Raw genomic sequence first — 72,089 nt, 5'->3', positions numbered from 1 at the left:
AGGGGGAGCATATACTTCAAATAATTCATTGTTGGCATTATGGTTAGAAGTTGCTAATGAAACTAAATGATACATCTTGTTGTTTGATCAAAGGAATAGTATTGCAGACTGATGCTTATGGTACAGATCTGAATGGCTGGTCTTAGAACCTGCATCTGCTCAGGGGGAGCATGGATAGATTGGTACACTTTGGCATAAACAAAGGGGGAGCCAAATCAGAAACTTCAGCATGTACTCAGGGGGAATATGGACAGCAGTATGGACAGTAGAAGGTATACCAGAGAAGAGAATCTCTTGGTCCGCCCTTTGCCCTTGATGTCAAAGGGGGAGAGTGACTTGGTGTGGTGGTTGCCATCAAGTCCAAAGGGGGAGATTGTTGGCATTATGATTCAAGTATTTTCCTTGATGGAAACTCACTCAGAAGTTGGTACAGGTGCTCAGAGGTTGGTACAGGTGATGGCAACTTAATCAGAGGACAGATCTTAGTACAACATGCCAAGAAAGTTCATACACGCAGGTTCATTAAGCCCAAGTCGCGTATACAAGCAGGTTCACTATATACCAAGTCGCGTATACGCAGGTTCGCTATATACCAAGTCGCGTGTACACGTAGGTTGGCTTCAGTAAAAGCGGGTGTATGTGGAAAACTTATCTTTGGTCCACAGCGGTTATTCCTTGGAAGTTGTGCCTATGGTTTTGGACCTTGGTGTCTCGACGGACGTGTTGATCCCTAGTTTTGGAGCTGATGGTATTGTGTTACTATGGTTTTGGACCGTGGTATTGTAAAGGGCCTAAGGCTATATAAGGAGAAGATCATTAGGCAATTTCAAGTATGCATTGTGTCTCTGAAGAAGTGGGAAGATCTGGTATTGCTGTTTATCTTTTCGGGACGCTTGGCAAGGGTCGGATCTGACAGCGAAGGCATAAGTAATTATTTCTAGATCTGCACGCGGGTTGCCTTTGGAGAAAGCGCGTATACACGCGGTTTTGATACAGTGAAGTAGCGTATGCATAATAAGATTTGTTATTTCAGGTTGCTGTTGATTCTGGTGGTTGTTGCAGAGTTCTGGGCTCTGGTTTGGGTTCTGTGTTCTTGATGACAGGGTTTCAGTGATTCAGTATTGGGTTGTTTAATGAATTATGATGCAAGTATAAGTTGATGATTGTATTGCAATAATGTTTGTTTTGTACTCTTGGATCCAGTCTGAAAATTGATGAAACGTGGTCCCTGAAGGAAAGAAGGTTGTAGGGTCAGCACCTACGTACTAGTAAATGGATCAGCTAGTACATAGCTGAGGGGGTTGTAGCTCCCTTCCAGAAGTAGTTGGAAAACGAGAGAGGGTTGTAGCCCTCTGCAGGTTGTAGCCTGCGTACTGGTAAAGGACTGCACCAGTACATTGTAAAAGAAGTTTCTTATTAAAGAAGAAAGAGACGAATTGCAGCAGGTGGTTTTCACCCACATTGGGTTTCCACCTTATATCATGGTGTTCATGTGTGTGGCTCTTGTGTGATGTTCTGTTCTGTTATACTGCACCTGTTTACTGTTAATATGCTTAATAATGTTCTGATGCATTTACTGAAGATTAAGCTAACTGAATTATAAGATCTCTAGATATACGCTGGTTGCATTAGACACAGTAGCGTGTACACGCGGGTTCACTTAATTGAAGTAGCGTATATGTTTCTGAGTATGAAATTGGAAAGGTTTTACTGATCTGATAATACTGATTCACCCCCCCCCTCCCCTCTCAGTATTATTTCCAACAATTGGTATCAGAACAGGTCCTTCAGAGGAAGCTTGATCGCTTGAAGGAAAAGATCCATCAGAATGGCTAATCCAGAAAGAGAGGCACACATCAGGCCACCAGTCTTTGACGGGAACAATTTTACTCACTGGAAGATAAGAACCACTGCATATCTACAATCACTTAGAGCAGAAATTTGGGGAATCGTAGAAGGAGGATACAAATTCCCATCAGCAACTCCTACAGATCCAGCAGAGAAAAAGCAATATGAGCTCAATGCCAAAGTTGTTACTGTCCTATTGAGTAGTTTGACACAATCAGAATTTATGAAGATCATGCATTTCAAATCAGCTAAGGAAATATGGGACAAAATCGTCACAAGCTACGAAGGAGATGATCAGGTAAAAAGAGCAAAGCTTCAAACTCTCAGAATCCGGTATGAAACTCTTAAGATGCATAGTAATGAAAGCATAGCTAATTATTTCCTGCGTATGGATGAGATTGTGAATTGTATGAGGGATCTGGGTGAAGAATTTGAGGAAGTTGTCTTAGTTGAAAAGGTTTTGAGATCTCTGTCTGCTAAATTTGATTCTAAAGTATCTTCCATAGAAGAAAAGGAGAATGTGCAGAAAATCACCATGTCACAGCTTCACGGGATCTTAACTGCTTTTGAAATGCGACAAGAGGTACCACCAGAAGCCGCATTCGAAGTGTCAGAGGAAGAAGATGAGGTAAATTTTTTCAAGAATCTTGAACGAGGAACTGGACGGTTCAAAGGTAAGCTACCTTTCAAATGCTTTCTATGTGGTAGAGTTGGTCACTATGCTGCTAGATGCCCTCATAACAAAGGAAAGATATCTGAAGAAGATGGTAGAAGCTATTATACCCATATTACAAGTTCATTCAATGATAGTGAAGATATTAGAAGTCTCATGGCACATGAAAAGAAGAATGCTTCATCCAATAATAGCAAAGATATTAAAAGTCTCATGGCACATGAAAAGAAGAATGCAGAAACTGAAGAAGTCACCAAATTAAATGAACAATTGGAGACAGTAACCAGGGTAAGGGAGCAATTGCAGGATGTAGTAAAGGATCAGAGCATAACTATTCAAAGGGTTGAATCAAAGATCCTCTCTCTAAAAGAAGATCTTAAAAAATCAAGAGAACAGAACAGAGAAGCTCTTGAAGATCAAGAACATGAAGTGATCAAAGTAAAGCGACAAGTGGAAGAAGGAAGAAAAGCTGAAGAAGACCTAAGGAATCAGTATCTGAAAAAGGAAGAACAACATCAAGTTGAGGTAAATATCTTGAAAGGTAAACTAGAAGAAAAGGATAAGCTTTTACGATTTCAAGATAGTACTAAAGTCTTGGATGATATTCTTAATAGCCAAAGGTCTCCTGCTATCAAAACTGGTCTTGGTTTTCATGAATACGTTGAAGGTGAATCTAGTTCACAAGGTGAGGCAAGAAACTCTAATGAGAAATCTGAAATGCTCAACAAGGAACAACCAAGGAAAGAAATTCCTCAAGGAAGATCCTTTACTCCTAACTATGGACGTGATAGACGATTATTTCCTCCACTGAATAATGTTGAATGTTATGTATGTCATAATCTTTTACATGTTGCAGCCAGATGTAGAAGTAGAATGGTTCAAGAAAGATCATCGCATCCCAGGTATTTCAGAGGATATTGCTTTGCCTGCAATGCATATGGACACAAAGCAATTGATTGTGATAGAAGGAACATGAAAAATGTAAGGTGTTATACATGCAACAACTATGGGCATAAAGCAAGGGAATGCAGGAGTAGATTTCAAAATTCAAAACAAGAGGACCATACATCATCACAGTTCCAAGAACTGAAGAAGACAGAGACAGAAAGGTGTGGCATAATTCAGACAGCTGACATAACAGACACAGGGGAATCTGAAAGTGATGAAATTCAGTATTCCATCTTGCATACGCTGATATAATGAAGACAAGTCGCGTATATACGCGAGTTACAGGCTGCAAAGTCGCGTATATGAAGAAAGGGCAGCAGAACAGACCCAGGTTGGCTCAGGCTCAGGGGGAGCAGAACAGACTCAGGAAATGGTTGGCTCACACTCAGGGGGAGCATATACTTCAAATAATTCATTGTTGGCATTATGGTTAGAAGTTGCTAATGAAACTAAATGATACATCTTGTTGTTTGATCAAAGGAATAGTATTGCAGACTGATGCTTATGGTACAGATCTGAATGGCTGGTCTTAGAACCTGCATCTGCTCAGGGGGAGCATGGATAGATTGGTACACTTTGGCATAAACAAAGGGGGAGCCAAATCAGAAACTTTAGCATGTACTCAGGGGGAGTATGGACAGCAGTATGGACAGTAGAAGGTATACCAAAGAAGAGAATATCTTGGTCCGCCCTTTGCCCTTGATGTCAAAGGGGGAGAGTGACTTGGTGTGGTGGTTGCCATCAAGTCCAAAGGGGGAGATTGTTGGCATTATGATTCAAGTATTGTCCTTGATGGCAACTCACTCAGAAGTTGGTACAGGTGCTCAGAGGTTGGTACAGGTGATGGCAACTTAATCAGAGGAAAGATCTTAGTACAACATGCCAAGAAAGTTCATACACGCAGGTTCATTAAGCCCAAGTCGCGTATACAAGCAGGTTCACTATATACCAAGTCGCGTAAACGCAAGTTCGCTATATACCAAGTCGCGTGTACACGCAGGTTGGCTTCAGTAAAAGCGCGTGTATGTGGAAAACTTATCTTTGGTCCACGGCGGTTATTCCTTGGAAGTTGTGCCTATGGTTTTGGACCTTGGTGTCTCGACGGACGTGTTGATCCCTAGTTTTGAAGCTGATGGTATTGTGTTACTATGGTTTTGGACCGTGGTAATGTAAAGGGCCTAAGGCTATATAAGGAGAAGATCATTAGGCAAGTTCAAGTATGCATTGTGTGTCTGACGAAGTGGGAAGATCTGGTATTGATGTTTATCTGTTCGGGACGCTTGGCAAGGGTCGGATCTGACAGCGAAGGCATAAGTAATCATTTCTAGATCTGCACGCGGGTTGCCTTTGGAGAAAGTGCGTATACACGCGGTTTTGATACAGTGAAGTAGCGTATGCATAATAAGATTTGTTATTTCAGGTTGTTGTTGATTCTGGTGGTTGTTGCAGAGTTCTGGGCTCTGGTTTGGGTTCTGTGTTCTTGATGACAGGGTTTCAGTGATTCAGTATTGGGTTGTTTAATGAATTATGATGCAAGTATAAGTTGATGATTGTATTGCAGTAATGTTTGTTTTGTACTCTTGGATCCAGTCTGAAAATTGATGAAACGTGGTCCCTGAAGGAAAGAAGGTTGTAGGGTCAACACCTACGTACTAGTAAATGGATCGGCTAGTACAAGAGCTGAGGGGGTTGTAGCTCCCTTCCAGAAGTAGTTGGAAAACGAGAGAGGGTTGTAGCCCTCTGCAGGTTGTAGCCTGCGTACTGGTAAAGGACTGCACCAGTACATTGTAAAAGAAGTTTCTTATTAAAGAAGAAAGAGACGAATTGCAGCAGGTGGTTTTCACCCACATTGGGTTTCCACCTTATATCATGGTGTTCATGTGTGTGGCTCTTGTGTGATGTTCTGTTCTGTTATACTGCACATGTTTATTGTTAATATGCTTATTAATGTTCTGATGCATTTACTGAAGATTAAGCTAACTGAATTATAAGATCTCTAGATATACGCTGGTTGCATTAGACACAGTAGCGTGTACACGCGGGTTCACTTAATTGAAGTAGCGTATATGTTTCTGAGTATGAAATTGGAAAGGTTTTACTGATCTGATAATACTGATTCACCCCCCCCCCCCTCTCAGTATTATTTCTAACACTGGTCGGTGCAGTGTGTGGATTTTCGTTAGACGACACTCGTTTTCCCCCATTCGCCTTTGGCTCCTTCTTCTTCTTCTCTTTCTTCTTCTTCTCCTTAGGAACTTGACTTTTGGCTTTGCCAGCCCCATCAAGCAAAGAGGAAGGGGGAGAGGAAGAATTAGAGGAAGTAGAAGGTTGGTGGGCAAATCTGGACTCGTCTAATTGTTGATTCGATTGTTCAGGAATGGTGGTGTTCTGAACGACATTGGTTGAGAAGAGCCAGACTGGCAAGCCAATTGTCAGTCCTGGAAGCGACAATGTGGCCATATGGGGTGCACCAACATCTCCCCAAGAGGAGAAGGGACTAGGATTTCCACCAAGGGGAATTCCTTGGTTGGTAGACTCCATTTTCTCAACCTAAGATAAACGTAGGAAAAGGGTATGAGTATTCCGTTTAAAATAAATTTTAAGACGCTTTGACACAACTTGTTTTTTCAATTTTAAAGAGTCGAGAAAAAACAAAAGATGACTCTAGTCTCCTTCAATTTTTAATGAGCCTGAAGTGACAAGTGCTCAGATGGACCTTTTCCGTTAAGGAGTCTGAAAAGGAACGAAAGGGACTGCTCTGGACATCTAGGTAGAGGGAGTACCAAACCAATCGCAAAACTGCAGAATACTTTTTACGGTACGGCAGTCAATCTTCCCGAATGCTGTGTTCGGTGCATTGCGATCAGTAGGGCGGCCGACATGGCTTCCTATGGATAAAAGGTTTTAAGCCTATAGGGGTCTCCCAATATATACTCGACGGTACGTGGGAGCACAAGTCCGTACTGGCACTTATCCTCTCAAAGTGGAGGAATCACCCAACCATCGGTGAGGACAACAGTTACCGGGCTTTACGACGTCGGAATACGTCTCTAGCCTAGACCTCTAAATGTTGTGCGGTAAGTTCCAAAGCGTTGTTAGATTCATTCAATTTATTTTAAGTTGATCTTTCTTAGAAGTTTGCCTTTTGGGATCACCACGAGATGTAGATGTAATTCCTAAAAAGCAATCTAAAGATGATAAGCAAGCTTTTTTCTCTTTTCAGCAATGAAAATCCTAGCTACAAGGGGAAAAGAAAGACACAATCTTTTCTCAAAGAGCAAAGAGCACACTGTAAATGCATTTTCCTAAATCAAGCCAAACAGACTATCAATATGCAAATGCACATATGCATGTATTTGTTTTCACTTTCTTAATATTGATGCCTAAAAAGAAAGTTGATGTACAAATCTGAATTTACTTTCAAGCGACAAACACGAACAAGATTCTTTTCGAAATCAAAAGGTAGAGAAGACTACGACACTTTATGATTTTGAAATAAACACTCGTTTCGACACTAGAAAGTGACAAATTCAAACCAAAGGCAAAAGTAAAAGCATAATCGACTGTCAACAACAAATAAACTTTCTCCTAAGACCAAAATCGACACTTACGACAGATCTAAATCAAAGGACGATAGTATGACTATTCTACTTTTCAATGGAAAACTGTAAATGATGTAACAAACACACAAATAACATCTACAGTCTTTTTGTACAAAGGAGGCGGAATTAAGGCAAAGAAAAGGGGTTTTTAAACAGACACACACTGATTACAGGCTGCAAAAATTAGAGACAAAACTGAAAAAATGAAGAAAAGAACCTCAGCTGCACAGGGCAAGGCTGATCAGCGCACCTGTTACACAGAGAAACTGGATTGCAGCGCAGGTAGCCCTCTCGGGAACTGCGTTGAAATGCAGAATCTCTTCACAGAGCCTGCGCTTGGGCAGAAACGAGAATTCCTTCCGGGTTCTGGGTCACGGTTTGCAGTTTAATCTATGGTTTTTGGCCGGGTAAAAGCAATCAGTAATGCACAATAAGAGGGTGGATTTAAAGGAGGTCTAAGAGTTATCACAAAGGGTAATTAGATCATTTGTGAATCAGCTGTTCAAATCATAAACAAATCCAGTGAATGGATTGAAGTAGCAGGTGTCTACTTTGCATTTGATAATGGCAAATGCAGTTTGATTGCTACTTCTGTGTTTATGAAACAAACAACAAGAGAAACACAAACAAACTAACTAGACACGATCCCCAGCAGAGTCGCCATTTTGTTAACGGGAAAAGTGTCTACTCAGAACGCCCCTATCCCACTAAGGTGTGACAGTACCTTAGAAACAAACAGAGAAACTACTTTCGTATTCTTCTTTATGAAATGTAAACGAAGAGGAATAGGATGAACCAACCTGTGTCTTGTGCTAGTCCTTTGATCCAATCTCTCTCCTCTTTGACAGCTTCCAGCTACCTGCTCCCTTACTTGCCCAGCTTCACCAAGTTCTTGCAAGATCACAGAAGAAGAAAACTACACAAAGACATGGATTTATATTCATAAATAGCTTAGGATCAGATTTAAGCTAAACATGCAAATATAACAAAACATCATTGATACACAAGCATGTAGGAGAAACTCAAATAGTTTTATTGATATAACAAGAAGGTCCAGGAGGAGTTACAACCGATGATTCCTGATCCAGCATCAACCCCCCAGCAAAGGAATCCCCTCTTCACCTCCAACAAAGCATAAATCACCCAATACACTGATCTCTATCTCAAAACCAACAGCAATTCTCTGCAATGTAAAAAATTCCAGCCTCTGGATCTCTGGGATGAGGGATCCATATATAGATGTATGCAAAGAGGATGAGTCAGCTTATGATTTGACTAGTGGCTTCTCTGTATCAGTTCTTGCTTCCACTTGGAGACTGAGAGCCTCTTACTCATCCTTGGTCGAACTCAGTGAGGCAAGTGTCATTGGGGAAGATTCTGGAAGCTTCCATTGTCTGTCCACCTCGCGGAATGACACTGCCATTTGTCATTTCCCGCTCAGCACACCCTGGTAGTGCATTTAGGTGCGTTGCAACGCACCTAGCTAGTGTACTTGGGTGCTATGCAACGCAGCTAGCTAGTGGAGCAGTTGAAATGATCCTGATTTGACTGATTCTGAGCAGTTTCTGGTGGAGAACTTCTGGGAGAAGCTGTAATTGGTTGACCTTGTTCCTCTAGGGGTAGGAACAACACTTTTAGGGACTTAGGATCCCTTGGTTTATGGACATTTCATGCTTAGAGCTGTAAGGCACAAAAATGTCTATAATAGCTAGGAGATTAGAATTGGTGTGTTGTGGTTTCCATCCCTTTATCTTTTCTCCCTTTCCACTTCTTTTTTTCCCTCTTTAGAAGCATCTTGGTGCTCCTTCTTCTTTTTACCCATTAGATTTCCCTTTCTTCTGGCCTATGTTCTACAGGTAATATGCCTCACAAGCCTCGTCCATTGATCTAGATTTGAACAACATCACTTTCTTCCACATGTAGTTTTTTAGGGCCCCCATAAACTTGAGGAGTAAGTTTAGGTTCTTTGGGGTGATACTTGGCATTATGGCCATATTTTTAAATTTGGTAGTGTACTCTTGTACACTCTAGCCCTGCTTTTTCTTGAAGTTATGCTACCAAATCCACCTATCCTCTACATACCTGATAGGGTAAGATTGTGACTTTATGAGGGTTCTGAAATCCTCCCACTCATTCATTGGAGGATCTTCCTCAAACCTTAATGTCTCCATATGTATTTACCACCAAGTTAGGGCATGGCCATCTAATTTTAGCCGAGCAAATGAAATATTTTTTTCCTCCTCTATATGATGGACATTAATATACTTATAATTGCTACAACCATATATTTATCTTCATAACATCAATCTCACCTTGATATGGATTGATATTATCCTTTAATTCCATTGGGTTGATATTTTTTAGGTTCTTTATTTTTCTCCTTTTCTAGTTCTTTCATATCTTTTGATCCCCCATTTGATCAAAACTTTGCATTATAACATCCATCTTCTCTAAATAGACAAATCTTATTGGTAAAGGCCTCCATGTGGAGGCTCACATTTCGGTTTATATATATTACCTGAGCTTCCAGTTGTACAAACCTCTCCTCTATGGGATCATGAGGATTGTTCAGAGTTTTGTCGGCCATGGTTACTGTTTTGCAAGCTTAACTAATTTGGATCCCCTGCAAGTCCCCATAATATACCCAAGGAAAAAAATTCTAATACTAATATGATCCATAAATTATCGTGGATATTCCACTCCATATTTTGTCACAATAGATCTGATAAAATTATACTTAAAACATAAATCTACACTATCAAGGTTTATTTCTCATCATATTTTTGGATATGTAATTTTTTTGCTCACTATGTATGTATGCCAATTATAATTATGAGAGAAAAGTGAAATAAAATTGACAAACCACAAATTAATACAAGATATAACCTGGAAAACCATTTTAGGAGAAATTGTAACATCCCCTTTTTATTCCTTCTCTTTGTGATGATAAATGTAAATACAATACCAACGTGGGGGGGAACCATGACTGGCTGATATGTGATTAATAAATTAAAATTTATTATTAAAACTAATTAAACTGGTTGAAGGGGCGAACACAGATATAGAGCTCTAAGGGAGGAGGTTGCTTGTTGTGTGCCATGAATAGGCTTATACCAACCACGTTTAATCCCTTATCACCCTGACCACAAGTTGCCTATGTTGATAGATATTGAAGTTCTAGAGTGCGAAACATGGAGGGGATGAAAGTGTCATCTGTGTTCCCTCCTTGTGGATCAAGATAGCGGAAAAAAATTCTTGGGAGGAAACCAAAGGTCAACGTGTAACACCAAAGAGGCGAAGAAGAAAAAAAAACATCAAAAGGAATAAAATAGATAGCATACCAAGAGACATATCATAAAGAGGGAAAAATTGTGGGGAGAGAGGTCTAGAATGCATGTGGAAAGGAGAACAATAGGTAGAGGAGAAACCTAGAACAAGAATCTACAGAAAATGAATTGTTGGAAGACCAGTGAAAAAGATTGAATTGGACTAAACTAGTCTTGAGGTAGTGCTATGATATTTTGGGTGTCATCCCCTATGTTGTGGTGAGAAGGCCCTGGACTATGTGCCTAAGCCTGAATGGCCAATATGAGGCTTAGTGGAAGATTGAATCACTTTGTGCTTGTTTAATAAGTTGTTAAACCACTTGGGTGTTTTCTATATGACTAATAAACCACTTGACAGGGTAAGTTGAGCCACTTTGGTTCTTGTTGGAAGCGCTAATAAACCACCTAGATACTAGACTACATGCCCCTATAGTGATTTCCATGAAAAAATAGCTATGAAATAGCCTAACTAGTGGATTCACTCACTTAGAATGAATGAATACCCCATCTAGTACTTAGGTGAAGCCTTGTGATTGAACTCAATGATTAAGTAAGTCACTATAGTGCTTACTGCTAAAGAGTAGTTGATGAACCACCTGGATAGTAGACTCATTATCTTATGTGTTTGACCAAGAGTTGGTGTGAATTTCCCTTAAGAAAGTATCCCCTCAAACTCTAGATCTGGCTCAAGGGTGGTCAACTACAAGAGAGATTGTAGTGTAGTTGGCCTATGGTGTGGTGAAGAGTTAAAGTCCATCCTTCGTTTGTTAGCTATTCTAACACATTAAAATAATTATAATGGCTTATACATATTTTATTATGAATTGTGACATTGTTTTTTATGTAATTGACTAATGTATGGTCCTATATCATTCATGAAAGAATGCCTAAAATCAATGTATATTCATGATTGGAAAACTATGTTATATATATGATGGTAATGAATGCTTGAATTGTGTGGTTATTTCCATCTTAATGACTTGTAGGTTATCTTATATGTTTATGACTAGTGGTATGATATTTACCTAGTTTTAACCAATTATCTTATTAGTTTCCAGTGATATTAAGCGTTGGAGTTGGGCATTTCACTACTATAATCATAATTGTAGACTCGCTCATACTTTTGTGTTGTGATGTTACCTTATCTTTTTGAGTTAAATAAATATTTGGTTTTTGTTGATGATTCTTAGTGCATGAATGGAGTGATATATCTGTGGACTATGCACACTTATATTATTATTGCAATGGAGAAATCAAACTAGCTTAATATGTTGAGATTCAATGTTTAAATACATGATTTTTAACACTTTTCAATGGTCATAAAAAACTGCATCTATCCTTGAAGATAAATGAATAAATCCTAATTCATTGAAAGAATTAACTAACCTACAACAGACTTTATATTTGGACTGATTTGCATATTTCATCTTGTATAGTGTTGAAGTTGGGTAATTTGGCCTTAGGAGCCATGCGTTTCTCTTATTCAATATCTAGTGTAATATGGGCCCTACTGGTGCCCCTTATTTTCTTCTAGAATGGAATTATACTTTTGAGAGTCTTTTCTCATGCCTTGACCTTTACCTTCAAAAAAATTGGCGTTCGTGTTGATGCCACCATACCTTAAGAAATTCCTAAAATTTCCATATTTCTTTGTTTCTTCACGTGTTGGAGTGATCCAATTATTCAAATTTGGAGGTACCATGGAGTATTAAAATGTGCAACGACCTGGATGACATTAAGGTCTAGATATATGACGTTAATTATTTTTCATATCTAGTGATCTAGGGGATTTGGAGGTTGGAAGTGACCAACACATAAGGGGAGGTCAGATATCCCTAATCAAAAGTTTATTACATCCAGTGATCTAGGGGATCGGGGAGTGAAAAGAGGCCCATATCATGTGGAAGCTCGGATATCATCCAGGGATGGATACCCCTTTTCATGTTTCATTCGCATCAAGGATATGGGCTCCAAGGGAAGGTAATAGCTATCATAATGTTAGTGGATTGAATCATGCCATAACTAAATATAATGGGAAATTAATGTGAAATACCATGGGTAAGGACTTGGTAGGCCCTGTGCCTAAGTTAACGTGTAGTACCACACGGGCCAAATTTTCATCTTTCTTTGAGCATATTCTAGCACTTCGACCCAGAGTAGCTACTGCCATCAGCAGTCCTAGAGATCCCAAGATGGCCAGATGGGTAGATCTCATTAAGCGATTTGGTGGAGGGGAAGTCACTCAGGCAGCGTTTGACGACAAGTTCTTCCATTGGTGGTAGAAACAATTCGTGTCCATAGAGTATTACCCTTATGAAATATTAGACTTCTAATTGGACCCAGAGCTAGTACTCCCAGAAGGAGTTGCATGGGGAACATTGGTAAGTTTTTATTTTTTTAACATATTTTATTTTTTAGGTTTTTTAATATAATCTCAAGAAATTCAAACTCTTTTTTTTGTGAAAAAAAAAAATCTTACAAGATTAAATGATCATGATACATATATTGGACCAGTGAGACTTAAGGGTCTAACGAGGCACGGGCGTCGCGGCCAAGACACGGAGAGAGAAGCAGTTGAGTCTGAGAGAATGCTCCATATTGTTCAGGGGAACTTGGAGAGTTTGACTCACTAGATTCTAATTGAAATAGTAAAGGATCTCCCTGAGGCTATACAGAGACAAGTGGTTGGAGTACCACGAGAGTGGGTGTGACTCTTCCAACAAGTGGCAAATGCCATCGTCTTCCACCAAGATGCTCAGCTAGGGAAACGCCTGTAGACTTAGATTTTAGATGACTGATATTTTTTATATATGAACATGATCAAGCTTAAGCCCTAATTTTTAGGACATTTTTCCACATTTTGTAACATTTTGACATACTATATCTATCTATATACCGACATTTCACGACGATTTGATCATATTTACAAATGATTTTTAATATTTCAATTTAATGTGATGAATAATTAATATGGCAATACAATGCTTGGTTGCCTATAGAATCAGTGAATGCATTATCTGATCGTGGAATGTGAATGATCATTGTAATAATATCACTCTCAGAAATTGACGATGTAATGAAGGATCTCTCACACGTTAAACAATATTTAATTGAGACACTACCAGCTGTGAATCCAAATAAACCATTAATGATTCAATATCATAAGATATTGCTTTAGATAGTAAATTAATAACAACAATGTATTCATCCATATTATTAGAAGTCAGACTAATACATATGCCTCTTGCGACCAACAACTGGCCAGATGAATAATGTATTACACAATCAATGGAAGATAAATTTTAAGTATGTCTAGTAGTGCCATCTATGAATCCTAAATACACCAAAACTTGAATCGAAGCCTGCCAAAGCAAATTCAAAATACAATCATCACCACGACACCTATAGACAGAAAATAAAAATACCTACACTATTTACAAATCAAACCAAATGCTAGGAAAAAACCTAGGCATTATACTTCTTGATATAGAGCCCATTTATGGGCTCCGACAGCACATTTCCCTCAAAATCAACCAATTCATAAGCACCCTTCTTTCAATACCCTTTTAATGATGAAAGGACCATACCACATAGGTTTGAATTTTCCTGCCCCCAAGGTGTCTTTATCTTGGTCCTAGAACAAGACAAAGTCACCTTCAGAAAAAACCCTAGGTCGTACAGACTTGTCATACTAATATTTGACTCTTTTCTTATGGGCCTCATTCATTGTGGTTGCATGATGTTGTTCATCAAAATGTTCCAAATGAATAAGGCACTCTTCAAGAATTGAGGTGTCTAGAAGAAGTTAGATTGTTAACTTAAGAGAGGGAATATCACATTCTATAGGAAAGATTGATTCGAAACCATAACCAACTTAAAAGGAGTGAAACTCGTAGTAGTCTTAAAAAACATTTGGTCTGCCCATAGTGCTGGATATAGCATGATGTGCCAATTGGACTTAAATTGATTGATTTTCCTTTGCAGGATAGTCTTAAGGGATTTATTGACGACTTCAACCTGTCCATTAGCTTGAGGATAATAAGGAGATGAATTCTCCTATTGAAATCCGAACTTCAAGGCCAACTCAGACATCATCTTATTCTGAAAGTGACTGCCATGATCAGTGACAATCTATTTAGGAATACCGAAGCATGAAATGATTTGATTGAACAAAAAAAGTATTGTTGTATCACCATCGTTATTAAAAGTAGGCATAGCTTCGACCCAATTGGTGAACTAGTATACTGCTACAATAATCTACTTGTGGCCCTTAGCCGAAGTTGGGTTACAAGTAGTAAAATCAATACCCCACTTAGTAAATGGGCCGATAGTGATAACAGGAAAAAACTAAGCTGGATGAGTGCATATTTTTCTAGTATAAACTTGACAAGGATGGCATTTTTTTACTGCTTCTATACAATCTTTAAAAATTGAAGGCCAAAACGACCCTACATGCAATATTTTTTTGGTTGTAGCAAGCCCAAACAAATAACCTCCACAAGCTCCATTGTGGCAGTCATTCAAAACCGACTCAGCTTCTTCTAAGGTTAAATAATGTGTAAGGATTAAATCAATCCTGCAACAATATATAGTATCACCAATGATCAAGTATTTCTTAGCTAGGTGACGTAATTTTAGACATTCATCCTTAGAAAAAATTTGAGGAAACTTCCAAGGCTGGAGATATGCAATGATGTCTCCATACTAAGGATCTTGTGAAGAGATAAGAAAAATATGTTCATCTGGAAATCATTCTTCATAAGTAACATCTCCTTCACAAGGCAATTCCAAAATCAATTTTGTGAATACCAATGATTTCTTTAACTTAGCTGACATAAACTTGAGATCAAACTCTTACAAACTAACAATCCATTTATTGTATTTGGCTCCAATCTCTCACCTACTTAGAACAAATTGAAATGGATTGACCTCGGCCAAGAAAAATGTTTTTATGAGAAAAATATAATCATGGAGTCGTTGAACAGCATGATTTGTTGCTAAAGCCAATTTCTCAATATGAGAATACCAGAATTCTGGACCAACTAAACCATGACTTAGATAATAAATCACATGCTCCCTAAGGGAATTATCTTCCTAAACCAGAACCATACCCATAGTTGATTCTGTTGTTGCGAGGTACAAAAAGAAATCTCTGATATAATCAGCTGGACTCATAAGAGGAGTAGAGGTAAATGCCTTTTTCAAAGAATCAAACAAGCGTTGAGTGAACTCATCCCAAATGAATGGAACTCCTATCTTAATTAAACGCATAAATCGTTTTGTGATCTCAGCATAGTTGACAATAAATCTCCATAAAAAAAATGGATTTTCCTTGGAGACTTTGAAGTTGATGAATGTTCAATGGGGTAGACAGCTGAAGTATGCCTCAACCTTGAAAGGATCAACATGAATCCCTTCATTAGAGATGATGAATCCCAACAATCGACCAGATGTCACAGTAAAAATTCATTTATTAGGGTTCAACCAGTTTTTATAAAAATGACATCTTTCGAAGACTAAACGAAGTTGTTTTGGATGTTCCATTCTCTTGCGAGAGTGAGTAGCTAAATCATCCAAATAAACTCTAATTATATGCTTGATTTCATGGAAAGCGTATGACATATCCTGTTGAAAAGTAGCCCCAAAATTTTTAAGGCCAAAATGAATCTTCTTATATGAAAATGTACCCCAAGGGAAAATAAATGTTGTTTTGTGTTGATCTTCAGGATAAATCATTATTTGGTTATATCCAGAAAATATTTCTATGAAGGAAAATATTTCATTTCCCACACACTCGTCAATAATTTGATCTATAAATGGAGTGGGGAAATATTCTTTCAGACAAGCTTTATTCAAATCCATGAAATTAATGCACACATTGATTGTTCCTTGCTTTTTGTCAATAGGGACTAGATTTGAAACCCAATCAGTTAAAGGTCGAAGTTGAGTCTCATATTTCCTAGGGTTATCATATCGAAGCTTTTGTCGAACAGTATTTGCATTTTCATAAGTCTTGATCTCATGTTGAACTATACTAGGATCAATACCATACATTTCCTCATAAGACCAAGTGAATACATCCCGAAACTCTTTAAAGAGATCAGTGTAAATTTTGATTTCTTCAGGGGAACACTCAACTCTAATGAAGATATTTTTGATAACATTGGGATTCTTGGAAATGTTCACCAGAATGGTTTCCGTAATATTTCAATGTTACCTTCGGAAAAAACATTTGATGGAGCCAAAGGGTTTAAAATTTTATGAACACTTCCACTAGAAAGAGGGCTAGACAAGTTTGATTCAACTTCCCGCAAGTCATGGAGAAAATAAGACTGATGATGCAAATCATCCCACATTCTTTTTACACCAGCCATTGCTTCTATAGTTTCCTCTTCGGATGGTAAAACAATATCAAGTCAATTCATATCCAAAGTGGAACCAACTATCCAGACCGGTGCCACATCACCATCTACATCCTCTAATGGGAGGGGTATGGGATCAAAATCTATAGAATTAACAATAGATTAATACGCAATTTTTGTTGTAGATATTTGATCAGTCATTCCACCCATTTTCCCTTCTTCTAATTTGGTTGTAGGAGGTAATAATTAGTTATAAAATAACATTGTTGATGGGCGATCCTAGAGGATGAAATGGAATTGACATGAGAAACAGGAGATGGAATATCAAAAGCACCCATAAAAGAAGAATACATTCCAGCTCCTAAATTCTCAACAAGTTGCTTGGTATTATTTACCAAGGGGACAGTGGAGTCAGCAGACGCATTAGGTTCATTGGGAGAGTAAGCTAACTGATCAATCATAACAATTCTCCCTTCATGAGGAAATCATATGATGTGAAATAAATATGAGACAATGGAATCCATTGTGTAAACCCAATTGTGACCCAAAAAAAGACTATAACCGAGATTAACATCAACTATCTCTACTTCCATGTTAACCACCTTGCCACCAACGCAAATAGGGAAGGTAGGTAGAATCCCATGAGGCCTATGAGAATGACTATCAAATGCAGTTAAGAGAGTAGGAGAGGGAATAGCTTTAGGTGACCCAATAGCTTTCCAACATTGCATAGACATGACGTATGTGGAAGCCCCTTCATCAACTATGGTTTGAAAGATGGTCTTCTTATGCTATGTAGATTTAATCTGAAAATCCATATGATGAGGGAGTCTTGTTTTAACATTTTCCATATCAAATGTGATTACCGAATAATTTTTTGGTTCTACTACTCCAATCCCAATGAGCAAAGAACTCCTCTATGAAGTACACGACTGGAGTACCTCTAATGCCGACATAGAAAACGGGCTCTGAGCTAAATCTTCAACAATGGAATATTTGTGAGAAGACCTCACATTTGGATTGTAAGTCAACCATTTTAAGGAGTCTTTCAGCATTCGAGGTATAGGCTCTACTAAGGGCCTCTCCATATGAAGAGGTTTTGGAATATCGGAAGCATTTTTAGCCTTAAAAGGTTTTTCCTCTCCATAATCATGAGCTCTAGTTGAAATATCAACATGAGACTTAAACATATATACATTTGATATAGATTCCCCATCTTGTTTTCCCCCTGTAAGGGTTCTAGTACTAGCATTTGCGCCAGCAAGTAATTGCTTCCCTTGGGGAAAAGGGTTGGTAAGCACATCCTGGGAACTAGAAGAACCTTTCTAAGCTAAAAGGGGTTGAGCGTCTGGAAAATTGGGGCAAAGATGGGTAAGGTGATCCTCGTTGCATAACTTGCATGGGAACTTAACCTTCTTCTTAGATTTTTTCCCCTCCCTAGTGTCATCATTGGGTTTATTAGCATTTCCCTTCCCACCCTTATCTCTTTTCTTCCCACGTCCCTTCTTCTTCCCACCAGATTGTTGATTTCCTTTGGGATTTGAGGATTGGACAGCATTAACCACTAAAGATTGAGAAGGAGTAGACACTTACGACATATTTTGTGTTGCATAAGCATATTTTAGTAACAACTTTTGTAATTGATTCAACAAACTAGTCGTATTAATATCGATCAATCATATATCTATGTCGGCATGAGGCCTCAGTTTCATCTTGGTGAGAACGATTTTTGATCTAGGGGCATCAGGAAAAATCTTGTAAAAAAGTCTCTACTGGGATTAAATGAGCTCTAACTATTGGGCTCTAAAGATAGTATGTTCTTCAATGAACACCCCATAAAGTGACACAGCATTAGAAATATATGATTGCAATGATTTCAAAAACCATTCCAAAATAAACTCATCAGGTATATAGGCCTTGATCAATCTCTTCCTTTTACGCCACTCTTTAATATGGTCATAAATATGGGTAGCCTTGTCCTACTCAAAATTCGTCAGGAGTTCAGCTTCGGCATCATAATGGACAGGCAACTGAAAATGGTTCAAAAACATTATAGCTAAATAACCAAACATGGAAAATTCCCTCCCCTTAACTCGATGTACCATTTAGGTGCATTTCCATTTAATGTGCATTGGAATAGTATCAACCTAATTTAATCATCAATCAAGGAGTTTTATGAGCACCATAAATGGAAAGTGGTTATATTATCTATTGGATCTTCACCAGAATTCCCTTCAAATTTCAGAATATTAGATGGAAGTATAGTAGGGACCAGAGGCCAAGATGGATTATAATGGATTGGATCATTAGTCAATTTCGAAAGATCTGTAAAATTAAGTGTTTCCAAGAATGGTAAGTACGGAGGAATAGGAGAATTCCAAGCTCCAAGAGTGGAATTTCAAACATTCAAAAAAGAGTATCCTAGATTTTAAGAGGCACCAGGTTTCTAAGGGTTACTCGTAGAATCACCTGAACCATAAGGAAAACCTTGTATTCCAGGGGTATACAGAGGGTATCCACCCTCTACTATGGGATTACTAATCATAAGAAACCTTTCCCCCCAGCGAAACATTATATGAAGTGGAAAGCTCCTGGTAAGGATTCCAAGCACTAGCTAAAGGAGGAAAAACCTGTGAAGTACTGACAATAGGGAAGGGCATACTCCCCTGCTAACCAAATAAATGGGAAATATTCCCTAAACCAAAACCACTCATAGAAGGATATACCAAGCCCTATCTCCCTTGAAAAGGATTAATGTTTTTTAGCATAACGAGACAAAGGCATTGATCCTAAATTCAATGCTGGATTGGAAGGAGGAACATGTCCACTTCCAGATTGAAAACCATGTGAAGGTACTAAACCAGTAGCCATCCAATTCATAGATGTAGAAGCAACAGAGGGTAAAGTTGAAGAAACTGAGGGAATCCCACTATATGGCATTTCGAAAGGATAAGTTCCCCCACTCAGAATCAGGATGGAGGTAGATCCAACATCTACCATACTAGGTGTAATAGTAAATATAGGAATATTGCCTCCCCCTACAACTCAAGAAGGAGTATGTACACCAGTTGTATCGGCGGAGCCACTTAGATTAGCCATTGAGAAGAAAGAAGGAGAGTGAATAGGAATAACTGGCCTATGAGTCGGAGTAACCACGTATGGTACAACATAATGAAGATGAGAAGGAAGAGGTTCCATAGGAGTGTCAGGAGGCTCTGAAAAGTCTTCAATTTCTTCTTTGTCTTCTGATTGGAAGAGTAATCAAGCAAGCACCAAAGCTTTTCCATCCAGATTATGGACTATACTAGGTTCACCCCACAGAATAAGATCCCTCGAAGAAGGATTTGTCTTTGTTTTTTTAGTTAACACTGGTTCAAAATCACTAGTAGAATTACTCCTACACCTTCTAGGTGAAGGCTTGGCACTCACGGGTGAAATCCCATGAAGCCTTCTAGACCGAAGAACTAGTCCTCCGAACACTTTTATATATAAAGAGAAATTAAAGACTCAAATCACCTATGGAAATCTAGGAGCATAGATAACTCACTAAAAAGATCCTAAATATACAACCAAGCAAACAACTTCTAGGTATTTCTGCTCCGGGTGATTAGAACCAGACACCAAAATACAAGAAAGTGAGCACAAGGATCACCCAAAGGTAGTTTAGGATGATGAGGGCCCAAGCCTACCAACAAAGATATTAGAAGCAGTTATGTTGACCTCTAGACAATAGCCTTTGTCGATGCAAGTACCCAATCTTTGCAAGGGCACCCTCCAAAAGCACTATAAAAGTGATGCAAAGTCTGCCTCAGGTACCACGATAATTCCCCTCACCGTCACCTATTTGGTCCCTAGGAAACGAAACTAAGGCCACCAGCTCGTGGTCAAAAGTCGAACGAAACAGTCGTGGATGCGTGATCCAACAAGTAGGAGAGAGGGTATATCTCTTTCTTTATCTTCACACGTCCTCGTGCTTAACTCCTGTGTTAGAGGAGCTTTCCCAGATAGCTTAACGATAATGGATTTCCACGCTTTTGTAAAATTTTATAATTTCATTTAAAGTGGCCTTGGAGAGTTTACTCTCCACACACCTATTCCAAGGCCTTAAATGTCCTAGACTAGTTTATGTTGCTATGAAAAAAATAAAAAGTATAGTTCATTTTAATTTTAAGCACTTATTTTAGTTGGTTGTTATTTAGGACAAGGGAAGTGAAAGTGCAACTGATGATGTTCTAACACAAAAAAAATCAATAGAAAACATAGGCTACATGCAAATGCAACACTTATTTTTCTTCAATGAAAGAGATTTATGCATGGGTTCTATAAGAAATCTAAGAAAGCAAAACTCTTTTTCTTTTTCTTTTAAGCACTCACACATTCAACACCTAACAAAAAAGACTAAATGATGTCTAAAATTCATCTACCCTAATTCACACTAGAATGCAAATGCAATATTCAAAGTAAATCTCAAAAGAAAACAAATGTGAACCCAAAAGCAAAAGCCAAATTATCAAGAAAAAAGAAGCAAATCTCAAAGAAGAAACACTCCTCAAAGAAAAACAACTCTTAGCCTTAAAACAAGAATTCACACCTTTGCCAAAAACAAAAACAAGAGAAAAGAAACACAAAGAAAATGTTTTCTTTTTCTTTAAAATATTTTAAAAGACCAAGAAGTTGAGAAAGGAAAAACAAGTATCTATTTGAAGACCAACAACATGAAAAAGACCCAAATCCCTCTAGTCACCAATGATCTCAAGGATAAAAGACTAAAGCGGAATAAGAGACTTAATCACCCTAAATAATTTGATCAACAAGATACAAGGAATTATAGAAATTAGAAATATTTTAGAGGATTGGAATCTCTCATTCATCCAAGAATTACAACCACCTTTCACAAACAAACAAAGAAAAGAAAAAATAAGCCAACTTCAAGGTTGCACAAGAAGCAATCCAAATACTGGGTTATAAACAAGTTTAAGAACAACTAGACTTGTTCCAAAAGCACAGAACAACCAGAGACTTCATAAAGAAGATATGGAACCCAACTTCAAACACCAAAAGCTTAAAAAACTACAAACCCTAGGTTGACATAAGCTTTTCAAAAACAAGATGAAGAACACTAACAACAGCTGACAACAAGATAATTCCAGGCTTCATTCATATCAGAAAATCATAAACAAACTTGGTCAAACCCCCAGCAAAAGCCAGAAATGAAAAAATTCAATTTTTCAGATATGTACGCGATTGTTTGACTACAAAACTGCGTATGTATGCTACTGTGTCTAAATAAACTCGCGTATACGCATGTTTCTTTGGAAAAAACCATGTATATACGCTATTGTCTACAAAAAAAACCGCGTATAAATGGAAAGCTAGAGAAAAAATAAAAAGACAACCTTGATCCAAGAGATCGGGTTGAATGACCAGATTGATTAAGAGTCAATAAAGCTATAAAAAGTCAAGAAAAAGCAAACCAAACCCAGAGCAAAGAACAACAACCCTTCTAGGAAATATTTCATGGTAATCCCCAGCGGAGTCGCCAAATTTTTTTGTGGGAAAAGTTCCCTAAGATAAGGGTTGAAAACCTCAACAAAGAAGAAGAATATAATCAACCAAGAGTAGTCAAACAAGCATGCCAAACATATGAATTACTAAACATGGATTTGGAAATGTACCCAGAGTTCCTACGTTTGATGATGTTCCCGTTCTTGGGCCGTGCAACAAGTATAAATTTAACCTTGATTACACTATCTTTTTCCTCGTTTTTATGCATTATGTGCCATGACGTAATAAGGTTTTGATAAGATTTCGATAGAAACTGAATGCAACTACTTCTGATGCGATTTGACTGAAAAAACTAACTTTCGTTGTTTATTATGCAGAAATTGGCGAAGGGAACAGTTGTTGTTCAAAAAATTGAATAGCAAAAGCTAAACAGAGGAAACAGGACGCGTCTTGTGTAGTCAAAACGAGAAGCAGATCAGGAGGATCAGCACAAGATAGAAAGATTGTCTGATAATAGCATTTAGTTGTGAATTCCTCAAGATCTCCTAATCCTGAGGAATCACATTTATCTCTTTGTTCTCTTTGGATATAAGAAGGGAAATATGCATAGAATAAAGGATAACTTCTTAGTTGTTTACTTGAGTTGTAATTTTAATATACAGAGCGTTATTCTGAAAGACAGTGTTCTGTAATGACATTTGGATTTAATGAATAATATATAGTTCGCATTGTTGTTCATTTACGATATTTAGAAGTAATCAAGCAGTAATCACTCGTGGCTTGGGCCCGGTCACTGGTGGATTTCACTGTTGTTCCCTATTTTATAGTTTATTACTCTATTTTATAGTCTTATGATTTATTTACTTTCACTAGTGTTGATTTTGTATGTTCATTGCATTGGTTCTTATTCGTGTTGATTATCTCATTTATTTAATACGATGGATTGAGTTGATTAAGAATCATTTCTTGTTAATGGAATGCTAGAGTTTTATTGATTATATCAGATGTATTATTTTTATGCATAAGCCTAGATTCAGCTGAAAGATTTCTGTTATCATTACGGTGCACTCAGTTGATGTAATTGCAGTTAGACTTTCAATTAAGATTGGATTGTGATTTCGATTAACACTGAGTTTTGATGTTTGAATAAGTTAATTTCCTTGAAGTTATAAGTTGGTAGTTTATGGTTTGATCCATTTACTCTTGTATTGAAATTAATAAGTTATTTTAAAGCATTACTCTCTATAGATTCAATGATTTACATCACTTGCACATATTATGTATACTCTTGAAATAAAAAGACTTACCCAGGTTGATAATTAATGTGAGGCATTTAAGAGTTCTAAAAGACACCTTATTTGCGCCCAATATTTTGGCGCCATTGCCGGGGAGAGTGTTTCCGTTTCACAGAAGGTGATGTGTGTTTTATGTTTGTGTGTTGTGAAAGAACTGGGTATTAAAAACGGAAGGTAAGAACCTACGTACGAGTAAGTAAAATGCTTGCTCCCTCACCCAATTTTCAGCACAATTGCATAGGAATAGATGTTTGATGTGTGTTTTCTGTGAAATAACTGGGTATTAAAAATGAAGGTAAGAACCTGCGTACAAGTAAGTAAAGTGCTTGCTCCCTCACCTGCTTTTCAACATAATTGCGTAGGAATTAAAGTAGAAATAAATGTTTGAATTTCTGAGTGAATGACTAAGAAGAAAATAGTAGAAAAATATTTAATTCCTCTCCCCAGATCTGAAAAATATAAGGGATCGATGCCCCTTGGACGATCAACCTTTATCAGCAAAATCATAAGGAAAGTCGAGTCTCAATCATCAGTAGGACCCTGAATTGTTTCTACAAGAAATCCTACTGTAACTCTTCAGGCCACAGGATCACCATCTGCAGCTGACGTTAAGATTCATAGCAAAACTAAAGGGTCTAAACAGAGCTTTCAGAACACTGAAAATTTGCAGTTTAGCCCTTTACAGGAAGGGAATTATTGCAACCTCTGTGAAGGAGAAGGAGAAATAGGTAGTGCTAAGAAGATTAATTCATCAGAACACAAATCTCCTGAAGTAGTAGTTGAACAAAGGACACCCAGCATTCCGGACCAAGGTAGTGTTGTTAAAATCATTTTAAAAGTCTCTTTTGAGTCCCCCAGAAACAGAGCTCCAGCTCCAGAAGTCCTTGAAGAATATTGGCATATTTTTTATCAAATGGCCAATAATCCGCAACAGCCTCAGACCTCCACATTGAAAATATCCTATTGTTGATACAGTTGTCAATGCGACCATGAAAGCTATACCATTACACAATATTCCTACCTTCCATGGGTTAACTTCAGAGGATCCCAATGCATTCCTTTTCGAATTTGATGTTTTATGTGGGGGTGTGATTACACTACCAACACCCAGAAACTGAAGTTGTTTCCCTCTACTCTAAAGGGAGCAGCTTTGCGTTGGTTTATGGGGCTTGGTGGAGGTACTATTAATGACTGGGACCAAATGAAAACAACCTTTCTAAAGAAATACCAAGATTATTGCCGAACTAGGGAACTGAAGGATGAAATCTTTCAAATGGTAGCTAAGACTAATGAGACTCTTGAAGAATATGTAGAACGATTTCAATATAACCTGCAAAGATCTCCTTATCCAAATTTACCTCCTGAAATTCTTAAAACTGCAATGATCAAAGGTATGAAAGACCAATGTGTAGAAACATTATATTTAATGGAGAAGGGTGATATTTTTCAAGAGGATTGTGACAATATTATACAATTTTGTATGAGGTGCTCCAGAGGCAGTACAAGGCTGAAACCAACCGGGCGTGATGTGATCACCAGAGACAACAAAGCCTAAGGAGGAAGCATTACACGAGTCAAAATCAAAAATCTACTAGAATATTTCAAGACTGATATCCTGGGGACCCTGACCACACAATTGTATATCATGCAAGCCAAAAAAAAGCAGGCCGAAGTATAACAAAATCAGGCTATTTTTTGTCCATGTTGTAGAAAGAAACACAATCATAGAGAATGTCTATTAGATACGATTCAAACATGTGCCATTTTCACTAAGGATCACACTACGGAAAGTTTCCCATCACTTCCTGGATTAAAGGTGGTCTTAAAGGAAGCAGAAGAGGAAGTGGAACCAGTATATCTCATGAACCAGCACAGTCAATGGCAAACATGTCTAACAGGTATGCCTACAGAACCATCTTTGTTCTTTCCTTCTTTGCAATTTAGTTCTTAGCAGTATTCAGGAGCAGCATGGCAAAAGCAACCACCTTTCTCTACATGGCCACCTCAAGCATTTTCTATGCCACCATGGCCTAGCCAATCAAATAATAATTGGCCAAATTCCTCTTACCCTCCACCTTTCTGGCAAAACACCCCCTATTCCTCTCAATGATCTCCTTCTACCTCGCAAAATCAGAACTGGCAACCAAATTTGCAACGATCCGCAAACCAACCTATGGGAACAGTTCCTCTGCCTCAACCAACCTTACCAGCTCCTTATACATTGTATCAAAATCCTCAACCTAATATACAACCACAACTCCCAGCTTAACCCAACCCAAATCCTAACAACAAACCAATCCAGTTAGTCCAAATTATTGAAAGTTTGAACCCTGAAATTGAGATGAGAGAATGTAATGAACTTAAATTAAGATCTGGTCGCATAATTGCTCCAGATGAGGACAAAAATCTGCAATCTGAGGTTAAATAAACGCATCTGAATAAGCCTTTGACTGTAGATGACCAACAAATAAAACAGGGAGGAGATACAGTCAGGCAGAAAAATCCCCAGCAAATTATACTTACTTCTCCCCCATTCTTAGAAATATTGATAATACCTCGACCAAATGAATATCCTGACTTTGATCTTCTGGGTGAACTCCAAAATATTTGTATAAAAATACCCCTCCTCCAGGTCATTCAAGACATTCCGATATATGCTAAAACCATTAAATAATTGTGTGCAAAGAAGTCTGTGAGGAAAACAAAAATAACACCAATTGTACATGTCATCAAAACTTTGTCTGACTTATTACTAGGCAAAGATACACCTGCAAAATATGAAGACCCGGGAAATCCCATTGTCACAGTACAAATAAATGGTCACTCTTTTCCCAATGCTTTAGTTGATTTAGGGGCAGCCATTAATATTCTTACAATTGAAACTTGCGAAGTGCTTGGCGTCACAGCCTTAGAACCAACCACTACCTTGCTAGAATTATCTGATCGTTCAGTAATTAGGCCAAAAGGAGCATTACAAGATGTGAGGGTTTCTATGGACTCATGGGAATATCTAGCAAATTTTTTTATTATTAACCCCGGAAATTGGCTAGATGGACACCCCTTAATACTAGGAAGGCCTTGGCTAGCAATAGTCGATGCTTATATAGGTTGCCAAATAGGCAGTATGACCATAACCAGAGGAAATGATGTAAAGAATTTAGCTTTATACCCTCCTGCTCAGCCAAGCCTAACCATTGTAAAAACTAGGAAACAACCAGCAGCATATTTAAAAGAGAATATTCGTTCACCATTGACTATGGCAGATGTGCTTGAATTCAAAAACCAAACAGAAGACAATGTCATTAACACCTTTATTAATCACCCTGCTGCAGTGTCTAATTTGAGATGTCACATGATTGAAGCAGTCCTTGATAATGAGATTGAAGGAGATTCCTTGAGAGACATTAATGACCAACCAATACCAACAACCATTATCTATAATAGCAAACCTAATGAAATCGAGCAAGGGAAAATCCTGAACATTAACAGTAATCTGAGTAATGACCAGCAACAGAAACTTATCCAAGTCCTTAGGAAATATAAAGGGGCTTTTGCATGGGATTACCCAGCCATGAAAGGAATTGACCCTCAGTTATGCATGCACCACATCTACACTGAAAAAGATGCAAGACCCATTCGACAGCCACAGTGTAGATTAAGACCTAATCTAAAGGATATTGTGAAAGAACAACTTCAAAAACTATTAGATGTGAATTTTATCTATCCTATATCTGACAGTAAATGGGTTTCTCCATTAGTAGTTGTCCCTAAAAAGAACGGAAAATGGAGGATATGCATTGACTACAGAGAACTCAACAAAGAAACGCAAAAAGACCATTTTCCCCTTCCATTTGTCAACTAGGTCCTAGATACACTAGCAAGAAAGAAATTCTTCTCTTTCCTGAATGGCTTCAGTGGCTACAACCAAACCCAAATTTCCCCTGAAGACTAGGATAAATCTACTTTCACCTGCCCTTTTGGAACATTTTCTTACAGGGTATTGCCTTTCAAATTGTGCAACGCACCTGCTACATTCCAAAGATCCATATCAGTGTCTTTGCAAACTTGATAAATGAAGGATTGGAGGTGTACATGGATGATTTCACACCCTATGGAGATGAATTTGATTAGGCATTACAAACATTGGAGAAAGTCCTAGATAGGCATATTGCTACTAGGATATGCTTAAGCCATGAGAAATGTCATATGATGATGACAGAAGGACTGATTATGGGTCATTACATTTCAGCAGCTGGAATTTAGGTAGATCCAGCAAAGATACTGGTAATCCTCTTATTAGCTACTCCTTGCACTCAAACAGAGGTACGTATTTTTTTGGGATTTGCTAGATATTATCGTACATTTATAAAGAACTTTTCGCATATTGTTGCACCTTTATATGCCTTAACAGGAAATGTTGACTTTATATGGACTGATAGATGTGACGTTGCCTTTACAGATTTGAAACGGTTAGTATCGACAGCACCAGTATTACGAGGCACGAATTGGGATATACCTTTTCAAATTTCATCAGATGCATCAGATACAACTATCGGAGTTGTTCTTGGCCAAGAAGAAGACAAGAAACCATACGCTATATATTACATCAGCAAAAATTTAACTCTTGCTGAGTTGAATTACACAGTAACAGAAAAAGAGTTTCTAGTTGTTATTTATGCTATTAACAAATGTAGACACTATATAATTGGATACCCTGTAGTTTTGTATACTGATCACTTTGCTATCAAATATTTAGCCAATAAACCCATTACAAATGGAAGAGTGACTCGTTGGTTACTAATTTTTCAGGAATTTGACATAACTATAGAGGATCGACCAAGGAAGGAGAACCTTGTGGCAAACTTCCTCTCCCGAGTGCCAAGAACAGACCTATACAATGGCGGTAGAAGATCAGTTCCCAGATGAACATTTGTTTGTTGTGGCCATAAAAATGCCATGGTATGTAGATGTAGTGAATTACTTAGCAGCGAGAAAATTTCCCAAACATCTGACATCCAGAGAAAGGAAATTGATTGTGCAACGTAACACTCGTTTCTCCTGGATCGGAGGATACCTTTTCCACACGGACGTTGATATGCACATCTGCAGGTGCATCAGGGAGGACGAAATTTCTGATATTTTAAAAGCCTGTCGTGATGGACCTTGCGGTGAACACTTTGGAAAACGCAAAACTGGACATAAAATTCTACAGATGGGCTACTATTGGCCCACTATTTTTAAATATGCTAAGAAATTTGTCCAGGCATGCGATAGTTGCCAAAGGATGGGTCGCCCTGGCCAATCTAATGTGATGCCCCTCCATCCACAACTTGTGATAGAACCTTTTAAGCTTTGGGCATTAGATTTTGTGGGGTCGTTCAAAGCACCATCCAACTAGAAAAAATATATATTGGTTCCAATGGATTACGTAACTAAGTGGGTGGAAGCAGTAGCGTTACCAAGAGAAACACAAGAAACTGTTATTAATTTTCTTTTCGAAATTTTTGTGCAGTATGGCTTATCCAGAGAATTAATTACTGATGGGGGGCCACAATTTGTGGGTCACAAGATTGCTGCTACACTGAAAAATCATCACATCACACACAGAATTACCTCTATGTATCACCCGCAAGAAAACGGGTAGGTGGAGAGAACCAACAAAGTTATCGAAGCTATTCTAACAAAGACTGTCTCATCACATTGATGAGAATGGACTGCTCGATTTCTAGAGGCCTTGTGGGTGTATCACATAACTTGGAGAAACACTACTAGATACTCACCATATCAACTAGTATGGTAAGGAACCCATTTTTCCCATAGAATTTGAGATACAAACACTAAATACAGCCCAAGAAATAGGATTGGATTTAACTAAAGCCCAGGTAAATAGGTTACAACAGATGAACGAATTAGATGAAATTCAGCTACTGGCTCTGAAACGTACGAAACTTATTCAATAGCAAAGAGCCAAATGGCATGATGCCCTAATTAAGAAAAAGACATTTCATGAGGGCGACTGGGCACTTCTTTACGGTTCCAGGTTCCAAGACTTCCTTGGCAAACTGCAGACTAGATGGTTAGGCCCCTATGAAATAAAGCAAGTACATGACAATGGTACTCTTACGTTGGCCACCATTGATGGGTCTGGTTCTTCTTTTAAAGCAAATGGGCATCGGGTGCACCTCTACTAGAAGCCACTTACCAAAGAATATTTCTATCAGCAGATACGTGAGGACCCCACCATGCAAGTTTTAGCTACAGAAGGAAATCCTTCGGAAGCTCCATCTTGATAAATTTTATTTCTTCTTTGTAAAATATATAAATATGATTGTTGATTTGATTTCTTTTCCTTTTTTTCTCTCTGCTTGCTTTGTTGTTCAATTTATTGAATAGCACTTTCTTGCTTTTTGTCGTTTTGTTGTTCAATCTATTGAACAGCTGTTGTTCAATCTATTGAACAGCACTTTCTTTTATTTTGTATTGTTTTGTTGTTCAATCTATTGAACAACACTTGGTTGCTTTTTATTGTTTTGTTGTTCAATTTATTGAATAGTTGTTGTTCAATCTATTGAATAGCACTTTCTTTTCTTTTGTGTTGTTTTGTTGTTCAATTTATTGAACAGCACTTGCTTTCTTTTTATCGTTCTGTTGTTCAATCTATTGAACAGCTACTGTTCAATCTATTGAATAACACTTTCTTTCCCTGTGTTGTGTTGTTGTTCAATTTATTGAACAGTTGACGTTCAATCTATTGAACAACACTTTATTTCTTTCCGCTGTTTTGTTGTTCAATCTATTGAACAACACTTTTTTCATTAACTTTGTTGTTCACTTAATTGAACAGTTGTTGTTAAATATATTGAAAAACACTTTCTTTCTTTTCGATTGTTTTGTTGTTCAAACTATTAAACAGCGACTGTTCAATCTATTGAACAACACCTTTTTCTTTTGTGTTGTTTTGCTATTCAATTAAATTGAACAGCTATTGTTCAAACTTTTGAATAGTCGCGGTCCAATCTAATTGAACAGCAAAAATTTTCTTTTGTGTGATTGCTCTTTGTTCATCTCAGCCCCATTTTTTTCTTTTTCTTTTCATTTTGTTTTCTTTTCATGGCATGAAGTACACTACTTTAATGAGGACAAAGAATTTATGGATTCTATTGAAAGGAGTTAATACCATTAACGTTATGATCTTTAACACGACAGCTTCTTGATGATAGATTCTTTTCAATAAAAGGGACACAGTTATTTATATACTACTTTACTATATCGTTTTCTGTCATACATGATACTAATTGATCATCTTAAAAACCATGTTGGTTCCACCCTTCCTGGTTATAATCTTCTATGTCTATAACAAATAAGACTATGGGTATACTTTTTTATTGACATGTTCAACTTCTTCCACCATCCCTGCTCTTAAGGAGTATTGAGCCTCCCTCTATTTATCACAAAAGTGTGTAATAACCGCAAAATTTTGTTTTCAAATGGAGGATAGGGGATCTCATTATGAGCTAGCCTTCCATGTCCATAAGGCTGTAGCAAAGTGACATTCCCACTATGGCCACCACACCAGGGTTATGATCCATTGGATAGCCAAAATATCCTTGGAACAGGAGGTCTCATTACGAGTCAGCCTGATCACTTTTTCTACATCCTAGTGAATGGCAGCGTGGTTATCTGGTTACCACACCAACACACTGATCTCTTTTGTAGAACGGCATTGAAACTCTTCATTTATAAATTGAGGATCCTAGCTCATATGGGTTAAAAAGCAACCCTATCGAGGCTATGGATGCCTACTGGAAGCAGAGGCTCTACTTATGGTATTGAAGTTATATCTTATCGTCAATTACTACTATAATACCCTCTTCTTATTCTTTCCTTTTATCGGAGAAATTATTTCCTTAATTTTCCCCTGTTTTGAACCATTATGCATGAGATAATGTCTTTCGAGCAATTGTATTATTCTCGGCTAGAATACCGTTTTTAGAGTACCTTTTTTGCATATTGTTGTCCTTTTCTTTTTTGCATAACTTATCATCAACCCAAATCATCCTATCTCTTATTAATAACTATCGTTACACACTCTGCTCTCATTATAACCATACCCCCTGCCATCCTATCATTTATATGCATACTCTGCTTCATTTAGTGTTGTATTATCCATTCCCTTGCCTTGCCGTCAGAACATCACTTTTCTTGTCTATTCGGTTGTAGGTGACCTCTCTTTTAAGGAGGAGGAAGGATTTCCATTATGCCTTTGCATGCGCTATATTTATTCTGCTTATTCGACTTGATATGTTGTTGTAATATCCCATGATCAAATGACATGTGGTAGTATGCTAGTCCTTGAATTAATATTATTAATTCTCATGGAAATTCCACTTAATATCATGGAATTTAGTTGTTACATCTACTTGTTGTTCTATTTCACCAAAGCAGTTGTTGTTCTTTGTTGTTTCTTTTCTGCTGTGTTAATTCTTGAAATTGTAAGACGAACATTGGAAGAATTTGAGCATTATGGGTGGAAAATCAGTTCACCGAGAACCCTTAGTTTTGGATATTTCTGAAAGAGCCAAGGAAATTCTAGAGCATGCAGGATGGATATCATATTTCACCAGACTTCAGGCCCCCAGCGAAGAAATCGCTATCGAGTTTTTACAGCACTTATAGAATGGACATTCCATAGTATAAGGCATAAGAGTAACAGTATCAAAGGTTGTGATAGCTGAAGTTTCCAGGCTATCGACAGAAGGATCAGTATGGCCTAAAAAGCACATATTGTTGCATGACGCAGTGGAGATTTTCAGAGACGCAAACAAGGAATTAACACAAAAAGGTAAGGGCATTCAACCATCCTCTTTGGGAGAACCATGGCACGAATTGGCAAGTGTCATCCAGAAGTACATCACCTGTGATGGTCGTCGGGATGTGGTAAAACCATGACAACTCAAACTCCTAGCTGTTTTAAAGTAGAAGCTCACTGTCAATTTACCATTTTTCTTGAATTCATTATTGCATGACACAGCAGATAGAATAAGATGGGCTAGACATCCTGAGACTGTAGTTAGTCACCATGGTTTGATCAAACTAATTGTTAGTCGTAATCTTGTTCAACAAAACTTAACTTGGGATGGTCTCATAACACCTCTAGAAATTAGTCAAGACCCCATAGTTCAAAACTCTGTAGCCTTGGAAATTGGCCAGCAGACTCAAGATTTTGCAACTTTTGAAATTAGCCAGTAGAACCCTGTTCCAAAGAGGAAGAGGACCGCTCATTCAAAAATTGGACCTCATAAGCACAAGCGTTCTGCGAGGTTGAACCCAGTCCAGAGGACGTTTGAAGATGCTCAAGGTAGCGCCGAACGACCGGCGGAGCCATCCAGTCCAATTAATGTACAAGACTTTGATTCATAACTAGAGGAACAATGCAATTTTGAGCCTGAACCAGAGAAAGAAATTAATTTAAAGCCAAAGCCGGAGGAAGAGTGAAATTCTAAACCTGAACAAGGGGAAGAAGGTAATTATGAAGCCGAACCCGAGGAAGAAGGAAATTCGGAACAAGAACCTAAGGAAGAACATAAGTCGAACTCAGAACAAGAGGAAGCACAACATTTTGATGTTGAACCAGAAAATGTAGCAGGGCCTCCTCAAACACCACCTATGAGCCCCCAAGACGATTTCTTGCAAGACTTTGAGGAACGGATGGCCCAAGTCCTGGAAAATTTAAATGCATACATGCAACCTGGAGGTTCACTTGATCTGAACCTTACTGAAGCCCAATCTTCAGGAGATTCTGGTCATACAAAAATTCTACCTTCCCCAGAAGCTGCAGACCAGGAAGAGAAAGTAAACACAGAAGTCATTCACGAATCTGACAACCAGTCTAGTGACACGGTTATATTGGAACGTAGCCAAGATAAGCACCAGGAACCCTTAGATACAAAGGAGGCTCCTCAGAAAATGCAATTAGTTGAAACCAAACTAAAGAAGTTGAGGAAGAAAGACCAAAAGCTTCATAAGACAGTTAGAAGGCTACATCGGAAATTGAAAGAAACTACAATTAGAGAAGCCCAGAGTACTACTCCTAAGGTATTCACTGTGACCACACAAACAGAAATATGTGAGGGCAGGGCAACAGAAACCCAAATCGAACCTATTTCTACTCATACAGTAGCCACCCAAACAAATTTGCATACAGACTTAATAGATACAGCTATTCAGACGGAGGGTTGGTCCTCCCATAATAGAAGAACTCAGACCGAGATTGTACCCTCTCACAGCACAGGCACCCAAATAGAAGAAATAATCAATAACGCTCCATCATGCAGTGATCATATTCTTCCATAATTACGAGAGGAGCCGGCACAAGCCCAGCTTGCCTTAAAGCAATGTCAAATGGAGATAGTTCCTCTGCAAAGGTCTTAGGAGTTGTAGAAGCAATGCAGAGAATTGACCATAACTGAGAGTGAAATTTTTGATAAGTTCAGACAAGAGGAAGAAAAGCAGAGGAAAATAAAATCCAAGCTAGATAAGATCGTGGGCCAGGTCGATGCTATTTTATCTTTATACTCTGATGTCTTATCTTGCAGGTCTCCTGCCACAGATTATGCTCTGTTTTTATTAGAAAGATATTTGATGTTGAAGGTTAAAGTTGTTAAGGCTGGCAAGTCAGTTGAATTGAAGACAACTGATGAATTCATAAATTGTTGTAAGGAGCATGGTACAAAGGTCCAACGCCTCCTCTATGAATTTTATTTGCACAATTTTGTATTAGAAGGGGAGGTGGATAATAATCCTAGTCCTTTTGTGGGGGATATTCAGTTCCAGGCCTTTATTTATTTTGCAGTAAACCAACTCAAGTGGTCTAAGGCTTATAATGCCTTTCAAAGAAAAGAACATGAACTGGATTTGTGGGTAAGGAGTGAACCCATGCACCCCTTGCAACTTTTTATTAAACACAAAAGGCTCGTGACACAGGAAGGTGTAACTAAGATTCTGGGGCCTATACATAAAGAAATCGTGCAAAAGGGAAGGGAGTATTTCTTATCCATTCAGAAAAGATCCTTGATTGCATCTAAGCAAAGATGGACAGTCTCAACCAATAGTGTCAAGGACAAAGAGCCGTTTAATTATAGGAATTTTAAAGCTGTCGCAGGCCATTTTGTTACTTACAGCAATGTTATCTTGAGGGAAGGACCATATTGGTTGGGATGTGGGTTTATGAGTCCCATTATTTGGTACCCACCTGAAGGATACCGTTTTGATTATGAGTTGCCTGAAGGTCATGAACGGATAGCTTTTTCATATTTAATACAAAAGCATGGTTTTAGGTCAAATAAAGAAAAAGTCTTTCCTGCTTACTCTTTAACTGCATTACATAATAACTATTTATGTTCACGAGGACGTGAAACAAGGTAAGCAAGGGAGAATGTTGGGCCGTGAAACAGGTATAAATTTACCCTTAATTACACTATCTTTTTCCTCCTTTTTATGCATTTTGTGCCATGACGTAATAAGGTTTTGATAATATTTCGATAGAAAATGAATGCAATTACTTCTAATGCAATTTGACTGACAAAACTAAATTTCGTTGTTTATTATGCAGAAATTGGCGGAGGGAATAGCTGTTGTTCAAAAGATTGAACAGCAAAAGCTAAACAGAGGAAACAACGCGTGTTTTGTGCGATCAAAACGAGAATCGGATCAGGAGGATCAGCACAAGATAGAAAGACTGTCTGATAATAGCATTTAGTTGTGAATTCCTCAGGATCTCCTGATCCTGAGGAATCGCATTTATCTCTTTGTTCTCTTTGGATATAAGAAGGGAAAGACACGTAGAATAAAGGAGAACTTCTTAGTTGTTTACTTCAGTTGTAATTTTAATATACAGAGCATTATTCTGAAAGACAGTGTGCTGTAATGACATTTGGATTTGATGAATAATATATCATTCGTGTCGTTGTTCATTTATAATATTCTGAAGTAATCAAGCAGTAATCATTTGCGGCTTGGGCCCGATCACTGGTGGATTTCACTGTTGTTCCCTATTTTATAGTTTACCTTTCTGTAGTTTAATTACTCTATTTTATAGTCTTATGATCGATTTACTTTCACTAGTGTTTAGTTTGTATGTTCATTGCATTGTTCTTATTCCTATTGATTATCTCATTTATTTAATACCGTGGATTGAGTTGATTAAGAATCATTTCTTGTTAATGGAATGCTAGAGTTTTATTAATTATATCAGATGTATTACTTTTATGCATAAGCCTAGATTCAGCTGAAAGAGCTCTGTTATCATTACGGTGCACTCGGTTGATGTAATTGCAGTTAGAACTTTCAATTAAGATTGGATTGTGATTTCGATTAAGACTGAGTTTTGATGTTTGAATAAGTTAATTTCCTTGAAGTTATAAGTTGGTAGTTTATGGTTTGATCCATTTACTCTTGTATTGAAATTAATAAGTTATTTTAAAGCATTACTCTCTGTAGATTCAACGATTTACATCACTTGCACATATTGTGTACACTCTTGAAACAAAAAGACTTACCCAGGTTAATAATTAATGTGAGGCATTTAAGAGTTCTAAAAGACACCTTATTTGTGCCCAACACCCGTAGGGTCCAAACCCTCTACTTCCTCCAAAACGAGTAGACCTGCAAGTCAACTCACAAAAGTATATACATAATAGATAATTCAATGTGCATACATAAAAAAAATTATGTTAAATCATCATATATAAGCCTATAAATTACTATTCATGAGACAATAACATATCAAGAACAATACATGAGCTTTGTTATTGATTAATAGCAGCAGGTACAGGAAAGGTACAACCTGACCAAGGCCAAAGGCACCGATGAAGCCTTCCTCTGGATCCGTCTAGCCTAATCCATGAAGACAACCTCTCTAACAAGCGCAAGGAGATGTTATAAGGATCATAAGCATCTCTGAAAAGGAAACCAAGGTTTCCTAGAGACTGGGAGTACAGGAGACACAGGAAAAATAGGCTTGATCTAGAAGAAAAATGGGTATAATGTCAATAATCCTTCTCTTGTGTTAATTACGCCTACCCAAGGGGTGTATATATACCACCTGAAATTAGTTAATTCAGTTGTGCCATGGGATTTTGTAGGTGGGCTCTCGGTAAAACCCATGAACCTCGCCCGGAAAATAGCATTTTATTTTATTTGTTTGTATTTTAAAAGGTATACGCGGGTGCAGTGTTATAAGACCCACGTATGTACGTGATTTAGTGTGGGAAGAGTTATGTATGGAATTTGAAATATTATTTTTTAATATAAGATCAAGTTTGTATGGAAAAAAAGGGATTGCCCAAGGCCATATAAGAGCATCAAGTCTATAGGAGTGCTAAATGATGCAATAACAGGTCCTGGGCAGTCCCTTTTCCTATGCAGACTTGACTTTATACTAAAATAAAGTATCTCAAATTCGATACGTGAATCTACCCATACTAAATCACTTACATACGTGGTTCTCATAACACTATACCCATGTATACCCATGTTCTCATACGTGGTTTTACGTGGTTCTCATAACACTATACCCATGTTCTCATACGTGGTTTTTTTTTTCTTTTTTTTCTTTTTGTCCTTTTTTTTTCTTTTTTTTTTCTTTTTTTTTTTCTTTTTTTCTTTTTTTCTTCTTTTTTTCTTCTTTTTTTCTTCTTTTTTTTTTTCTTTTTTTTTCTTTTTTTTTTTTTTCTTCGGGTAGGAGAGCCCACCTACAGGAGCTCGTGGCCTAATTGAAATAACCAATTTGAGGTGGTATATATACACCCCTTGGGTAGGCCTAATTAATACAAGAAGAAGGATGTCAATATTATACTAGATTTCTCCCATATCAAGTCTACTTTTCCCATGCCTCATGCACTCTCAGTCTCTAAGAAACGTTGGTTTCCTTTGCATATATGTTGAGCATCCTTATCTAGCATATACTTTCACCTATTAGAGAGGTTGTCTTTGTGGATTGGGCTGGACGGATCCAGAGGAAGGTTGGGTCGATGTCTTTGGCCTGGATCAGGTTGTATCTTTCATGTACTTATCTTTTTTAATCAATAAAGAAGCTCATGTATTGTTCCTGATATATGTTCTCATCTTACGAATGATATTTTATGTGTTTAAATATGATGATCTAACATATTATTATGTGTGCACATTGAATTATCTATTATGTATATGATTTTGTGATTGATTTGTAGGTCTGCACATCTTACAGGAAACAGAGGGTTTGTTCCCTACGGAAACATCTTCAAACATAGGACCTACAAGTATGTCTCCAAATCCTAGTTCGATAATTCATATGTTTGGCATGTTTGTTTGAGTGCTCTTTGTTGATTATCTTATCTTGTTATGTTGAGGCTTTCAACCCTTTCCTCAGGGAATTTTTCCCGCCAACACTGATTGATTTTGAGTCACATATTTGATGGTCGAACTTCACTCCGGAAATGGTGTGGGGGATAGAGTTGTGAGTAAGGAGTGCGAAATCCATGATTTGAATCCCCTAAAATAGGAGTTCACTACAGGTAAAGAACCTATTTTTTATTAATTCAAATTGTTCTTTTATATATTATCCCAAGTAACACAAGAATTGACCCATGGTTGCATGATGGAGAATTATACGAAGTTGCTATGTATCAAGTTGGTAAGTCCCATTTTTAACAGTATACATTGTTATCACTACTATGCATAGTTTTTTGTATTTTTTATTATGGCTCAACCTCATTTATATGTTTCTTTTTAATTATTTATTGTCAAAATCCTCAAGATTTTTATGTAATTTATATTAAAGAGAGACATTGTAATAGGAATAAGCCCCTGGTTATGAATAGAGAACACATGTTAAGAAACTTCACAAACATGCTTCATGCCCTATGATTCTGAAGCCTTGTGGTTCTAAAGGTAGAGCTAGACCTACTAAGGGTATAGGTGAGGTAGTGGCACAATTTGAGGTTACAAGTGTGTAGGAGGAAGGTGTTCGGGGGCCTATTGATAAGGGGATAGATCTATAGTTGGGTGGTATTAGCATTATCAATGATGGAGTCCATATCTATTAAATGAGATGTGAAACAACAGAAAATTTGTGATCCAATTCATAATTAAGGTAGGACCACATGTGAGCAACCAGAAGTGGAAATTTTGTTTCCTCAATTTAGCTCATTAACTTTCAACGAATATAAAAACGATAGATTCGTTGGTGGGCATGGGAATCAATCATCTAACCACATTAATACAATAGTAAGATCATTTCCCTTTTTAGATTCATCATTTGTTTTATAGAAAATAAGAAGAAGAAAAAGTATTGCATTGGACTATTTCCTTTGTTTCCCATTGCATTTCTTCATATCAATCAGTGCTTTTGTTAATATGAAAATGTAATAATAGCTAAGAAAGGATCCAATTTTTCTAATTCCTACACCCTTTAGCCTAACTTGTGTAGAGTTTCATATACGCTACCTTCATGTAGGGTTTCCATCGTTTTACCTAATTCATTCTTCATTCCTATTTTTGTCACAAACATCTTTCTAGAAGCATCTTGGATGTTTATCCCTGATAAAAAAGCAAGCTTATCTTTAATCACATTCATAGGTTCACTCTCCCTTGATAGGCTTGACTACTCTATAAGAAAACGAAATATGGGTATAAATAGACCATTCACATGCATTTGATCCCAATAAATAAATGAATAGCTCCCCAAAACTATATTATGTATATTGAAATAACTATATTATATATATTGAAATTACTATCCATAGTGCCCATGGGACTTTGGATTGACGGTGAATAGATGCATTGTTAAAGCACTCTGTGTGATAAGTCACTGGTTCAAATCCCCATAGGTCTTACCTACCAAAAAAAAAATTACTATCCATAGCTATTTACAATCCATGTGTAAAAATCTTCTCCTTATCTAAACCCTTATACTACCCTTATACTACAATAGTTATTGATAATCACAATTGTGATTACACAATCTGAATCCTCATACCACAATAATTGTTGATAATCACGACAAATACCACTAATAAAACACTGAGAACAATATCTAGTCTCATGTACAAAATCGAAGAGGAAACATCACGAGTACAGGGGAATATGCACTAGTGGTATTATTGCGTCAATATACCCTAGTTATGGTATCTAAGATATGCATCAAGCTCGTATTTATATCCAGCAAAGATCGTATTTACAGCTAACAAAGTTAGTTGTTCAAATGTTTGCATGCATACGAGAGAGAAGAAATGTTGATATAACGCTAAACATGTGTTTTGAAAGATAATATATTGTTAAAAGTTTGGTTAACTTTATAAATGGAAGTATCATTATTTGAAAATTTACCTTATCTTAAGCTTGATAAGCTTTAGAAAGGAAAAGAATATATTGGGAAGTGTGTTGCCTCTAATAAGACCCCAAATATTATCGATCTAATAGGAACCAACGTAACAGAGCGTGGAAAAAAATTTAACCGATATTAAATATAGAATTTTAAGAAACACTGGGTTAAACAGAAGATATGAAAAAGAATTTAAAGAGATTAATAGTCCGTGCACGTGATATCGATCACTATATACCTATGTCTTCAACAAGTATAACAACATTTAAATTATATAAATCATATAAATTATGTAAATCATAAGCCTTTTCTAATAGGCAAAGGTTTGGAGTCCTCTTTAACATTTTCAAAAAAGACTCTATAATGAGATGCACAAGTAGTGTTTCCATGGCACTTTTAACCTTTATCATTTGTGTTGCATAAAAAAAAACAATATGTTAAACATTCAATTTACTCTTTAATAAATAAAGAGTCTTCAATATTCAAAGCTTTAATTATAAGAATGATATTTCCCTCATTTAAAACATTAAATTAAATATTAATATTGTTGAATTAAAAAAACAAATAATATGAATATTTGTATGGCAGAATAAAAAACATTTTGCTTTGGAAGAAAATATTTCAAACATTTACATTCAAAACTTTAATTATTTGAGAGATTTCTTATCCAATTTAAAATTTAAAATCAACACGAATTTATAAAAAAAAAGTGTTATGAAACTTTGTATAATAAAAGGTGCAAAGTTAATTTTTTTAATTCAACAAAATAATATATTTTATAAATTAAACTAATTGGTTGTTACCATTTTTAGGAAGTGTATCTATGGCTTCCTAGATCAAGTTTTTTTGACAAATAATAAATGACTCGAATCTATTTCTTGTTAATAAATTTGTGACAGTATTATTTTGATTGATAATTATTTGATAAATTTCATTTATATCTAATGAGGTAATAAATCCACCAACTAATTGAATGATTGGCCTCGATTCAGAAGAAAATGTTTACCCATTTCACATGTCCAACCATAAAATCCTTTCTTTTTCAAATTATTTCATCCTCCCATTTATCCACTATAGATTCTTGGTTCTCCTCCAATATATTTCATTTCAATTCCACCAAGTTATTCCATTCCATATGTGAGAAATCTATAATCATTTGCATACCCAAACTAGTTAGTTGTTCCTTGATAACATCTCCCTCGATAGTTATTTCTGTCTCTTGAAATAATCTAGATCTAGAAGCAAAGAGTTAATCAGGACAAGTAGAGAGGTAATGAGGAATAACATCTCTCCAATATTTAATCTCATAACTGAATGTACCTTGTGATCCCAATAAAGTTGGTTTTTTAGCTATGGGCCTAACAAAAGAAATATTTGGATAGGTTATTTTGAGATTCCCCTCCCCCCTTAAGGATCGAATGTGAAATTTCCTTGTCATCCAATTCAACTATAAAAAAGAGATGAAAAAAACCCTTTTTGGCTTTGAAGAGAGATCGCTACTCTCTACTCAAGTTCCAAGTGAAATTCAATATTTCTTTATGTTATGATTCTACAACACAGATATGGAATTATTGGGAACTCTCCTCCATTCTGAACTATCCATTTTCGTTTGAAAGACCTTCATTAGGGACGCACTTGTATTTATCTCATTCAGTTTGATCCTTTAGATTCCTACTTTCTTTGCTCTACTTCAACAGTTACAATACTATTCAACGAGGCATATGTGCGATGAATAGACTCCTATAGCCATATATTTGATCTGAAATAACTCTATTCAAGCTTAACCCAAATAAAAGAGAATGAATTTCAAATTCCATTACATGAAAGAAGTATTTTCACGAATTTCAATTAGCAATTTAATACAAAATATCTAAACCCTAGATTAATTCCTCTTTCTCAACATCCTTTTAATATGCTTATAATTATAAGCTTCATGATACTCCTTTGGAGGGACATGTCAAAAATAAAGGAATCATGTTGTGATTGAATAAGATGGCAATTGTTGGCTTAGGGGGTCCTGACCCAGGTTCAGAATTAGTTGCGCCAACCAACAAAACCCTACACTATTGGCCCTTCCAACAACAAATTGCATAGCGCAGGTTGCAGACTCACCCGAAGTAGTATGGGGGGGATGAAAGAGCCAAGTTTCTACATCCAGAGACTTGTGTGATGTCTTTTAGCTCTTCAGATCTGCCTTCACGCAGATCAATACACTCTTAGGGATCGTCACTGCAACTCTGTTAAAACAGCCTCCAGACCTTCTCGAAGGTCTACGATCCATCTTTGCAAACCTTTAACAGTCAATTTGTCTACTTACGCGCATCAGAGAGCAATCCTAAATTAGGGTTCGTGCAGATTTACTTAAGTTATTAATAAACATCAAATAATTCATCAGAGCCTTCACAAAAGTACTTAGTCATTCATTGCGTACATCATTAACACTTATTCAATAGAATCGTGTAACATTCAATCAATATTTCATAAAACACATCATTCATTAACAGCATATAACATTAATATATATAAACATAAATACGCAAGAATTATTCGCAAAATTGTCTTATTGATCTTCAATTCAGGATTACAGACTCAAAACTGCCATGCGCACACAGCTGCAGGGGTCCGCGCACTCAGCTACGGACTCTACCTAGGCCTCTGTGAACTCAGTTGCAGAGCCTTTCTTCTTTTATCCTACCCACTTATCCTTGCTATCGCTTCCTCTAAGTCTCGGTCTAAATATACTTGTCTCTTCGCTAAGACTCACTATTTATAGCCTTTTTTATACAATGTCATGGTCCACAGACCATGGGTGAATCTCAAAACCCACTCAAACTTTACATAAAACAAGGGGATAAAGCCCTTTGACTCTTATTCATCTATGCACTCTGTATCCACAAATCACAGAGACTTTACATTATTTACAAAAATTGTACCAAAACTTGGGTTATCTTAACCCCAAAGCTGACCCAGGGGACCCCATATCAAGTCACACATTGATATCAAATCACACATTGCAATATATTAGGCCTTTTAATTCTTTCTTAGTTATAGCTAATAGATTCACATATAACTAGGAAGGCATTTCAAATACAATACGTGAACCATCAGACATGCCATTTAATTTATTTCATTTTATATCTTAGAATATTTGAATCAATGATTTCAACTCCATATTGTGTGCAAAAAAAATTAGTCCATCTTCTCATTTATGATCCCTATATAATTTCCACAATTATGGACTCTAATTTCAATAGGTCTAAATATTCTTTCACAAAATGATCCATTTCTTTCTGGTTTATTAGTTTCATAATGTAGAGTATATGGTTTAGTCACCTATCCGACTATATCACCTTTAGGTTAAAAAAATTCATGCCAAGCACAAACCCATTCGGGAGAAGCTAATTTAATTCAAAGTTTTTTATGTTTATTCTCATCAATCATAAAATACCTCAATTCATTAATCTAAAACTTCATCTCTATCTATCTGAATGTATTTCTCAGATATAGTAGCATGATTTAATTATAAGGCTAAAGATCGTAATTCTTGAATAAGCAATAGGAAAGATTATAAAGCAGTGTCAGGTTTAAGTATTTTCCCTCCAGTGATAATGGCACCAGTACTTCATTATGAGTTCTAATATGGTCATATTTGAGAGTAGGCATCTCTAGTAAAACATAAGTAACACCAAAACCTTCTACAACCCAAACTTCCATTTCTCCTATTTCTTCCCCCCCATTAGGATTTTCCTCTAAGAGGTTGTTGTATAACTTGTTTGTAAGGTCCACCCAAACATGCAAGTATTTTCTCATAAAATTGATGATTCAATTTCTACATAAAATATTTTAATATTGTAATAGGTTGTTCAAAAAAATCTCATCTTCTTCCATTGACTAATCTATATTTTTTTGGATTATCCAATTTGAATACACATGGATTAGCTATTTGTTAATTAGATGTATAAAGTTCAGGAAACACTAGTTTTATCGAAGCTTCTTGCTCATATTATTCATCAAAAGGTGTTATTCTATAATGTTTGTTCATCATGATTCCTACTAAAGTAGGAAAACATTCAAATTTTTGTTATATGTTCAGTCGGGAAGGTACCTGACTGGTAACAATACCAAATCAATTGGTATTCCATTTTACAAACAGGGCACACTAAGCTTGTTAATTTTCCAATGTTTTATGCTTAACACAATCACTTATTTCAATTCTTCTTCAATTAGCAATCAATTTCCAATATAATTCAATCTTCCAACAACATTAATCAATTGTAGATAAAATAGTAAACTAATGCACAATATAATACAGCCAAGAAAAATAGAGACACAAGATTTGGTCAAAGACCATGGAAAAACCCTACAAGGGGGAAAACCCTTTCCAGATTCTTCTTCTATTAGATTGTCATCAAATGTTTAGTAGAGAGATACAATGTTCAATTTCATCAACAATGAGTTTGAAGGGTCAAGCCCTTGACTAACCAAGTCAACAATCCAATATCTAATCCAAAATGAAAAATGTAGTCAAATCTGGTCCAAATTCAATTCTGTCAATTCTGAACAAATTCAACAGCAGCAAAACAAGCCCTAACCAATCAATAGTCAATAGTAAAATCAACCTCCAAAACTTTTGGTTAAAGCATCAGTCAACTCGACATTCTAAGCTTGGTCAAATCTTGTCAAAACAATCAACTATTCTCCCACATAATTTGGTCAAAGTCAAGGTGTTGACTTACGAAAACCCTAGACCATAATCTAAAGTCAACACTAGTCAAAGTGGTTTGAAAAAGTTTGAACAACCTCTCAATCATCTCAGCCCTCCAAACAAATCAGAAAATTAGTCAAACAAGGTCAAATGCTCCATGGCCAACACTAGTCAAAACAGTCCCCAAATAAAAGTCAAACTTGGTCAACATAAAATAGACCCTCTCTCCTTTGCACATGTGAACTTGGCCCTGCAATTCGGAAGTGTACAAACCAATAAAAGAGAAGAAGATGTGTACGATGAGATGCCTCCAAATGATGTAAAGTGTGGTTCATTTATATGTGTCTTTGGAGGTCTAATTTCCTTGCCCGAGTTGAGTTGTATAACTTTTGTGAAGATTTGGCTTCCACATGAAAAATAATATTTCTCCTTAACCAAATTATATTGTTCCAAGGGATAGTAGGGTCTTCTTCAGATCAGGAAGGCTTCCCAATGGAGGGAATTTATCCTTGAGCTACAAAATTTCAACACTCCCTCTCAGCTAGGGAGGAATTACCTATTGCATGATGAATCTCATATTAAATGTCATAATAGCATCATTGTTGAAACATATCATGTCTCATCCCAGTTCATCTGTGCCCATCTCGGATCATCTTTGCTCATCTCTACTCATCGGCATGAACACTCTTGAATCTACTCATAGGGAGATCAATTTTCCACCCTATATCCAAGGACAATATGTAGGATACTACTTACCATGAGGTAAGGATCGCATCTATCCTATTGTTTGTTGATCTTCACATCTTGACCCTCAAGATTTAGCGGCAAAACACCTACATCCCTTCACTTGAGCAGGATACCACTTACCATGAGAGGTAAAGATCATTAATATCATATTATCCATATTTATCTCAATCGTAAGAGCTTTATGGCTCAATTCCGTTGCCTAGGAGATCAAACAGGGGAAGATCATAGCTCAATGTCCTCAATTAGTCATGACCCTTTCCTGGGAGGGTCATGTCCATTAGTTCTATTTGCTCTCTGAATACCAAGAACTTCCATTTTAGTAAATCCTTGGTAACAATATTTTTTATATGCTTATCAGTCAAAATGTGATGGAGTCTTACGGATCCTCTCTACACCATCTCTCAAATATAGTGTATCTAATTTCAATGTGATTTTACTCGTCGTGGAACACAAGATTCTCTTCCAGTCATATCCCACTCTTGTTGTCACAATATATCGTCGTTGTATATAGAGCCTTCTTAAACAACTCTCCAAAGATCTTCCTTGACCATACTGCCTCATAAATGGCCATGCTAGCAACAATGTACTCAGCCTCAGTCGTGTTAAGGGTAATGGGCTTCTGCTTCTTGCTCATCCATGATATCATGGAAGATCCAAGGCTAAAACAACACCTTGATGTGCTCTTCCTGTCAATAATATTTATGGCCCAGTTAGCATCAGTGTGTCCATGTAACCTCACATATTTGGCGGTATATCTTAGTCCAAGATTATTCGTCCCATGTAAGTATCTCAACACATGCTTAGCAACAACCCAATGTGCATGTAGAGGCTTAGTCATAAATTGACTCAGAGTTTTAATTCCAAAACATATGTCTGGTCAAGTGTTCACAATAAACATCAGTGCCCCAATCAACTTTCGATACTCAGAAGGATTCGCCAAATCAGGTCCAGCAGCTTCTCCACATAGCTTCTTGAATTTCATCTCCATCGGTGTGGCCATGGACTTGCATTCTACCATTCAAAATATTTCCAAGAGTTTCACCACATATTTCCCTTATGAAAGGAAAATCTCACCAAGCCTCTGCCACACCTCTAAGACCAGGACGTAGTGCATCAATCCAAGGTCTTTCACCTCAAATTTGAAGGTTATCTCTGTCTTACATTCGAGAATTATAGGCTAACTACCTCTCAAGAATAATTCATCAATATATAAAACCAAAATCAAGAGCATACATTGTACAACTTTGAAGTATAATTTTGGGTCATCATTACTTCTTTTAAAACCAAGCTTCATCATGTAGCTATCAATGTGAGCATACCAAGCCCTGGGGGCTTGATTTAGTCCGTAGAATGCTTTTTTCGGCCTATGCACATGAGTCTTCCTATCATGTACTTAAATCCCTGTGGTTCCTCAACATATACTTATTCTTGGAGTATGCCATGTATAAATGTGGTCTTCACATCCGTTTGGTGAATATTCCATCCCGGGCTAGAAGTTAGGGCAACAATAGGTCTAATGGTAGTGTAGCAGGCAACTGGTGCAAAATTTTCATCATAACCTTCTCCCTCTTTCTGGGAGAAACCTCTAGCCACAAACCTCACCTTATATTTCTCGATATTTCCATCTGCTCCATGCTTGATCTTGTACATCCATTAGAAAGTGAAAACAAACTTTCGTTTGGGCCTTGGAACTAATCCCCACACATCATTCTTCATTATAGATTCGTATTCCTCTACCGTAGCATCCTTCCATGCTTACTCTTTCACTACTCCTTTAAAGGTGTGTGGTTCAGCCTGTATGATGTGTTGAAATATGTAACTAGATTCGGTCTTCATAATTACATATGTAATCATGATTTTATGTATTTAATGGAAAGAGAAAAATAAATTTATTATTTGATATTCTTGAGGCATGGGTTTCATGCTCAAGGGAAATTTAATTTTAGGTCAAGCACCCATTGAGTGTTTCTAGGGCTTGTCATTTACTCTACAAGTCAATTGATTCATTGTCATGTATTGAAGACCCATTTGGGCATGTTACATATTGTAAAAGAAAATTTTATTTGATTGAAATTAGAGTCAAAGACCCTTTAAGACCTCGACATAGTGCAATGATCAAGTCGGTCTTCAAAAGTGCATGTCAGACCATTTAAAAGGACAAGTCGGCCTATTTGAGGACTCAAGGAAGACTATATATAGGAGCACTCTGTCTCACTCCAGAAAGCATCCAAGAAACAAACAAGAAGTTCGATCAAGGCAAGAAACAGACCTAAATAATAGTAAGGAAGATAGCAAAAAAAGGTAGCATTATGTTCGGAAGATCGAAACTTCTCATGCTCATAATTCTCCTACAAACGTTGAGCGTTGAAATTGTTTCGATGGTTGTGAGGTTGGTCATGTTCCTGCGCTGAATTGAATATGGTATGCATTTCACTGGTATGTGTCATTGTGTGCTAGATAATTTTTTTAGGTCGTGATTCCCATTTGAAAGTTGTGTCATTCCCCATGTCGTTTTTCCATGAATCCATGTGTTGCAATTGGTGTGAGATGTATTGATATATTTTGATAGAATAAATCAATTTATATGTGCATGAATGTGGTGTGTTAAGATACATGGTGTATCATGGTATGCTTTGAATTTTTTATGGTGAATGGTCAGTCTTCTTCATAATGTGCGTACAATTTGAATGGAGTGAATGTATTATATGACAGTGAATATGGCATAGAAAATTTAAGTTCATTTTTTAAGGAAGCTATAAGTGGTATTCCATAGAATGGGATGTTCCATTCACTCCATTTTATATCGTAATGAAATTTCATATTATATGGTGGCTACATGCCTTTGAACAAAACTTAAAGCTCACATCTACTGAAGGAAAAGAATTTGAGGATGCAACAAAGTATAGACAGCTTGTAGGAAGTCTTAACTACCTGACTACCACCAGACCAGACATTTGATTTGTTGTTGGAACCCTCTCCAGGTTTATGCAAAATCCTTGTGAAGGTCATTGGTTTGTTGCAAAAATAGTTCTAAAGTACTTGAAGGAACTCAAGACTTTGGACTCAAGTATACATAGGTGGATGACTTCAACTTGATTGGATACTCTGATTCAAACTTTGATGGAGATAAAGAAACTAGAGTATCTACTTCATGTTATGTTATGATTCTTGGATTAGGAGTTTTCTCCTGGAGGTCACGCAAACAGTCAGTTCTAGCAGATTCCACAATTGAGGCAAAATATGTGGCAGGAGCTGAAGCAATAAAGGAAATTATGTGGCTCAGGAAAATTCTAGAAGATTTGCATGAGAAACAAGTGCATTCAAATCCTCTTTTGATTGATAACACTTCTGCAATAAATTTGGCCAAGAACCCAAAATTCTAAGATCTAACGAAGTACATCAATACAAAATACCATCTGATTCAACATCATGTTGAGGCCAAGACAATCGACCTATGAAATTGTTCCACAGATGAGCAGATTGCAGACATATTCACCAAAGCACTTGGGAGAGAAAAGTTTGAAAGATTCAGAATGATACTTGGACTCACCAACATCCCTTCAGATTAGGAGGGGAATGTTGACACCTAATCTTTAGGATTATGAAAATCTATGTAAATATTGTAAATAGAAAAATAAAGGAAGTTGGAAGACGAAGAGACATTGGGAGATGAAACCCAGTTGTCTCCCTCAACTTGTATATATTCATGTTCTCTCTTAATGCAAAACACAATTAATTTGTGGAGTTACCCCTGGCCTAACAAAGGAGATAAAATAAGCAAAAAAAAATTGAAAAAAATTGGGTCTGTTTTGGGTTGTATTCCTCCACACATGCAAAGTTTAGGGCATCATCTTGCTACAATGAATACTAAGTTGCAGGAACCGAGATTACAGTGACAAGAAGCCTAATTTGCAAGCTGAGTTGACAAGGAAGATAAGTAAATTCAATCGAAGGATAAAACAGGCAAATTGATCCATATTCTAGCCACACGTGTGAACTGGGGTTTATGGAGAAGAGGCTGCAAATTTCAGTCCTACAACAGCAAGTTGAAATTATGAAGAAGGGATGAAATCTGAAGTTGTGGAGCAAGTTTGACCAGCATTGACTTGGAGGAAGAGAATTTCATCAAGGAGAGGTTTTGACTTGGCCTTTAAGGAGTCTTGGTCAAGGGTCATAGGTCTTGGAATTCGTCAATTAAATCTCTATAAGAAGAGAAGAGTTATTGTGGGTTTTCCTCTCAAGAGGAGAGGTTTTGGCCCTGGATGATAGCCTACATCTTGTTTCCTATTGTCTCATCGATTTTATTATTTGGTATTTGTTTGATGATAGAGAACACTAATAATAATCAAGTGAAAGAAGAAGCTAATGAAGTTAAGTAAAAATACATCAGAAGCAATTATCAAAGTAATAGAAATCACTTAATTTTCTACCCTGGATTTCTCAACATGGTATCACATCTAAGGTGACAAGACAAGGAAAGGAAGCTTGAAGAAGGATCATAAAAAGGGGTATCAAGAAAGGTCAAGACATCAAAGAGGACATCGTATCATCAAGAAGGGATACAGAAGGGCCGAGTACAAAGAAATCATCAAGGACTAACTCACTCATCATCTTGAAAGAAGGATCTAAGAAGGCCTCAAAACCCTAGCTCATTCAATAAGGATTCTTCACTCAAAGTATTCTTGGAAAGATCATACACCATTATCACAAGGAAAAGAAATACCTCAAGGACCCTACCTCCACTCAAACAAGTGCTATACATTTGAAGCATCTTGAAGTGTCCATTTCAAGGAAGAAATAAGAAGAGTTTCCATCATCATCAAAGGAATCAAAGTACTCTCCCTCTATTTGAATCAAGAATCTCATCACAAGCATATTTGAAGAAGGACATATGTATAAGAAGCATTGTCATATTCAAGAAATAAAACATCATCATCATAATCAAGAAGGCATCAAGTTGAAGATATCGCCATAAAAGGAGCATATTCACTTGCGAATTAAGTACTATTATATCTATGACTGAATCTACCATCAAAATGACTTCATTCTGCAAGGAGAGAAATAAATTGGTTGGGTCATCAAATTTCCTTGCATGGAAGAATAGGACATATTTAATCCTCATAGAAAATGAATTCATTGGACATGGTAAGGGTTTCATTGTCAAACTGCCAAAGGAAGAAGCTCGAGATCTAGAAAAGTAGATGAAGGGGGAAATAAGGGCTCAAAGAATACTTATAGAATCAATCAAGGATTCTCTCATCCCCTGTGTAGCAAAATTGGAAAAGTCAAAAGACATCTATGACAAGTTGGTAGAATTATTCTCCGTAAGCACTGTAGGAGAAGTAATATATTTGAGAACCGATCTATATAAGATGAAGGTATCAAAAGAAGAAGGAATAGCCTCATATACTATGAGGGTGTCATAAATATGAGATCAACTGCAAGAGTTGGGGGAAATAATGTTTGATAAAGAAATGATTAAAATGGTGCTCAATGCACTACCTGATGAATGGGGCACCATTGTATCAAGCATCTATGGAAAGAAGGAAGCCACCCCATTCAATGAACTTTGGTAGTTGTGTAAGATTGAAGAAACCAAGTTAAAAGCAAAGGGTGATATTGGACCAAGAAAATAGTTTCAAGCGCTACCACGGCCAAGAGAAAAGGAAAGTTTGGGAAGTTTGGTCCTCGGAAAAAGAAGAAGATCAATATGTCAAAGATTCAATGCTATGGTTATCAGTAACATGGGAATTTCAAGAGAGATTGTCTGAAACTCAAGAAGGACAACAAGAAAAGGAAAGAAAGGAAAGAAGTCCATTTCACCAAATAATGGAAGAATCTCATAAGAAGAAATCAAAGGAGGAAATGAAAGATCTCTACTATGACTAAGATAATCTCCTTCACTTAGTTCTTTTCAATTTTTGTGTAAGATATCTACCATGGTAGAAAGAATTTAAAGTATGATAGGATACATCGTAATAGGAGATGGCATCATAGTAGAAACATATGATTAAAGCAAGAACTCATTATAGAAGCTTGAAAGGATAGTTGAAGTAGAAGTCTACATGGATGTAGTAGTCATTATAGAAATAAAGTAGTTATTGGTAACCTAATTGAAAGAATAAGTAGTATATATGGTTGAAATAAAGTCATCTAGCATGGTATAAGATAAAAAATAATTCATCATACGTCATCATCATTAGAAAGGAGCATTTGCAAGATGAGGATAATCAAGATCCTCCGTTGGAATCTTCATTAGAAGGTTCACCTCTACTTGGAAGAAGAAAGTGTCTCGATGATCATTCCACTTTGTGTGGGATACATTATTTAAAAGGATGATAGTATGATGGAAAAGGATTGCAGCATGTCAAATAGTTGAAGAACTTTCAAGCAAGGAAAGGAAGTTGTCGAAGGAAGTCTAGATGACCAAAAGGAGAAAAGAGGTATGTATATATTTGATAAATTAAGTCATGTCATAAAATAGTTGCAAATAGCATGGGTGAATGCTCTATCTCATGAGAATAATCGAAGAAAAGGATCTCTTCCTTTGGAAATATGCAAGAAGGAATACACCTTGAATTAGTTCACATATTGATAAGATGAAGGAAATATGTCTAGAAGTTCCTGAAGAGAAATATTTGAAGAAAGAAAGAAGAGGTTGTGAAAGATACAACTATAGTCACGTAAGAAAAGATAAGAAATCAACATCTGATGACTAGAATAATTGGATATGACATCTCCATAGAGAAGGTAAGACTACCCTAATAAGGTCTATAAAGGAAGGAGACCTTTGACATTGAAATTCTTGGAGATGTGTTTATGAATATGCAAGATGTTGATGTTGCAAGCAGCGGATGTCATGATGAAAGGCCATCATAAAAGGTAACTTTGACTTGATGTTCGTTTTGATTTTTGAACAACATTTGGTTGGGTTGAAAAAGGGCTACCAAAAGAGAGTTGTCAATGTCACCTAAAACCTAGAATGGATGGAAGATCCTGAAAGCAACATGACTTGGAAAAAGATAGCTAGATGAAGAAAAACCAGATGTGGTTCATGAAGGAAAGTGATGGATGGAAGATACCCTACGAAGAAAACCGAGAAGATGAAGGCTCCATAATGATGAAGAAAAAATCATGACATCAAAAGGAGGATCTCTACAAGCAGTTGAAGGTAACATGATCTCCGATAAAGAGTAGAGAGTTGTTGAAACAAGTCCCTAGTTAAGAGGGAGCTTGGACAAGTCCCTAGATAAGAGGGATCTTAGAAATATTCATTTTATAGGAATGATTATACCTTCCCTAGTTGAGAGGAGGAGATAAACACATTTTTCTTGTCTTCATATTGTGAAGAAAGAATGGAGGATTGGGTAAGCATCTGAGATTGATTTTTATACTCTTTGAGGATGAGGTAGGGCATCCAAGATAAGAGTAGTCGAGGAGGAAATAGCTTGAGTATGTGTTATTCCAAGATAGGAATTGTCCTAAAGGGACATACCCTGTAAACACCCGAGTGGGGTATGTACCTTGAGGATAATGATGATGGTGTTTGTCAGTCATTGGCCTCGTCAACATTTTGCTATGATCTTGTGGAGAGATAGAGTTGTTAGTCAAGGTCTTGTTATGTGACAATGTTGGTTGGTATGAAGAGATGCTCTGACATAAGCTAAGGAAGTACCAATGTGACTCTTCTTATGAGAATTCTTCAGTTTGAAAATGTCCAAGTACCTTGTATGAATTATGAATACCTCCCTAATTAAGAGGGAGTGTTGAAATATGTAACTAGGTTCAGTATTCATAATGACATATGTAATCATGATTTTATGTATTTAATGTAAAGAGGAAAATAAATTTATTATTTGATATTCTTGAGGCATGGGTTTCATGCTCAAGGTAAAATTAATTTTAAGTTAAGCACCCATTGAGTGCTTCTAGGGATTGTCATTTAGTCTACAAGTCAATTGAGTCATTGTCATGTATTGAAGACTTGTTTGGGAATGTTACATAATGTACCAGAAAATTTTGTTTCAGTCAAACTAGAGTCAAAGACCCTCTAAGGCCTCGTCATAGTGCAAAGATCAAGTCGGCCTTCAAAAGTGCAATTTGGCCCATCTAGAAGGACAAGTCAGCCTATTTGAGGACTCAAGGAAGACTATATAAATGAGTACTTGGCCTCACTCAAGAGAGAAACCAAGAAACACGCAAGAAGTTTGATCAAGGCAATAAGGGGACCTAAAGAAGAGTGAGGAAGAGGAGATAAAATAAGCAAAAGAAAATCAAAAATTTGTTGGGTCTTTTTTGGGTTATATTCCTCCACACGTGTGAAGTTTAGGGCATCACCTTACTACAGTGAAGACTTAGTTGCAGGAACCGAGATTCCAATGACAAGAAGCCTAATTTTCAAGTCGAGTTGACAAGGAAGAGAAGGAAAGTGAAGCAAAGGAGAAAAGAGGAAAATTGATCCATATTCTAGCTACACATGTGAACTAGGGTTTCTATAGAAGAGGCCGAAATTACAGTCCTACAGCAGCAAGCTGAAATTATGACGAAGGGTCGAAATCTTAATTTGTGGGGCAAGTTTGACCAACATTGACTTTGAGGAAGAGAAGCTCATCAAGGAGAGGTTTTGACTTGGTCTTATGGGAGTCTTGGTCAAGGTTCATACATCTTGGAATTCATCAATTAAAGTTCTATAAGAAGAGAAGAGTTATTGCGGGTTTTCCTCTCAAGAGGAGAGGTTTTGGCCCCAGATGATAGCCTACATATTTTGTCCTATTGTCTCATTGATTTTATTGTTTGGTAGTTTTTTGATGATAGAGAACACTGAGAATAATCAAGTCAAAGAAGAAGTTAATCAAGCTAAGTAAAAGTACATCACAAGCAGTTATCAAAGTAAGAGAAATCACTTAATTTGTTGCCCTAGATTTATCAACACGGTGTTTCTCATAGCCACAACATAACCCTGATATCAGCATGGCTTCTTACTTTCTATAAAGGTTCCTCTAGTAGCAGCATGTCTCTCAACATCTTGTAAAGTGTCACAGATCCAAATTGATCTCATCCTGACAAGAGGATCACTTGGAGGGGGATCTAAGGGGTGTAGGTTCCAAGGGATCATCATCAACAATTGTCTCAAGTTCAGGCACAGAAGGAACTTCTAGTAGGTCCATGCCATCATCCTTCTTCTCAACATTGGGAGGAGGAGGAATGTCCCTTGCTTTTCCAAGGGCGGCATCTTCATCGAATGTCACATCCCTTCTAAACTCGATATTCCTTTGACCAAGCACATATGTTCTATAAGCTTTAAAATTTTCACAACATCCAACAAGTGTTGGGTTGTGTTATATTATTTCCATGACTATCTCCCCTAGTTAACCAGGGGGTTAGAGGGCCCTTCATTGCGTCGATTACGCAGCAGGGGGGTCACAAGGGGGGCGGCAGCCCCCCCTATACGAGGGGTTTGAGGGGGGTGGTTAGCCCCCCTCTACGGGGTCCGAGGCAGTGTCCCTGGGAAAAAAAATTGGACCCTATATTAGGTGGGCGGACCTACCTATGGTTTTGTGCATGGTTTTGGGCGCAATGGTTTTCGATCCATGGTATTAGATGCTTCAGCATGTATATATATGTATTGTAACATTGAAAGGAACATAATGAAAAATCAATTTGGTAGTCCCGATTTTGGGATCCAGGGGAAAATCTCTGTGTATATTTGTTGTATGTGTTATGCTCCCGCTATTGTTTATTTTCTGTGTTTTAGAATTCGTATGCAGGTAATTTCTATACGAGGTTGAAACCTACAACAAGTGTACATTTCTTCCATGAAGCTTCCATCTTGTTCCTCTTATCCTTTGGAACATGAAAGTATACAAGGCATCCAAAGATCCGTAAGTGACCAACATCATGATTCACACCTGTGAAGACTTCTTCAGGGGTCTTGTCACCCAAGGCTTGATGAGGGGTCATGTTTTGAACGTAGATCGTTGTGTTGGGAGCTTCTCCCCGTAGAAACTTCAGCAAATTTTGATCATGCAACATAGCTCGGGCAGCTTCCATGATGGTCTTGTTATTTCTTTCAACCACTCCATTTTGTTCAAATTTGTAAGATACTATGGTCTCCTTAATTCCCACTCTCTTGCAAAATTCATTGAACTCATTTAAAATTAATTATCCACCATCATCAGACTTAAAGACTTTAATTCTCTTCCTTGTTTGATTCTCTATTATTGCCTTGAAGTCCTTGAACATATCAAATGCATCATCCTTGTGTTTCAAGAAGAATATCCATGTCTTTCGTGAGAAGTCATCCACAAATATTATATAGTATATGTAGCCACCAAGAAATTTCATCGGCATGGGTCCACATAAATCAAAATGTATGAGTTGTCAAATATCACTGGTCACACTCCTGCTAAAAGGGAATGGTCCCTTCAATTTATTTCCACTTGCACAACCCATACAAACTCGATCATGATTAGCTTGAACCTCAAGCATTCCAGAAGTCATCCTTCTTACTTTAGGTAGAGCTTCATAGTGGAGATGAGCGAATCTTCAATGTCATAGCACACTTTAATGATTTCTATCATGTATTAATGCTCAGATTGGTCTTCCATTGACTCTATAGAGTCCTTTAATTCTTGATCCCAAAGTGAATGATCCCTCATGCAAGATTACATAGGCCAAGTAAGAACCTTCCCTCTTATGAAGGAAACTCTCATCCCTTTGTCTTCTAAGAAAGAATCTATAGATACAGGGTTCTTCAATCCCAGAACATACATAACATCATGTAGATGTACAATTTCACCATAGTCCAAATGAAATGAAACAGAACCAAAGCCCTTCACAGATAAGTAGAATTGTCCTCAAGAATGATCTTCAAATTAGTCTCCCTCTCAACCAAGTTTGAGAGGACTTCATGATACCCAGTGAAGTGTCTAGAGGCCCCACTATCTACCAACCAACTATCAAACGAATCTGGAGGAGAGGAACTAGAAAGAGAAGAAATAAGAAAATATTCAAATTGAGTAGCAGTTGCATTATTTCCATACCTTGAATTCCTTGATCTCTTTTGAGGACGATGGCCTTCATCACGATCATCTCTTCTTCTATAGTTATAGACATGTTGTTGTTGAAGCCGCGATTGTTGTTGTAGGACCTAAGAGCATTTCTCTTCTCTAGACAGTCTCGGGCATAGTGCCCATGCTTGTGGAAGTTGTAACATTCAAATTGTGTTAGTTCCCTTTTAAATCTTCTATTAGAGTCCCAAAATTTTGGAGCAGGCTTTCTTGAATTAGATGGACCTCCTCTTCCTTTCCTCTTCTTGCCTCAAGTAAAAAGTGTTGTGGGTTCCTCTTCTTCATGTTTTTGAATTCTTCCTCTAAATATCATCCTAATCTCTTCTTGAGTGCACTTTCCAATGAGCTCATCAAATGTTGGGAACTTATAATAGTAATAAATGTCTCTCGAATTGGAGGAAAGCCTCCAAGTGCAACGAGCACCATCTCTTTATTAGACATAGGTTCTGTGACAATCAGTAGTTGATCCTTGAGTTGGGATATCCTAATGAAGTATGAGTACACAATCTCTCCCTTGTTCATTTTGATGAACTTGATTTGATTTTTTAAGGAGAGAATATGGTTCAATATTTTGACCTCATATATCCAATACAAATTATCATAGATTTCCTTGGACTTCTTCAACTTAGAAATATAAGTAAGCAAGTGATATCTTAAAGAACCAATAATGATTTTCTTGCTTTGATCTCACATTTCTTGTACTTGGCCTTGATAACAACAAAAGCATTTTCCAAAGGCTCAAGTACCTTTCCTTCCAAATATTCCAAGACATCATTCTCATCCAAGGTCACCTAAAACTTGATTTTCCAAGCAGCAAAATTTGATGAGTCATTTAGCTTCTCTCCCTCCTTGAAGTATGAGGTAGATATCTTAACCGATTCAAATAAGTTTTCTTCAAATATTTCCAATGGATTGTTTGTCTCTTGTCTCCTTGGGCTTATCTTCACCTCAACTATGATACCATGGTAATTTTCCTGTGTTCTATGCTTAAAACAACCACTTATTTCAATTCTTATTCAATTAGCAATCAATTTCCAATATAATTCAATCTCCCATCACCATTAAGTAGTTGTACATAGAACAGTAAACCAATGCACAATAAAAGATAGCCAACAAAAATATAGACACAAGATTTGGTTAAAGGCCAAGTGAAAACCCTTTCCAAATTCTTCTTCTATTGGATTGTCATCAAATGTTCAACAAAGAGATACAATGTTCAAGTTCATCAACAATGAGTCAAAGGGTCAAGCCCTTGACTAACCAAGTCAACTATCCAATATCTAATCCAAAATGAGAAATGTAGTCAAATCTATAAATTATGAACAAAGTCAACAGCAACAAAAGAAGCCTTAACTAAACAATGGTCAACGGTTAAATCAACCTCCAAAAAATTTTGTCAAAATAACAGTCAACTCAACCTTTCCAAACTTAGTTAAATCCAATCAAAAAAGTCACCAATTCTCCCACAGAATTCAATCAAAGTCAAGGTGTTGACCTGCAAAAACCCTAGCCCATAATTTGAAAACAACGCTAGTCAAAGTGATCTGAAAAAAGTTTGGTCAACTCACCCCTCCAAACATATCAGAAAATCAAGAAAACAAAGTCAAATCCTCCATGGTCAATGCTAGTCAAAACAATCCCAAATAGAAGTAAAACTTGGTTGACAAAAAATATACTCTCTTTCCTTCGCACGTGTGAACTCAACCGTGTAATTTAGAAGTGTACGAACCAATATAAGAGAAGGTGTGTGATGAGATGCCTCCAAATGATGTCAAGTGTGGTCTATTTATATGTGTCTTTGGAGGTTGAATTTCCTTGCCCAGTTCGACTTGTACTTTTGTGAAGATGTGGGTTCCACATGAAAAAAAATACTTTTCCTTGGTTAAATTCTTCCAAGGGCTAGTAGAGTCTTCTTCGAATGAGTAAGGCTTCCCAATGAAGGGAATTTCTCCCTAAGCTAACAAATTTCAACAAAGGTGGACCACAACAACCAATAAATCTTGTGGTAATGAAAAAAAACTTATTCTCAAATATATCAAGGTTTAGTTTTTGTTTAGATTTCGTTAACCAATCTTTCCCAATTCAGATCAAATAAAAAAAAAATATATATATATATCCTATAACTCTTTACATAGAGACCTAAAAAGTACCAAATTGCCACTTACACAATAGACTATTTTATAGAACTTTGAAATAGTTTTTTCTTTCAACCTAAGATATTCCTCCCACTCCCACTCCCACCTCCCCTTCTCAAAAAAGGAAAAATATTTTGAGATATCAAGCATTGTCCAAAATCTCTCTGAGATTTAAACCCATAATTGATAATAGAACTAGAATAGATTTAAACCCTTGCCTACCAAGAGGATACCTATCCAAAGCAAATTATGGTTGGGAAGGTTGTAGTAGAAAAAGCCATTGGAACTTTTATTTTCTAAATAAAAAGATGATCAATGTTATTCTCAATGGACCAAACAAATGACTAATCGAGAAAAATACTAACCATTCATGAGAGTAAACTTCAAAAACCAAAGTGAAACATGGATATATAGCTCAAAAACACTAGAAAATGATTCTTTCATTTGTATGAGGCTCGTAAGGGGGCATTCAAACTACTTTAATCAACAAAAACCCAGAGCCATAGTTTCCACCACCAAGATAGAGGTAAACGAGAGATCTTCATCATTTGGGGATTACTCGAATCAATGTAAAATCACATGCCAATGGGGTCTCTTATAACAAATTCATCCAATATTTGTGCAAGAGGCCATTGCCAAATCATAAAATACTTGCACAAATAGTTCTATTAGATAATTGCTAGAAATAGATGGAATGAATAATAATAAAAAAAATCTTTGAGGATTCCCTTCAAGAAGGTTAAAATATTAAAAACTTTTTTAATATTAAATTGCAAATGAATGAAATTAAAAGAATTCAATCCAATTCTTTTCCAAAAATGAAATCCTATTGACTCTTTCAACAATAGACTTAAAATCCATCTCTTTATTGACCAAATATCCCAACTCCAATTTGATTAAGTAGGTTCATTTTCATGGATCGAATTAGTTTTCATTATAAAGAAAAGGTAGCAATGATGGAATATGAGCTCATTTAATAGCCTTAGTCATTAGACATCATTGTTTTGAGCTTAACTTATTCATTCGACCAAATAATATTTTTCCTTGCTCGCTAATAAATTGTTTAATTAGGCTAATAATTTTATAATCGATATGATCTCCCAACCTAATTAGTGACAAATGTTTACAAATTGGTTTCAAATGTCTACAAAAGGATTGTTTGGTTTATTCATAGTTTGTTTCATGAACCTTTCAAATGCTATTTATTCCAAATATTTTGAAAATATCATTCCATTAAAAATATTGTTGAAATACCATTTCTTTTTATATTTATCATATTTTCTATCCCTATTTAGGAGTGGTACTTTTACTCTCTTTAGCCTTGTAATAATAGGGACAAAATGTATTCTATTCAAATCAAATAAGTGTATTGCATCTATTTTTTTGAGTCATATATCTAGGAATCCTCGAGAATCTTTTATAAACACTATCTAGTGTTCAATGGGTACATTCAAAAGGAATTGTTGCTCTTACATCTCCCTTCTCAGCCATTAACTTACTCTCAATATTGGGTCTACTTTGCTTTTCAACTTGAAAAAAAAAACGACAAGCAAGGGAGGGACAAAAGTTGATAGTCAAAGATCCTACAATGAAAAATTAAAATTAGAAATTATCCTTGACCAAGAGTTTTTAGTTGTACTTACAAACTTGATTGTGGAAAGAAACTTTAGATTGATATTTCTACTTTAATTATAACCCATTCCATCCCCAAACTTAGATCTATTTTGGGCTAAATCAACTAACTTCTCCAAGAATGAGAAAAGCCAAAAACAACATTATAGAGAAGCCAAAAACAAGACTAAATAACTAATTATAGTTATAGTAGGAATTGTAGGATTAATGAAATATGGTTTATCCATGGCTTCATGAGACAATTACCTAAGTTTCTCTTTTCAAAACTTTGAGATCAAAATTCAAAAGATAACATCTAATTCAATATCATATAAGGATATGTATCAATGAACATGGATGAGGAAATTTGTAGTAGAAATCTCTTCATTATTGCACCAAATAAAAATCGTGTATATCTATATATATATATATATATATATATATATGAAATCAACCTAGATCTATTTTAACTATGAATATATCAAGCACCAAGGGATTAAATATGTCAAGGTGCAAACCTTTCCTCAAGTTCAACACTCAAAAATGGGGTATACACCTTGAGATATGATCCCTCTCAACGCTTGAAAAATGCAAAATTAAGATAGATATAGGCTAGTCCTAGAAATCTACACATTCCTCAAGCAAATAATGAATAGCACTCACAAACCCCTTCACAAATATCAAATAACATTATATTCTTTACTAATAATAAATATTGATCCAAAGATTAAATTGAACGAACAAACAACTTTTTTCTACCAACATAATAAATATTTTTGTAAATTTTACATTTAACGAAAACATGTTTATAAAATAACATTATTGAATATTAAGCTTAAGAAAAAATAACATTTTCATAAAAAATAACATTTTCCTATTTAAATTTTATAAAAGAAAATTTAAAAATAAAATTACTAATCGGAGAACAAAATCAGCAAACCAAAAACGATATTATAAAATGAAAATAATTTGCAGAATATCAACCTTAAAACCGTGCATGAGAAAGCACGAGGTCGAATAACCAAATACATTGTCAATAGAAAATGAAATATGTTTCATAACCATAAAACAATCTATTGGTAAACAGATCCTATGCATGAATATTTCCAAAAACCTCCACATTAATGAAGAAAAAATAATCTGTATATTTGGCACCAGTAGCATTTTTCTACTCGTGGCAGGAGTAAAAATTTGTAAAATACCAAAGTCGTGTAAATAATTTTGTATATTTATTCAAATGTTCATATCATTTATTTAGAAATGCAGGATAAATAAAATAAATAATTAATTAATTAATTATCTTTAAATTGAGTGATTGAATAACATAGTATCGTCCGTTTTGTCTAAATTATAGTCTTATGATCACATGATAAATATCTAAATTCTAATCCCATGATGACATATAAAGTTTCTGACGTTTACAAGATCTAAATAACCACACAAAAAAACCCTTGACGACTATTCTCTGTACAAAATCATGTTATCATTACTCCATGAGACATGGACTCGTCTGTTTCCACGTAGATAATTTCCAAAAAATATGATACAATTTGATAAATGGGCACTTCCTTTGAGTGCTCAAAACTAATACATGCAAGCTCCCCATTGCTTACTAGGCTGGTAAGCCAATGAGTTAAAATATGAGCACCAAAAGAATGGGCACTGACGGTCTGAACAAATTGACACATTTAAATGGAAATTAACCAACAATAAGTAAAAGACTCCGGATTCAATTACAACTATTACATGAGATTGTACTTCCAAACAAGCTTCAGCAAAACGCTTGTGCACAACCAATGATGAATAGCTTTAGTTTGGGGTGTCTTCAAAGAACCTTTCAGCAATAAAAGGAGGTGGAGGCAAGCTTGCTACACATTTGAACTGTCATGGCAAACAATAAAACATGTATAAACCTTTAATAACAGTAACCAGCTATGTGCATGTAATCATCATAGCTTTCAAAGGTTGGATTTAAAAAACCATTAAATTCCTAAGTAAGATATATGAAAGCGTACCTTGTGTTGTTGATATTTTTCCCTTATTGCAACCAATGTACTACCTTTTCGATTCATTTGTACATTATAGATTGCCATTACACAGTCCTTAAGCTGTGATGCCTTGTATCCTGTATAATGCGCCAAAGTTGGATTCTGCATATCACAAAATCTACAAATTTATGCCCGCACATCAAGCCAGCACTAAACAGTATAATAGTAGACTTCGGGGAGTAGACAATACCCATGGATTTGTTAGAAAATCAAGTGTCAATCGAGACAGAAATACAGTTGAGGCTGCTATCAAGGATGGTAGGTATTGGAGAAAACTGCATTCCATGAGTGTCAACTCTGCCAAATAATTGGCCAAAAACTCCATATGCAAACTCGGGGCCTGCCAAAAATTATTTCATTTTAATAAAAATAAGCACTGGTACAAAATACATAAGCATCCAGATCAACAATTAGGTGTATGTAGGTACCATAGATATCAGGATAGCACAACTACATAATTAGAACCTTACTGGCATTGATACTGACCTTATTCCCTGCTTGAGAAGCTCGTACAAAACGCCTGTTCAAATATATACCAGTAAGACAAGAGCAGGATATATAACTAACATATAGCTGGTAAAAGCTATTAGAGGTAGATGTCTACAGAAATGACATACCTGAGAAAACTCTTTGTTGTAGGCTTTGTCATCTCAAAGTTCAAGAAGATTAAAATTTTTCTCTCCATTGACAACATCTACAGAGTTTCAACATGAATTAGTAAAGATACAGGGTAGATTATAAACTACAACCTAACAAATTGCTTACACTCAGACAAATTGCATAATTTTAAAAAGAAGACATCAACAATAATAAAACAAAAACTCGTTCAGACTCCTCATTCCAAAATTGGAAGTGTTGTAATTCATGGAATAAACAAATGAGTTTTATAATGAAATCTTGAAGATGAATGACTATTGTCATGCAAGCCATGATTATTGACACAACAAATATGATTATTGAAGTGGCAATTACATTCTCTACTCAAATTCAATTTGTATTTGTATAAATAACATAATAGATCAACTACATTATTGTAATGGCATTGAAATGTATTATTCAATATATTTACATTTAAATCTTAAAATCTAAAAGAATATTTTCGCCTTAGGATAAAATACATGTAAATACTTTATTACGTGAATAATTAAAAAATTAAAACTAAAATCAAGTTATGTTAAATTATTTAGTGATCTCTGAACTTGAAAATAAACTATAATATAATTCATGTTTTTATTTAAATATTTTAATATGTTTTTAATTATATTAAATAATATAACTTTAAATAAATTAGTGTAATAAAGCTAATAAGGTTATGCGACTTACATTCTTCCTTGTCGAGTTACCATTTTAAAAAATAATAATTAGCCAACATAAACTTCAGAATTGACATACTGATCACTAATTAAATCAGTAGTATTATGAAATAAAGCACATTTCGCTAACTACCCTTCTGTATCGCAGTTGGCATTCCATGTGGTTGTTTTTTATCCCTTTTTTTTTGGGCAGCGGGGGACGGTTAAATTTTCGATCTATTCGATCAGTTTCCCCAGACCCCGGCAAAAAATAAAGAAATTGCAGAAAAGGAAGAGTGTATATTTAGTGAAAGAAGTTGCAGGTACCTCGTCTCTTGTGTATGTGTTATCTGTGATATAACAGAATTCTTCCACATGAGGAGGGCAGACTTCCTCGTATTTCCTACATGAAACGATGGGAATTAGGCCACATTGTCTCCCCATAAAACCAAAAACCAAATTCACTGGTCATGCTATCTTATATTGATAAAGGGCAAAAACTTACGAGGCAATTAGCATGCAAGAGACTCCCAGAAGTTGCAGTTTGTGCCTACTAGTTGGATTTGCGGACAGATAACGATCAATGTAAGATACTGTCAAGTATAGTGTGTCAGGGACAAGCTTATACTCCTCGCTAACCTGCTAACATAGAAACAAGTGTGAGCATGAGCAGGGTATTTAAACATATACACCCATTGCATCGACCATAAAGTAGTACTAATAACGATCAAATTAGTACTAAAATTGAAAACTGGGTGGTTGTGGCCACATACCTCTACCAGCCAATCAACGAGAATTCCTCGCATATTTGGGGTGATATCATTCTGTACAGTCTCCATGAAATTTGCCGAAGGCCTATTCTTCAACTGAAAGAAGTATCCATAAAACTGTCAGTCGACAAATGCCCCTTTTCTTTTCTCAATTAGATCTATCTGGTCAACTGATATTATATGATGTGGGCATAATGTAAGTACGGTGGTCTGTGTAAAAGATGCATCACAATGCAAGGGTTTATCTGTATTAATATGTGTTTTAAAGCTACAGGTGAGATGCTTGCAATCCACACCTCTGCATTTCGTAAATACTCGTAAATATCTTCGACATAAGTAGTACACATTTGAGGGTCTGTGTGGTCTTTGTCTATGTCTGTGTGCTTCGAACAGCTTTGTGAATTGGAGCTTTCCCCCTGCTTTGCCTTTGAAGGTACGCCTGATGAACGACCAAGTTAAAGATTGACAGAAAAAACAGATTTATCATATAGGCATTTGCTTTAAGGAGTTTTGAGTTTATGTTTCGAAGTTCATACTCTACCTTTTAATGATCGTTGCTCTGCTAATTTTGCAGCGGGAGGCTTTTGACATTCCGAATGATTCGAACTATGATCAGCAAGAGGATTCGATTCCGGATGAATTTCATCTTTAACTATTTTCGTTGAAGTCCTTGCCTCTTTCTTCTTGTTACGCGTCCTCCCTTTAATGCTAGGATTGGGAGCATTAACCTATGCCATCGATATCTTTGAATTAGACTCATTTTACTGAGGTAAAAGGACTAAACAAATTATAAAAATAAACTAAAATCGTGCATAAAAATCTCTGCAAAAGTAATTTTGCCTGATTCTTGCACTTCAGGCATCAAATCCAGATAAAGGCTTAAATACTTAGAATAGGATTAGGAGGATCGCATTTCGGAACCAAACCTGTTCGTTCGCTGTTGACAAGCAATCGGTAGCAGCAGCATGAAGATTTGTGACATCGCCTAAAACTGCGCGCCTTTTAGGCTGAGAACCGCTTGCATTGGCAGCAAGATCATCCACTGCAGCTCGCTTAGGAGCTCTTTTCCTGGTTTTCTTCTCATCTACTTGCGATTGAATCACAGGGGCAGAAGCTTTCGAAACACAGGCAGCTCGAGCTCGAGTAATACGGAGGCAATTTTCCTGTCCCCCTGCCATCTTTAATCTCCCCACCAAAAACAGGATCCACTAACAGACAGAGCACTAGCAATCCTTCCTTGTAAACAGCATTAACGCGTAATCCGTTTCCACGACTTCTTAACTTCTTGACATCAAGAACCTTTTGTCATTCACAGGAACAGCAGACTGCCAAAAAATAGCGAAATATTAAAATGAGAACTTTACAGAGTATCTACAGTAGTCACCACGGAAAACAAGGTTTTCTTCAAGAAATAAGGACTTGCTGTATGAAATCGTGTAAAAACTAAGAAATCCATGGGCAACTCAGCCTCTCAGGGTAAAAAATGTTTACAGTGAAAGTCTTGCAAATATTATCAGGGTTTGAAGGCAAGAAATGCAGTTGGTGAAATTCCAGCTTACCAGTAATGGCGGTCACTGTAATAGTTGAGAGCGATCATCTGAATTTCGCCGAAATAACGTACTGTGGCAAGGAACAAATAGGGGAAGAGATAGAGGATCTTTAGGTCACGGATCGAAACAATACCTGGTTAGTGATGGCTGTTATCCCAAAACTTCCCTCCCATTTTGAGTGCGGATTCAAGAGCCCGCCTAATTTTGAATTTCCAATCAGTGACGGAAACCGCTTTGGATGGGCGGTGGTCTTCGGTCTCTCCTCTATCGCTTCACTGTGAAACCGCGGCCAGTCTATAAAACCCCACGTGTAGGGAGCAAACAGGCGCGTTCTACGAAATTCAAATTTGACTTGCCCCCAAATTCTTTGCCTCCGCCACAACTCTGGTTGCACTGGTGGAGTTTGATTACTATGTTTTTGGGTTCGAATCAGATTTTTCAATATTACTTGTAAAAAAGTATTTGTTTATTAAAAATATAAGTGGCATGTATTTTAAAAATAAAATAAAACCCATGTACATAACCCATAAAGTCACTTTCCAAATTACATTACTCCTCATACCCACCAAATAATATGGAAAGCTTGACAAAATACATGTCTTAAAATAACTCGGTTCCCTCTAATGTTAGCTTGAAATGAAAGTAAAAAATACATTTCTTAAATAAATAAACTTGGTTCCCTCTCATGGCAGCTTGAAATGAAAGTAAAAAATACATTTATTAAAATAACTTGGTTCCTTCTGATGGTAGCTTGAAATGAAAGTAAAAAAAAATATTTATTAAAATAACTTGGTTCCCTCTAATGGTAGCTTGAAAGGAAAGTAAAAGATTATGGAACCATGAAAGCAACAATCTAAAGATAAAAGGCATGGTTCCCTTATTTTACATGACCCTATAAGATTAGAGTGAGATGCTTGTAGTGGCAACTTACGTAGATAAAGCACATGGGTGACAACATTAGGTAGAGTTTGTAATATATATTTAAAATAAATGTTTTATTGTTGAGAAAAATATGTGGATATTCATCCTAAATAATGTTTATTTTTACTTTGGGATAAAGAAAGGGTATTCCATAAAAAAAAATATTGTGAAACATGATAAGGACTAAGTGCATTCACCAACATGGGTTAGAGTTATGGTTTTGAGGTGATTTTTTTTAAGTGTGATATATTTTAAATTTAGATTTATTAAGGATGGAGAGGGATTAATTTTATTAATGTGTAGAAAAATTTAAGGGAGTAAAATTTGAGGAAAATTTGTACTTTAATGGATTTAGTCTATCTTAGTGTTTGATAGATCTAGAGTTAAGATGGGTATACAAACTTTAATGTCATGTGGTCACATTAAAATATATTTTCAATCAAAAAATAAACAAAACATCATGAAATAGATATCATTGAGAAGATGAATAATAACAAAGTAACAATGTTTAAGGATAAAGAAGGTGAATAATAACAAAGTAACGATGTTCAAGGACAAAGAAATTAATAATAACAAAGTGCTATTTAATTAACCAGAGAACTGTCAATTGAGTTTAGCTTGAGTGGTTGGGTGGAATCATTGTGATTATCCTCACTCATTTTCAAGTCTCATAGTTTGACATGTTGTAGCTTTGGAATAGAGTAACTATGTTGGCGCTCTTAAGTGTGTTTATACTATGGGTTGGCCAAGTATTAGCAACCTCTTTCTTGCCTTTGGGCTAAGAGGGAGGTCGATTTCTTTCTCGAGGGAGTCTCCGATACCCAAAAAAATTAAGTCAATTGGGGTTATCTCGGGTGGTTGGGTAGAATGGTTGTTATATTCCCCATCAAAGTTCAAATCCTTGCTAGTGACATGATGACATGCTAGTCTTGGACTGAGAAGGACATTAATTTCTTACCTCGAACAAAAATAAATAAATAAATCAAATCAAATCAAATCAAAACTAACCAAAAAGCAATAATCATAACCTCCTAACTACTTAGTGGTCCTTCTTTTATTATGAATATATCCAATAACATATAATTACATTACATAGTAATCAGTTTGAATATGTGTTATTCAACTCTTCCCTTAGACACGCCTACACATTATCCCATTTTTATCATATTGTGTTGATTTTTCAAGTGCAATAGATACAAGCACTAAATTCTGAAATATTGATAATTACTTCTAATGATGTAGATCTTCTTTTAGTGAATTCCAAGTTATCATTAAGCAATTACACTTCAAAAATTCAACCATAAATACACAAGGGCAATAGAGATCACAATGCACAAAGAGAACACAAGATTTACCTTGGGAAAACCCACTTGGGGTAAAAACCCAGCAATCTTTTCCTTAGATAAATATTTAGTTCAATGAAAGATACACCTAATACTACTAGTAAACTATGATGGTCAAATTGATCAACAATGTTAAAACCTAGCCAAACAACCCTCTTGTCAAGTCACTCTTTTTCCCAACAACTTTGGCCCTCTCTAATATGTCTATGTCAAATTTCAGCCTCCCAAAATATGCCCAGAAACTCGGCTCTGTTTCCTAGAATAATTTTTTGTCTATAAGTTTGACCTACTACCTAGAATATGCCTAGAAAGTCACACGTTCGAAGTCAAGGAAAGAGAGAGAAACAATAGAGATGAATTTGTCCTTCTTCTTCTTCCCTGAAATGCCCGAAATATCTCTTGTCTTGTGAGAGGTCGAATGTTGCCTTGTGGAGGAGGTTGAAGGCCCTATATATAGTGTTTTTCCTTTTCGAATGAGTGTCTCTTCACTGGAGCTGACTTAACTCGAAGAAGGGATGACTTGACAAGTTTGGAGCCAAAAATTCAAATTTCAAAATTCAAAATTTTCTCTTTTGAAACTAACATGAAGAACATGTCTTACATTAATCTTTTCAAGGGATAAACAATAAAAATGACATGAAGAACATGTCTTACATTTACATTATATATTTCAAGGACTAAAATATAAATTACGAAGACCCACCATAGCTACAAAATTCAACACTCCCTCTTAGCTAGGGATGTATTCATAATTACTATCCAGATGTTCTCATGTTGACAAATTTCTCTAAGAAAGAGTTATAACAAATCATCAAAAGTATCAACATCATTCAACTATGATAATTATGGTCAATAATTTTGACACATAGTAGATCGACAACATCAACAGGTTACCATAATTATGGTCGGTACCACTGACTTATGGTGTATCCTCACCATAATCATGGTTGATACTCCTGACACATGGTACATCATTAGCATCAACTAGTCACCATAATTTTTCTCTTTCTGATGCATGGTATATGGACTAGCCTTGGTTCACCAGCATTCTGGTCAATATCTTTGACACGTGGCGAATCTCCAAAGGCCACACTCTATCTAAGTTATGGGTCTGATGCTAAATTAGCTCACTAAGCCTAATGATGAAAGGCACCTACTCAATTGAGTGATCCTGGGACTCTAGGACCGTTCTTCCTAATTTTGGTCAATATACTTGACACAGGAAGAATGATTTCCTCCGTTGGACCATTCTCCCTAATTATGGTCATACATGACATAGGGAGAATGTTTGTCCGTGACGTTATCTCATTAGCATTCCCTCTCACTAAGGGAAGCATTCTCAACAAGTCCAAGCTTGTCCTTGAAGTATACAAAATTTGCTCTGGAAAGAGGCTTTGTGAGAATATCGGTTGTCTACACTTTAGTAGAGATGTGTTGGAGTTTCACTACTCCCTTTTGCACCATGTCACGAATGAAGTGGTAGTCGATATCAATGTGCTTTGACTTGTCATGGAAAATTGGATTCTCTACAAGCTTTACACAGCTTTGATTGTCACAATATATCACAGTCCGTTTTAGCACCTGAACAAATAGTCATGCGAGTAACTTTTTAAGCTGCGCTACTTCACAACTCACTAAATTGATTACAGTATATTATGCCTCGGCAATGTTGAGTGCAACAAATGTTTGCTTCTTATTCATCCACGAAATCATAGGGGAGCCCAAACTGAAGAAATTTCTGGATGTACTCTTTCTATCTTTCGCACTCCTTGCCCAATCCGAATTTGTATAACCCTGCAGTTGTATATCATCGTTTGAGACATATATCAACCCATAATGAATTGTACCACGTAAATACCTCAATACATGCTTTGCTACAATCCAATGACCATGTCTCGGTTCCATCTGGAACTGGCTCAAGGTGTTCATTGCAAAGTAAATGTCCATCCTAGTATTAACCAAATACATCAAAGAGCCAACCATTTTTTGGTACATGGATGGATCAACCAAATCTGACTCGGAGTCTTTGTGGCATTCCTTGCGAGTTAATTCCCTTGTAAAAAAATTCCTTATAATTATATAATTAAAAATTAAAAATGGTTGAGAAAGGGACACAAATTACATTGCTTGAGGAAGATAGTTGGTTTAAATATCAACCATGGGTTGACTGAGTGGTTTTAATGGACCTAACAATGTATTAAATTCATCTAAAAAACAAGGAGTGTCCATGTTCTCGTTAGAGAAAAACACAAGCCAAGAAAAGGACAAATTTTATGAAGAAGTATGGGTTGTGCTAGCCACAAGGAGGTCCTAAGCAGACCCACAAAAAGGTAGATGATTGGTTTGTGGAAAATGACAAGAAGGCACTCCTTCATTCGGTTACAACGGAAGGAAATGGGAAAAATGGGAGGCGTGCATTATTCTCTATTCACATTCTCTCGTGCATTGAGGAGAAGTAGGTGATGTGCATAGAGAAAGAACTACAATGAGAGGCTCTTGCTGAATAGAGAAAGGAGGGAGATAAGGTCTGGAAAAATGATACATGATTCATGCACATAGGCAAAGAAAGGAACATGAGAAAGAGAAGGTTGAGAGGCTTATGAGGATCAAGCACATCATTGAGAGGGCAGGAAAATAAATGAGGACTAAGATAATTTAGGGAGAAGAGAAGCATTGGTGATAGCCCAGTTAAGGAACCCATGAGGGTTGTTGACAAACATTCATAGAGCAGTGTTTGTGCCTCACAGGGATGATAAATCCACTGGAGGTTATGCTGGTTGATAACCTTTGAGAGGTGGAGGCACCTATGGTTAGTGGGTTGATAACACCTTATGGTAGTTCCATGGGATTGGGTTAATAACGCTGGTGGAAGACTCCACTAAGCTGCTACAAAGCGCACTCTTACTATTTGAAAGGTAACGTAGCTGATAAATCCTCCATGTTATTAACTATATATATGTCTCTCCACATATGAATTGAGACTATCTGTAATCAATACCTAAATAAGTTGGGATGTTGTATTATAACTCCACCTATGTAAAAGAAAATGTCTCCTACCTGATGTGTAAATTGTTGGATAGCTGGTGGGTGAAGGTAGAGTAGCCTTGAGACACCCTGTTTCAATTGATGATGTTGATTTACTCTCCTGAGTAGAAGATGGTTGTGTGCCAATGAATGGTTCATTGTGTTTATTTGGTTTGGATAGTTGGTGGGTGGAGGTGAGGCAACCTCGAGACACCTTGTTTTAGCTGATAATATTGGTTTTAAAATATTCTAAAAGCACTCTACCTCAAGCTTTGGAATCTGGCTTGGGGATGACAGTTGTAAGAAAGACTTGGTTGCGCCTTGTTTATGGTTGGATGGAGAGTTGAAGTCCCAATCTTAGTTGCGAGATCTATCAACTTAAGGTAAGTGTTCCTTATGCTTTATGTGCTAGTAAATGATACGTGAATGTTTATAATGCATTTTAAATGTCTTTTGAATATTATGCTCATGTTTGATGTGTTGATTCAATGCCTATGTTAGTGTTGAGGGATGCTCATCCCTGTGTGAATGTATGAATGCTTATTGCTTGATTATGTGTTGGATAACAATGGCTTGTCAATGTTGGAAAATGGAGTTCCTTGTATGATTCGGAAATGTCGATTTCTTGCATGGTTTTGGAATGGTATGATTCGTTATGTTATTTTTAGCATAGATTCTAGTTTAATGGCATGTATGCATATGAGAATATACTATTTCATGAGTATGGGATGTTGTCTAAGTTGCCTGAGTGTCACAAGATGGGAAAATCTTTATAATATTTATTGTTCGGTTCCGTTGTTGAAGGAATGGTTCAAATTCATGTGTTTACTATGAGCTTGAATTAATCTACTTATATGAGCATGAAGGATGGGTAAATCCTTGTTGTGAATATGCTCTCTTTATGTTTAATGATTTACATAACTACCGTGAATATATGGCCAATGTTTATTTATAA

The 72,089-nt window shown here is 36.5% G+C and overlaps 1 protein-coding gene across 2 annotated transcripts; it reads right to left on the bottom strand.

Moving 5' to 3' along the window:
* Window positions 1-61,657: 61,657 nt before the first annotated feature.
* On the bottom strand, window positions 61,658-66,123 carry LOC149262606 (cyclin-A1-4-like). 2 transcript variants are annotated; one of them, XM_089385795.1, is made up of 12 exons: window positions 65,980-66,123; window positions 65,223-65,621; window positions 64,838-65,024; window positions 64,593-64,735; window positions 64,300-64,392; window positions 64,032-64,165; window positions 63,854-63,929; window positions 62,852-62,928; window positions 62,721-62,754; window positions 62,425-62,574; window positions 62,202-62,336; window positions 61,658-62,067 (listed from the first exon to the last, which is right to left on the bottom strand). In XM_089385795.1, exons 2-12 carry the CDS (start codon window positions 65,472-65,474, stop codon window positions 61,996-61,998), a joined length of 1,353 nt encoding a protein of 450 aa, XP_089241921.1. In that variant the 5' UTR covers window positions 65,475-65,621; window positions 65,980-66,123; the 3' UTR covers window positions 61,658-61,995. The 2 variants fall into 2 exon arrangements, with proteins under 2 accessions (XP_089241921.1, XP_089241914.1); XM_089385788.1 differs by having other exon boundaries at window positions 65,856-65,994.
* Window positions 66,124-72,089: the final 5,966 nt, after the last annotated feature.

Source organism: Pinus tabuliformis, chromosome 6, assembly GCF_031772625.1.
Source record: "Pinus tabuliformis cultivar Carrire ecotype Pingquan chromosome 6, CPIR1, whole genome shotgun sequence".
Lineage (NCBI taxonomy): Eukaryota > Viridiplantae > Streptophyta > Pinopsida > Pinales > Pinaceae > Pinus > Pinus tabuliformis.
Note: the sequence above shows the minus strand (reverse complement) of the source record. Positions and strands in the feature narration are given on the sequence as shown.

What these genes read in the sequence shown, in the direction of transcription:
- LOC149262606 (XM_089385795.1), bottom strand. Translation starts at nt 65,474, where the DNA reads ATGGCAGGGGGACAGGAAAATTGCCTCCGTATTACTCGAGCTCGAGCT. An exon ending in AGTATTTACGAAATGCAGAG is followed by an intron (nt 64,393 to 64,592) that starts GTGTGGATTGCA and finishes TACTTCTTTCAG; the next exon opens with TTGAAGAATAGGCCTTCGGC. An exon ending in ACACATACACAAGAGACGAG is followed by an intron (nt 62,929 to 63,853) that starts GTACCTGCAACT and finishes GAAACTCTGTAG; the next exon opens with ATGTTGTCAATGGAGAGAAA.